This window comes from Miscanthus floridulus, chromosome 12 (assembly GCF_019320115.1).
Source record: "Miscanthus floridulus cultivar M001 chromosome 12, ASM1932011v1, whole genome shotgun sequence".
Lineage (NCBI taxonomy): Eukaryota > Viridiplantae > Streptophyta > Magnoliopsida > Poales > Poaceae > Miscanthus > Miscanthus floridulus.
This window is the reverse complement of record NC_089591.1, coordinates 45,611,972-45,682,656: the sequence shown is the minus strand read 5'-3', so window position 1 is coordinate 45,682,656 and position 70,685 is coordinate 45,611,972. Positions and strand designations below refer to the sequence as shown.

General features: G+C 45.2%; 4 protein-coding genes across 5 annotated transcripts; 3 read left to right on the top strand and 1 right to left on the bottom strand.

Annotated features, from left to right (window-relative positions):
• Window positions 1-18,770: 18,770 nt before the first annotated feature.
• Window positions 18,771-41,071, top strand: LOC136496301 (DExH-box ATP-dependent RNA helicase DExH7, chloroplastic-like). The gene is made up of 35 exons (XM_066491948.1): window positions 18,771-19,184; window positions 19,295-19,403; window positions 19,923-20,122; window positions 21,038-21,137; window positions 21,286-21,659; window positions 21,772-21,990; window positions 22,231-22,342; window positions 22,433-22,642; window positions 23,083-23,162; window positions 23,275-23,397; window positions 24,874-24,960; window positions 25,263-25,363; window positions 25,588-25,645; window positions 25,863-25,928; window positions 26,028-26,110; window positions 26,286-26,469; window positions 27,289-27,447; window positions 27,536-27,637; window positions 27,723-27,875; window positions 27,943-28,047; window positions 29,015-29,155; window positions 29,559-29,648; window positions 30,818-30,874; window positions 31,019-31,102; window positions 32,891-32,989; window positions 33,080-33,217; window positions 33,401-33,471; window positions 35,763-35,832; window positions 36,712-36,810; window positions 37,580-37,792; window positions 38,331-38,423; window positions 38,986-39,108; window positions 39,334-39,421; window positions 39,976-40,076; window positions 40,620-41,071. Exons 1-33 carry the CDS (start codon window positions 18,885-18,887, stop codon window positions 39,406-39,408), a joined length of 4,278 nt encoding a protein of 1,425 aa, XP_066348045.1. The 5' UTR covers window positions 18,771-18,884; the 3' UTR covers window positions 39,409-39,421; window positions 39,976-40,076; window positions 40,620-41,071.
• A 536-nt stretch (window positions 41,072-41,607) lies between these two features.
• Window positions 41,608-44,870, top strand: LOC136498381 (scarecrow-like protein 23). 2 transcript variants are annotated; one of them, XM_066494317.1, is made up of 2 exons: window positions 41,608-42,554; window positions 42,656-44,870. In XM_066494317.1, the coding sequence occupies exon 2, from the start codon at window positions 43,051-43,053 to the stop codon at window positions 44,560-44,562; it is 1,512 nt and encodes a 503-aa protein (XP_066350414.1). In that variant the 5' UTR covers window positions 41,608-42,554; window positions 42,656-43,050; the 3' UTR covers window positions 44,563-44,870. The 2 variants fall into 2 exon arrangements, with proteins under 2 accessions (XP_066350414.1, XP_066350413.1); XM_066494316.1 differs by having other exon boundaries at window positions 42,651-44,870.
• Window positions 44,871-47,818: 2,948 nt separating this feature from the next.
• On the top strand, window positions 47,819-51,514 carry LOC136498661 (phosphoribosylglycinamide formyltransferase, chloroplastic-like). Its single transcript, XM_066494541.1, has 5 exons — window positions 47,819-48,358; window positions 48,424-48,535; window positions 50,094-50,270; window positions 50,563-50,689; window positions 50,804-51,514. The coding sequence occupies exons 1-5, from the start codon at window positions 48,004-48,006 to the stop codon at window positions 50,915-50,917; spliced, it is 885 nt and encodes a 294-aa protein (XP_066350638.1). The 5' UTR covers window positions 47,819-48,003; the 3' UTR covers window positions 50,918-51,514.
• Window positions 51,515-51,776: 262 nt separating this feature from the next.
• Window positions 51,777-57,561, bottom strand: LOC136498662 (serine/threonine-protein kinase SAPK7). Its single transcript, XM_066494542.1, has 9 exons — window positions 57,225-57,561; window positions 57,047-57,121; window positions 56,851-56,952; window positions 56,685-56,738; window positions 56,497-56,589; window positions 56,148-56,240; window positions 52,615-52,719; window positions 52,408-52,506; window positions 51,777-52,324 (listed from the first exon to the last, which is right to left on the bottom strand). The coding sequence occupies exons 1-9, from the start codon at window positions 57,342-57,344 to the stop codon at window positions 51,986-51,988; spliced, it is 1,080 nt and encodes a 359-aa protein (XP_066350639.1). The 5' UTR covers window positions 57,345-57,561; the 3' UTR covers window positions 51,777-51,985.
• Between the last annotated feature and the right edge of the window lie 13,124 nt (window positions 57,562-70,685).

Here is a 70,685-nt window from a genome sequence, read left to right as displayed (position 1 = left end):
GTTTGCAATTATTTAATTAAATACTTTACTTTAAATTAATGCATTACGTTCAGGAGTTGTTTGCAACCGTTGCTGCATTATACCTTGCTTACCTTTGTTATACTATATCCTTATTACCCTGGTATCCGCAGTCGAGTCAATGCTTAGCTGGCTTAGACCGGTAGAAGTCGGGTGATTTCCTGTCACCTGCGAGCTATAGGTGGTTACCTGGATCTGCTTGGATGACTATGAAGTCATGGTATAACTAAGTGTTAAATGAAGTTGAGACCGGACGGAGACTTGCAGAGTTTTGGACTGTAGTGTTTCCGTCTGTGTCGATTAAGGACCGACCGTTGTTGGGCCTCGAGTCATGTTGAACGCATGCCTTACATTTAGCTGGCCGGATAAAGTACCTTCCGACCACGAAGCTGGGAGATTTTTCGGGCCGAGTAGATTGCCCGCAACGCACTGTACCAGAGCAGGTGTGGTAGGACACAGGGGCGGGATGATAAGACCAAAGTGCAGTCGGTCGGCCCCTGGGTACATGTGGTTCCTGGCAAACTCGAGATTCCTGGAAAGTTGACTCGGTGATCAATATCTCACTTTAGCGGGTGAGTGAGGTTTGTGTAAGGAATAAATCACCAGCTGGTTAGGAATCGATTCGAATCGCCATCGCTCCTGGATAGTGAGCACTTGACTTGAGTTACTTCATCGTAGTAAATGTTATGGAACACTTGGACAGTTATAGTGAATATGACAGTATGGAAGTTGCTTAATGATCATTGGTTATCATTATCTGCTTAATTACATGTTTACTCTAGTATAGGTGCAAATCTAGTTGACAGGTTAATAATAATTAACTTGGCAATAATGCTTTTAGAAAGGTTCTTGAAATGCTAAAAATGCTTCTTTTTGCAAATGAGTCAGCTACCCTACTATAAAGCCCTTCATAATCCTTGGTGTCAATTATTTTCGGTTATGTCGGGTAAGTCTGGCTGAGTACCTTCTCGTACTCAGGGTTTTATTCCCACTTGTTGCAGATGGGCAGATGTATTATGGCTACTGTATCAACTGCCTTTATCCTGCGATGGGTGATACTTAGGACCATGGGCATGGTCATTCCTTACGTCTCATCTAATGCTTTTGTTGGAGATGATCATCCGCTGGCACTGTATTTAAACTCCGCGTGAGTGTGTGTGTGTGGTTTGAACAAATGACTTCCGCTACTTTTATTCGAACTGGTTTGTAATAACTATGTTTAAACTCTGATGTATCTGAGACCGCGAACTTTTATGTAATATGTGATGGTGACCGCTAAACTTACTACGATCATGGCTGGGACACGAGTTGGTTTGAAATCCTTCGTGATTTCACGGACTACCGGGTTATACAGGCTTAAGTTTGTCAATCGTCTGCTCTGGTGGATGATTTTCTTACTTAATTTCGTATAATTGGTCGGTTCTGTCACAGCCACCATTGCTCTTGAGGGTTTTCAGTGGGCATCTCAGGCGGATTGGAAGCGGAGGAGGGTGGTAGCTGGATCCTCCAGCCACCCTCATACTCAGAAGGTGCAAATTGTTAGGCGGGGGCCCTATCAACCATCCGGTGGGCCTCCGTTTCGGTCACCTCAGCAGACATCACGTACTTCTACTACTTAGTACAAGGCACCTTAGCAGCAGGTGCAGCCCCAGCAGACTCAAGGACAGCAGGTCCCACCTCGTCAGGGATTCGGGAACAAGCCTGGTGCTTGTTTCAAGTGTGGCAAGGAGGGCCACTATGCCAGGGAGTGTCCTCAGCAGCAGACAACTCAGCCGTCTTAGCCATCTGCAAATTCCAGGCTGATTAAGAGGACTTTTATCAAGAGGAAGGTGCCCAGCAGATCTGGTCAAGTGCACTTCACGGATGCTCAGCAGGTTGTGCATCAGGAAACAGTTATGGCTGGTATGTTTACCATCGAATCCCATCCAGCTTTGGTGTTGTTTGATTCTAGTGCATCGCATTCCTTTATGAGCATGGGGTTTGTAGAGCGGCACAACTTATCACTTGTGGCTATACCGTATGCCTATAAGATCCGTACTGCGGGTTCTCAGATGTTCATCAATACCTGCACGGATACAGTAAGTTTGGTATTAGCCACCCACACTTACTGTCTACAGTTCATGATAATGCCTGAGCAAGGCATTGATGTTATTCTTGGAATGAACTAGATGCGGGCGTATGGGGTAGTATTGGATATGAAGAGAAGAAGTGTAGAGTTACGGCTTCCGTCTTTTGAGGATAGGATGTCTCTCATCATACCCTCAGAACCGGTCTTACCTGTTGCTGCCCATGCTGAAGCCGTTCCTGATCTTACCTCCATTCCAATAGTATGTGAGTTCCCAGATGTTTTCCCTGAAGATCTTCCTGGGTTGCCACCGGACCGTGAGGTAGAATTCTCCATTAAGCTTGAGCCTGGTACTGCTCCTATCTCTAGGCGTCCATACCACATGGCTCTAAGAGAACTGGCAGAAATGAAGAAACAACTGGAGGAGTTGATGGACAAGGGTTTCATCTGCCCAAGTTCTTCACCATGGGGTTGCCCTGCAATTTTCGTGAAGAAGAAGGATGGTACTCTACGGATGTGTGTGGATTACCGCCCTCTCAATGCGGTAACAGTTAAGAATAAGTATCCCTTGCCCCACATAGATACTTTGTTTGATCAGTTAGCTAGTGCCATGGTGTTCTCGAAGATAGATCTCCGATCAGGCTACCATCAGATCAAGATTAGGCCACAAGATATACCAAGGACAACTTTCTCTACTAGGTATGGGTTGTATGAGTACCTAGTGATGTCTTTCGGTCTCACCAATGCCCCGGCTTTCTTCATGTACCTGATGAACTCAGTTTTCATGCTAGAGCTGGATAAGTTTGTGGTAGTTTTCATTGATGACATCTTAATCTATTCCAAGAATGAGGAAGAGCATGCCCGTCACCTCCGGATAATACTGACTCGGCTAAGGGAGCACTAGTTGTATGCTAAGTTCAGCAAGTGCGAGTTTTGGTTAGATTGAGTGTAGTTTTTGGGACATGTGTTGACACCTGAAGGCGTTTCTGTAGATCCCAGCAAGGTGCAAGATGTATTAGATTGGAAGTCTCCTAGGTCTGTACACCAGATCCGTCAGTTCCTTGGGCTAGCTGGATACTATCGACATTTCATCCCTGATTTCTCCAAGATAGCCCAGCCCATGACTAAGCTGCTCCAGAAAGAAGCTAAGTTTGTTTGGAGTCCAGCTTGTGAAGAAGCTTTTCAATCCCTGAAGACTTTTCTGACCACTGCTCCTGTATTGGCTCAACCTGATATTGAGAGGCCCTTTGATGTTTACTATGATGCCTTGAAGACGGGTTTGGGGTGTGTGCTTATGCAAGAGGGGCGTGTGATAGCTTATGCTTCGCGCCAACTGAAGAAGCACGAGGTGAACTACCCTACCCATGATTTAGAGCTAGCTGCTGTAGTTCACTCTCTGAAGATTTGGAGGCATTATTTGTTGGGCAACAAAGTGCACATCTTCACTGACCACAAGAGCCTTAAGTATATTTTCACTCAGTCTGAGTTGAACATGAGACAAAGAAGATGGTTAGAGTTGATCAAGGACTATAATTTAGAAGTCCACTACCATCCAGGAAAAGCCAATGTGGTAGTTGATGCCTTAAGTCGTAAGTCGCATCAGGTTGAGGAAATACTCTTGTCACTTCACCACATAGAGGTGCTAGCTCATATTGCATTGACATCAGAATTGCTGGAGCAAATTATTCGGGAGCAGAAGGAAGACCCCGAAGAGATTCCTCACATCAAGAAGTTGCTAGCTGAAGGACGTGGACCTCATTTTAGCATTGATGAGATGGGAGTCGTGAGATACAAGAATAGATTGGTGGTTCCGTCTAATGAGGAGCTGAAGAGGAAGATTCTAAAAGAAGCCCATCATTCCAAGCTGTCTATCCACCCTGGTAGCAACAAGATGTACCATGATCTACGTCAACTGTACTGGTGGTCTTACATGAAGCAAGATATCACCCAGTTTGTTGCAGAGTGTGACACTTGTGGTAGAATCAAGGCAGATCATATGCGTACTCCTGGATATCTGCAGCCCTTGCCCATTCCTGTTTGGAAATGGGAGGATATTTCCCTGGATTTCATTGTGGGTTTACCCCGCACCTCCTCTGGCTTTGATTCTATTTGGGTCATTATGGACCGTCTCACCAAGTCTGCTCACTTCCTTCCAGTGGACACTAGATACAATGCAAAGAAGTATGCGGAGTTATACTTTGATCGGATTGTGACCCTACATGGAGTTCCTCTCACCATCATCTCTGATAGAGGGTCAGTTTTTATCTCTCGTTTCTGGGAGAAACTCCAGGAGTGTTTGGGTACTCGTCTTCTCAGAAGCTCGGCATACCACCCTCAGACTGATGGTCAAACTGAAAGGGTGAACCAGGTGCTCGAGGATATGCTACGGGCTTGTACCATCTCTTTTCCTGAGAAGTGGGATCATTGTTTAAAGCTGGCAGAATTTTCTTATAATAACAGTTATCAGGAGAGTATTCGCATGGCGCCATTTGAAGCTTTATATGGACAAAAATGTAGGACGCCACTAAACTGGGTTGAAGTAGGAGACCGTGGGTACTTTAGGCCTGATTTCATAAAGGAGGCCCGAGAGAAAGTAAATATAATTCGTGAACACTTGAAGGCAGCTCAGAGTCGACAGAAGGCTTACGCAGACAAGCAAAGAAGACCTTTGGAATTTGCAGCTGGAGATTTTGTGTATCTCAAGGTATCTCCTATGAGAGGGGTACATCAGTTTGGTGTCCATGGCAAGTTAGCCCCTCAGTATGTGGGTCCATACAAGGTGTTGCAGCAGTGTGGTCCCGTTGCTTATCGTCTCCAACTCCCGGAAATTCTCTCGGCAGTTCACAATGTATTTCACGTCTCGCAACTGAAGAAATGCCTACGAGTTCCTGAAGAATCTGTGGAAATAGAAGGACTTCCGCTCCAACCTGATCTGTCTTATGTGGAGCATCCTATAAAAGTCTTGGATGAGAAGGAGAGAGTGACCAGGAACAGGGTGATAAAGTTTTACAAGGTGCAATGGCAAAACCATTCAGAGGACGAAGCCACCTGGGAGCAAGAGAGCTACTTAACAAAGCATTACCCCCATCTCCTCTCTGGGTCGGATAGTTAGTGTTGCGCCATATATATTTCCCTGTCTCTTTCTCACACTAGGCACATAAATCTCGGGTCAAGATTTTCTTTTAGGGGGGTAGATTTGTAACACCCCGGTGTTACATTGTAATGTTTTGCTAAAACATCGCAGGAGCATCATGTATATGTGCATATGTGTGTAAATTGGAGTATAAATCAATATACGACATTTGAAACGTTTATCCGAAACGGGAAATAAATGTTAAGTTTCATGTCACTTTATATTGTTTAGTATTCTAAACGGATTTTTATTAAATAAAAATGATGTAGATTGTGTATGTGAACTTTAATAAAATTTGTAGTACGTACTCAGTAGTCGACAATGAAACAGGTAGCTCGGAATTGGAATTCGACTCGAAACCATTCGAAGTTTAAGTCATTTCGCGTAAGTTATAAATGGGTCGACGAAGCCACTTTTGGTAATTTGTAGAAAACCCGTGCACGTCATCTGCTTCGGACAAGCCATCACTAACCATGGTCACCACTGTGCCTTGGTTGCCTGCCACCGCACGCAAGCACACTGCGCACGAGTCCTATCAGCTCTGCACTCGCGTGGGTCGACCACGCGGACAGTCGCCTGGGCACGTCTCAATGTTTCCCGTCGTCATGTGCACGCGTACCTTGCGTTAATGACCGTGGATGTGCCAACGCCACTGTCTCCGCTGTCGCCATGACCGACGGGATCTCTCGTTTTAAATTCACCATGACCGTAGCGCGTTAATGAAATTCGTCGCGTCCGTGGCTCCGTGAGACAACCAGCAGCTTGATTGACACCACCTTGCCCATTGTAGCACCTCACTGTGCTTCAATTTTGGAAGCACAGCTCCGCCTGCTCCATAAGAACGAGGTGAACTGCGTCGTCGTCCATCCACTGAACCAGAGCATACCAGTTCAATTCACTGCACTGCTAGCTTCTCCTCCAGCTGCTCATCGCACTGCCCACTTCTTTCAAAGCTCCACCGCCGTTTTGCGTCTTCTTCGTGGCCGGCGGAACCTCGCCCGAGCAGAGTAGCAGGCGACCGGCGGTGCATTACTGTTTATCTTAGCTTGCTGACATCATCATGACGTCACCCCTACGTCACACGTGTTTGTGGCCGCTTTTTATGTAGGAAAATAAAGTCGTAATACATTGAAATACGCCACTGTGGGCTGCTGCCGCTGGCTGGGCCGCGCTGCCGCTGCCGTGCGCCTGCTGGGCCTGCTCGCGCTGGTGCCGTGCCCCCACCGTGGGCCGGCCTGCCGCGCGCGCTTGGCCCGCTGCCGCTGCTAGCCGCTGCCGCACGCGCGCACCGCGTGCTCGCTGGGCCGCGTTGGTCGCTGGGCCACGCCCGCCGATGCCGCGCGCCTGTGCCCCGCCGCACTGGCCCACTACCGCTGCCGCGCCGCGCTCGGCCTGCCTGCCGCTGCCGCGCCAGCTTGCCGCCTACTGGGCCACGCGCTCGCTGCCGCGCTGGGCCGCGCCCGTGCTCGCGCCTGCTGGGCCGCGCCCGCGCTGGCGCTGCTGGGCTGCGCCGAGCCGCTGTGGGCCGTGAATTAGAATTCGTTTTCTTAAGATCTAGAAGCATAGAAATGATTATTCAATTTAGTTTCAAGCTAAACTTCGATAATTAGTAGTAAATTGCATGGTTGTCCAAAAATAGTGAAACTAGGTTCGTTAGATTCGCAAAAATACAATCTACTTATTAGTATAGTTAGATTGCAGTTAGCTATTATGATGATAGGTTCATAAATTTTAATTAGCAAGCTTAGCATTATATAGATTAATAATTGTAGGAATTATTGTGGCAAATCGGTAATAGTTTTATCTTTGAAAATTTTACAGTAGGTTCACTAGGATATCGTGTACTTGCTGTAAATTTTATAGCCTTAGAACGAGTTGTTAGATAGAGTAGCTATTGCCTTTGCTTTATCGTATATAGCGTAGACTAGCATTAGGGGTAAGAATAGCTGTAGTTGCTATAACAATAATGATACTTCGAAATGGTTATCGGTGACAATAGGTAGCCTAGTACCGTGGTCGATATCCATAGCTTAGTAGCTAAATCAATGTACTTTTATTTTAAGAGCTGCTGTTGTTATATTCCTAAGCATTGCATCATCATTTCATGCATGTAGATCACGAGCTGGTAGACTTTGTGCCCGTCGTCGAGCCGGAGTACGACGAGGTGATTGAGGAGTACGAGGAGGAGATCTTCGCACAGGAGGAAGCCCAGGAGCCTGTTGGTGCTGACTTTGCTGACCCGACACCTGCTCAAGGCAAGCCCCGGTGCATAACCCCTATTTTTAAATGATCACTGAATATATTTATATGATATGCATTTACGTTACAGGCATTTTATGGAAACTACATGCATAGATATATCCACCATGAGTCCTACTAGTGCAGGTCGAGTAGCTGCTATGCTCAGGATGTCGGTAGCGTGAGTAACCTGCCATTACTCGCAAATAGGTGATTACACTATGATATCATGATGAAATAATGGAAAGGAAAAATGGTGACCGGACAGGGATGTAGATTTGGTACTGGTGGGTGTGAGGGGTTGTGTCCTGCGGCCAACAGGGCATAGCTCGGTTACACTTTTTCCCTGTCTATGTCGATTAAGGACCGGTCGTTGCATATAACTCTAGGCAAGTCACAGACTATTGTCCCGAGCACATACTTGGGTATGGGCGCTGGGAAGACTTGCTGCTCTCTTATCGTGGATCCGGCTCTTTCCGAACCGACTGATGGGAAGAGGAGGTGGTGGAGGTCCTTGCGCCGCACTGAGTCTGGGATTCAGAGGCGGGGGCTTGGAGTCCAAGTTTGGACGGGGACCTGGACACCCGGGACAGGAGAGTGGTGGGTTAGTCCTGCTTGTGCCTAGGGTACAAGCGGGGCGTGTGTCTTCGGGGCACCCAGCTGGGCACATTGATTCGCGAATCGTCGGGTTATCCGGTACGGCTTATCTGCGGTTTAGCACCGTAGTAAGAACTGGAAGTGGAAAAGGAGAAGGAACATTATCGATTGCTCAACTCTTGCTTAAAAGTAGCACAGGTGCTTATATAGATTGACTAGATAAAAACTTAATACGGCTGATGATAATAATGTATCAATAAGGACTCACTATTAGTACTGCTTTTGGCTAAAAGTGAACCAGCAACCATAAAGCCTAGCATATTCCTTAGAGTCGGGAAAGTATTCCCACTGATCGGATAAGTCTTGCGAGTACATTGTATACTCAGGGTTTATTTACCCCTGTTGCAGGTGATGCTTGAGGAGTTCCTTATGTGGAGGATCCATCTGGTGGGCTCAGACGGAATACTCGTTATCCTATCGCTAGATGTTATCTTTTAATATTCCGCTGTTTATCATTCCGCACTCTGTATTTGGTATTGTAATAATGTACTTTTAAGAAACTCTAATATATGAGATGGACTTGTGTTGTAACTTGTTTTCATTATTGGATCCTTGGGAAAAATGTGGATCTTTCGGGTTCTCCCTCGGGGTGTGCCCGACGGATACCGCTCGTTGTAGTTGCTTTCGGGGTGCTTAGTGTCTGGTGGAAGACGAGCACCTCCGTAAGTACGCTATTTTGGGTGGTTCTGCCACACCAGCTTCCGGTTACTACGTGACCAGCGAGACTAACTCCTTTTCACCTCTATCTTCTTCACTCTTGTTCAAATGTGCCAACCACCAAGTGTATCACCTTGTGCACATGTGTTAGCATATTTTCACAAATATTTTCAAGGGTGTTAGTATTCCACTAGATCCGAAAATGCATATGCAATGAGTTAGAGCATCTAGTAGCACTTTGATAACCACATTTTAATACGAGTTTCACCCCTTTTAATAGTATGGCTATCGAACCTAAATGTGATCACACTCGCTAAGTGTCTTGATCACCGAAACAAAATGGCTCCTACTAATTATACCTTTGCCTTGAGCCTTTTGTTTTTCTCTTTCTTCTTTTCCAAGTTCAAGCATTTGATCACCACCATGCCATCACCATCATCATGATTTTTGCCATTGCTTCACCACTTGGAGTAGTGCTACCTATCTCATAATCACTTTGATAAACTAGGTTAGCACTTAGGGTTTCATCAATTAACCAAAACCAAACTGGAGCTTTCAATCATCCAGTACTCTTGATCGACTATCACTGGTGGCATTTGGACCTTGGTCCACTCTATAATGAAATCAGCCAAACACTTGGGACTTGATGGCCATCCGAGAGGCATACATAATGCCCTAACCCATCAGCTCGTGTGCCCACTTCATCATTCTTCCCGTGGCATCCTAGTTTTGGACAACCTCACCGAGGGGGAAGGACGTCATGATGGTCACTGGATGTTTCTCAAAGTAGTGGTACAGCTTCCTCTTGGTGATGAGGATGGCATACAAGATCTTCTGGATTTGGGGGTAGCGGGTCTTAGAATTGGATAGGACCTTGCTAATAAAGTACATGAGGCACTGTACTTTGTGGTCGTGCCCCTCTTCTTCTCGCTCCACTACTAGGACGATGCTGACCACTTGCGTGGTGGCCACAATGTAGAGTAGAAGGGGTTCTCCATCGGTCAGAGGAACTAGGATCGGGGCCTTCATCAAAAGGATCTTGATCGTGTCAAGTGCCTCCTAGGCCTCAGACATCCATTCGAAGCGGTCGGCCTTCTTTAGAAGTCGATAAAGGGGGAGGCCTCGTTCACCAAGGCATGAGATGAAATGGCCGAGCATGGCGAGGCACCCTATAACTCACTGCACTCCCTTTATGTTATGAATCAGGCCTATCCTTGTGATGGCCAAGATCTTCTTCGGGTTGGCTTCGATGCCACGCTCAGAGATGATGAAACCAAGTAGCATACCCCTTAAGACCCCGAAAGCACACTTCTCGGGGTTGAGCTTAATGTCATTTGCTCAGAGTTTTGTGAAGGTCTGCTTAAGGTCGGCTATGACCTGGTCAGCCCATTTGGACTTGACCACGATGTCATCCACGTAGGCCTCAACGGTTCACCCAATGAGGTCCCCAAAACACTTGAGCATACAACATTGATACATAGCCCTAGCATTCTTCAGACAAAACAACATTGTGATGTAGCAGAACGATCCGAATGGGGTGATGAAAAATGTCATGAGCTGGTCAGACTCTTTCATCGTGATTTGATGGTACCTAGAGTACACATCAAGGAAGCAAAGGGTTTCGCACCCTGAGGTAGAGTCGACTACTTGGTCTATGCACGGTAAAGGAAATGGATCCTTCGGGCATGCCTTGTTGAAACCCATGTAGTCAACACACATCCTCTATTTCCCACTCTTTTTTTTGTACAAGAACGGGATTGGCTAACCACTTAGGGTGGTACACTTCCTTGATGAACTCGGCCGCTAAAAGCTTCACGATCTCCTCACCAATGGCCCTACGTTTCCCGTCATCAAAGCGACGTATGCATTGCTTCACCGACTTGGAGCTTGGCTGGATCTTCAAGGCATGCTCGGCTACTTCCCTCGGAATACCTGACATGTCCGAGGGTTTCCACGCAAAGATGTCTCTGTTGGCGCGGAGGAAGCCAACGAGCGTGCTTTCCTATTTGGAGGAAAGTGTGGTGCCAATGCGCACCACTTTGCCCTTGGGGCTGCTAGGGTCTATGAGGACCTCCTTGGTGCCCTCCACTGGCTCAAAAGACCCGACCAACCACTTGGAGTTGGGTGCTTCTTTTATGACCTCCTTCCTGATGGCCGCAAACTTTTTGGAGGCGATGATTGCCACGGCGTGATCGCAACACTCGACCTCGCACTCATAGGCACGCTGGAAGGAAGTGTCGATGGTGATGATCCCACTTGGGCCTAGCATCTTTAGCTTTAGGTAGGTGTAGTTGGGGACAACCATGAACTTCACGTAGCATGGTCATCCCAGGATGGCGTGGTAGGTTTCGTGGAACCCAACCACCTTGAAGGTGAGGGTCTTTGTCCTATAATTAGATGAATCCCCGAAGGTGATGAGAAGATTGATCTGCTCAAGTGACATGGCCTACTTTCCAGGTACGATGCCATGGAAAGGCGCTCTAGTCGGTCGGATGCGCGCTCGGTCGATGCCCATAGCATCGAGCGTTTTGGCATACATGATGTTAAGGCCGCTGTCTCCATCCATCAGTACCTTGGTGAGCTTCTTTATGCTGATGATCGAGTTGACCATGAGCGGGTATCTCCCTGGTTGTGGGACGCTCCCTGAGTGGTCGGTCCTATCAAAGGTTATGGCGGACTCCGACCATCGGAGGAAGGTAGGCATGGCCGGCTCGACTGTATAGACCTCTCGGCGCATGAACTTTTGACGGCGTTTGGAGTCATAGGCTACCGACCCTCCAAAGATCATGAGGTAGCCATCTAGTGTCGGAAAGCCACCTTCCTTCCCCTCGACATCATCCGTGGTCGGGTCGGGGTCCTTCCCATGCTCCCCTTTGTTGGAGCCTCTAGACAAGAACTGCTTCATAAGGCCACAGTCCTTGTACATATGCTTGATGAGGATGGCATGGTTCGGGCATGGCCCCTTGAGTAGCTTCTCGAAGTGGTTTAGGGTGCCCTCTACAGGCCTTCGACCCCCTCTGTGGTTGGCGGCGGCCACAAGCAAGCCCTCATACCACTGCTTGTTCTTTTTCTTGATGGGACGGTTGGAGGCTCCTTCACCGGTGTCCTCATCCTATTTCGCCTTGCCCTTGAGGTGGTCAAAGATCACTCCGACCGCCTCCTCACCCGAGGCATGGCTAGTGGCAATGTCAAGGAGCACCTTGGTGGTTCACGGGCCCTTACATCCTAGCTTATGAACTAGGGACTCACAGGTGGTCCTAGATAGGAAAACTCCTATAACATCGGCGTCAGTGACACTAGACAGCTCATTGCACTGCTAAGAGAAGCACTGGATATACCCAGGAAGGGTTTCCCCAGCCTTCTGTCGGCAGTTTTTGAGATCCCATGGATTCCCAGGGTGCTTGTACATGACCTGGAAGTTCCCCATGAAGATCTCCTTCAGGTCCACCCAACTTTGGACTCTGTTGGGCAGAAGGTGTTCCAACCATGTTCATGCCGAGTCAGCCAGGAACAATGGAAGGTTGCAGATAATGAAATCGCCATTATCCGCTCCACCGGCTTGGCAAGCAAGCCAATAATCCTCGACCCACAGTCTAGGGTTCATTTCCCTAGAGTATTTTAGGATGTTGGTTGGTGGTCAGTATCTTGGCGGGAAGGCAACATTGAGGATGTGTTGGCCAAAGGCCTGAGGTCTCGGTAGGCTAGAGCTCAGGCTTTGGTCCTTGCTGTTGTCGTAGCGTCTGCCACGATGAGGGTGGTAACCACAGCTAGCTCCCTCCCTCGAATCATTGTGGGCACGCCTACAGGTGTCGAGGGTGTCACGTGTGTTATGGTTGTGGTCGAGATGCTTATGCACTAGGACCACAGTGCGTAGCCTGCCGCCTTGCGATGCCTAGTGGACTGATGTGTCCTTGTTGGGTCGCTCTAAGGGCATGCGCTGGCTAGCGTCAAGCTCACATCGCCGAGACAGCAAGCTCTCGGCCTGCTACACCATCGTACGCTCGAGCAGCGCGTGAATCTCATGGTGGACCTAATGATCCTTGGGCGTCGTGGGCCTCGAAAGCCCACAGAGCAAGGCCACCGCAACGGTGATGTTCTGGCTTGCCTAGGCAAAGTGTGGGAGGGCTTCATCATCCACGATGATCCTCCGGTTTATGTCGTGGGCCATGGCATGCGCGTTGATCGTCTCCGTGGCACTCGATCTCTTGATCAAGGTCTGTGCATTCCTGCTCGAGCTGGAGTCGTGCTTTCTCAAGCTCTAGGTGTTGGGTCTTCAACTGCTCCACCTATAGGTGGGGTGGGGCCCCTATCACCCCTCAACCTCATTGTCAAGGTCATTCATCAAGGTAGCCTCCTCTTCATGGATGCTTTTGACATGTCCCTCAGGGGTACCTGCCATGAAGCACTCACGAGAGGGGTGATGACTCCCCCTGCTGGAGTTAGAGCCGGAGGGCAACTCCGATTCTCTAGCGAGGAGGTCATGGAAAGACTCCACGACATATTTGGTCATCCCCATGAACTCATCGTTCATGGGGGATGGAGGCGTGCATTACGCCATAGGGTGGCCATCGGTCTCTGCAGCATTACGAAGACCGAATGGGAGCGTTGTCGGGGCGCTCTAGATGAGGTATTTCGAAGAGAGCGGCTCCTCTCCAACAAGCTATGCCATGATGTTGGCAAACAAGAAGGTGAGGTGGCGCATGTCCTCTCATGACGACTAGGGTCCTAGGAAGATGCCGAGCTAGCGCTCAAGTCTCCCATAGTTAAAGTTGAGGAGCTAGTTGCTTTCGAGGGCGTGGGCCTTTGAGGCGTGCAGCTTTAGCTCCTCAAGTGCCTCAATGATTATGTCGAGGCCGGCAGAGTGAAGAGGTCGGACGGTGGTGGTAGCCATCGCCAATACTCCCTCCATCGTGACGATGAAGTCTAGGTCCTCGAAGCACACATGCATGCCTAGGACCTAGCTAAGGTTGTGACTAGCCATCTGAGGCCTAGTATGGATGTCGAGACACGCAAAAGGTCCCTATCTGGTGTGCCAACTATCGGTGTTTCGAGTTGCCACCGGCTAGTAAATTTCTAATATTCCACGTCTAGCTCGGATGGTGTGCTAAGAGGACACAAGGTTTATATTGGTTCAGACAGAATGTCCCTATATCTAGTTTGTTGCTGCCGCTTGTGTTACAAGCACTAAAAGTTTGTAGTAGAGGTTACAAATGGGTAAGAGAGGGACAGGTCCTAAGTCTCTAATGGAAAGGGTGAACGGGTGCCAAGAGCTCGGTTGTATGTTTGGGATTCAATGAGTTGATCGTATTCGAGTCTCTTGTGGTGTGTTGCGATGAGTTCCAATCGTTGGTCCGATGCCCTCTAATGGGATGCCCTACTTTCCCTTTTATAGGCCAAGGGAAAGCAGGGATTACAGCGGAGGGAAAAAAGGAGAATCAGAACGAGAAGAAGTCCTCCAGGATTGTCGGGTCTTTCTTCTCTTCTATGCGGGTCCTGCTGACCCTGTAAACATCAATAGAGACAACTTCACGTTGTGGCCCTATCCATCACTGGCGCCATGCACAGGTATCATCTCCCGATCATAGTGCTCCATTCCTGTCGACAGAATATCATCGGTAGTCCTCCAAGGGGTATCCCATGAAGGTAGATTGATCGGTAGAGGCGCGTGTAATCAAGAACAAGAAGGCAATAGAGACACAAGAGTTAGATAGGTTTGGGCCATCAGGGCGACGTAATACCCTACTCCTACGACCTGTTGGGTTGTATTGGCTATGATATGATGTTGCGTGCGATCAGATGCCTTAGGCTAGGACTAGGATCCGTATGAGATATTGACTAGGGAACCCCTGCCCATCCTTATATGATCTAGAGGGGTAGGGTTACAAGGAAAGTATCCTATTTAGTATTATAAAATGTCTTATTATAGCCTTGCGGTGCACACCTTGATCTTATGGGCTGGGCCACCTCTGATGTTGCGGTCCATGTCTTGTCTTATGGATACAGGGAGGCATATCCCTCACAGCTAGTCCCCGAGCGCCTTGTATCCTTTGAGCAACGCTGTCTTGAACAAGTGCGAGCACTTTAATGTGAAGCTGATAGTTTAACCGGTGATCCAAGCAGTGGAAGTTGAAGCCGACCAGTTTAACTGGTGACCTGAACGGTGAAAGTCAAAGCCGACCAGTTTAACTGGTGACCTGGGCGGTGAAAGTCAATGTCGATCAGTTTAACTGGTTAGAAGACCTCGGACTTAGCCAAGTAAGGCTTGCTAGAAGGATGTAAGGGGCTCAAGATAAAATTTAAAAATTCTTCCACTTAGGAGAAGTGTAGCCACTTAGACTCCATTAATAAGGAGGGTAAATTAAGAAATAAGCACTACATTCATCGCCAGGTGAAGTGTAGCCACTTAGTCCCTGAGCCTGGTGGAAGATGAAGAACGAATCTTGTAGTAGGGTCAAAGAAAAGAAGTCTGAAAGCTTGCCGATGTCATCTAACATGCGCGTATCAAGACCCTAGACTTGTTGCCCAAGATTAGCACCCTGATCCGAACAACATGGAGTAGCTTAATAGCACACCGATGAGACGTAGCAAGATCCGACCACCAAAGGAGTCCCCAGCTTAGCTAGCGATGCTTGCACGAAGAATCCGAGCACCGGGGAGTTCCCGGCTTAGCTGGTAGCGTTTGCACGAAGAATCCGAGCACCAAGGAGTCCCCAGCGTAGCTAGCGATGAAGCCCATGCGATGAGCAGTCCAACCAACTAGTCACCGAGTAGGAGTGAGCACCGAACAGTCTGACCAGTTGGTTGGCGACGAAGTTCGTCTGATAGGTGGTCAACCACCAAGGGAGTCCCTAGGTTAGCTAGAGACGCTTGCATAAAGAATTCAGACACCGAGGAGTCCCCAGCGTAGCTGGCGAGCCCCTAGCATAGCTGATGATGAAGCGATGAACAATACAAACACCGAAGAGTCCCCAGCTTAGCTGGTAAGCCCCCATCATAGCTGACGATGAAGCATGAGCGATGAATAGTCTAATCAACTAGTTGGCGACAAAGTAGAAGCGATCGACGAAAAGTCTAATCAACTAGTCGGCGATGAAGTCCATGAACCTAGCGGTCCGACTAGTTGATCGATGGAGAAGTTCGAGCACCAGATGGTCCGACCACCTAGACGATGATCCTGCAATACAAATATATAGAACGGGTAGTACATGATGTAAAATATATGAACTCCGGAGAAGAATCAGTAATGGTGATGAAATAGCGTATGCAGCTCGGCGATCAGTTGGTGTGAACACTTAGTGTTATTATGAAGATGTATTTATATTTAATATAAATCGTCCGACCAGTTAGTGTGTAGCCGAGTCTCTAGCTCTAGGTAGCCTGTTAACCATAACGTGGAGCGCGGGGCCCGTGTGCGTGTAGGAAGAATAAAGCGTCGCTAAGGAGCCGCTGCCGACCACCCACAATGCAGAGGGCAGACACTTGTGCACGTGTAGAGAGGAGCCAAAGACAGGGCCATCTTTGGGGACATCCAAGCGTCAACATGACTGTTCGGGGGTTCACCTTAGACTTAGCTGTATGTCATCTTTAAGATGGTATACATGAAAGAAAATTATTTAGTGAACAAACATGGAGAAAACAGCTCGGAGAAACATCATGGAGATATATGAAGGTTGGAGAATATTTAGAAAAATATTAAAGCGTGACTTAGCTTTAGACAGAACGTCTGGTTGGTAGTGTATGGCGTTATCTGGTCGGCGTTGACGGGCGAGCACCCGGTGGGCGGTGAGTTTTTGATCTCTTCTGTTCTCGATGGCGGTGAGGCCCCTGAAGATAGTGGTGACCACTTTGTCATGATCCTGGAAGGCGTTGTTGTTGTCCCCAGGTGGTCGGCGAGCTTCTAGCAAACCTAATCGATGGATGCGTTTAGATCATCATTGTTGATCTACCTTCTTGGATAGCGGGGGAGCGAGCAGCGAATTATTGGTGAAGACGACCTCAGAGGTGGTTCTGAGATTGGATCTACAGTCGTAGGTGTTGGGGTGATCGGCACATAATCGATCTGCGCTGGCTCAATGAGCTCTCCGTCTCCGTCAGTGTTGATAACCCAGGAGATCGATTCAACCATGAAGATCTAGCCGGGCTGTGGGAGGAATGAAGAGCCTGCAAAATATACCATCTTGTTTGACATGGAAACAACACGCACACCCCTACCTGGCGTGCCAACTGCTGATAGAATATCGTCGGTAGTCCTCCGAGGGGTATCCTATGAAAGTAGATTGATCGATAGAGATGCGTGTAATCAAAAATAAGAAGGCAACAGAGACACAAGAGTTAGACAAGTTCGGGCCATCAACGCGACATAATACCCTACTCCTATGGCCTATTAGATTATATTGGCTATGATATGATATTGCGTGCGATCAGATGCCTTAGGCTAGGCCTAGGATCCGTATGAGATGTCGACTAGGAAACCCCTATCTCTCCTTATAAGCTCTAGAGGGGTAGGGTTATAAGGAAAGTATTCTATTTGGTATTATACAATATTTTATTGTAGCCTTACTGTGCACGCCTTGATCTTGTGGGCTGGGCCACCTCTGATGGTGCGGACCATGTCTTGTCTTATGGATACCGGGGATCATATCCCCCACAACTCTGTCCTGGCGAATGTCGTGGCAAACTAACGCGTCTGTCAGTATTCGTATGAGGGTTAGGCAGAACAACACCGGTTCGCCCAATGTTGTTCCTCATGTGAATCCTCAGGTATGGCCCGTCATGGCCACAGGTTACATCGGGGCATGCCGGTCACCTCCATGGTGTCAGAGCTTTGACCCAAGGCCATACACTTGGACCTGGAGTAGTCGGGGGTGGTATGGGTCTCCGTCGGGCGAGGCGGAGTTCCTCCCCAGAGGCCGGGCGAGGCGGAGCCCAAACCCAAGGGTCGGGCAAGGCAGAGTCCGTCCTTAGAGGTCGAACGAGGCTAAGCCACCCTCGGGGGTTAGGCGAGGCGGAGCCCGCGGCCTCGGTGTTGGGCGAGGCGGAGCCAACTCTCGGGGATCGGGCGAGGCAGAGCCCGCGGCCTCGGTGTCGGCGCGAGGCAGAGCCAACCCTCGGGGGTTGAGCGAGGCGGAGCCCGGGGCCTTGGTGTCGGGCGAGGCAGAGCCACCCTCGGGGGACGGGCGAGACGAAGCCCGCGGCCTCGGTGTCGGGCGAGGCGGAGCCAACCCTCAGGGGTCGGACGAGGTGGAGCCACCCTCGGGGGTCGGGCGAGGCGGAGTAGGACGGGGACACGGACGCTGGGACCGGAGCAGGACGGGGACACGGAGGATGGGATCGACGGTGAGGTAGCGGCGCGCTGGGAGCAGGGGCCGTGTCACGGCGGACGCGGCGAGCCAGGACGAACGAGGCGGCGCGCGGCCGACATGGCGGGGGCCGACGCGCGGTGGGCGTGGGACGGCCGGCGCTCCGCGCGGCGAGGCCGACGCGAGCGGTCTGGGGCCGCGGGCGACCGGCACGGCGCGGGCCGGCGCGGGCGCGGGCGCGGGCGTGGGCAGGGGCCGCGGACAGCCGGAGCGGGGCGCGGTGGTGCGACAGTGCTGGCGGCGCCCTGGCTCGGGAGCGGTAGAGAGAGAGAAAGAGAGAAAGGAAGGGATGTCCCATACGTAAGACAGGCGCCAAGCTCGGCACCAAGCTCGGCGCCAAGCTCGGCACCAAGCTCAGCGCCAAGATCTATGGTGCCAAGGTGCCTGCCAAGTCACTACCACGTCTGCGTCGATCACAAAACCTAAGCGTCAAAATCTATGATGCCGAGACGTGTAAGTTCAGCAGCTCCAACGATAGCGCCGAGCTAAAAATTTAGATTTTAAAAGCATACCTGCACGAGCATATACGTGAAAAACTTAAAAAAAAGGGGCTAAAAAAAAAAATCGGCCAACCTGACTCCTGATTCCTGTGAGAGGGCTTTACACGTGGGTCCCAACGTATATCAGCAACCAGAACGGGAACTGCTGCTCGTCACCGTTTCCGTACCCCAAGTACTCCGCAGTTGCGGAATTCCGAAAGCCCGCCGTCGCCGGAGACGATCGCCCATTCGCCCGCACTCCGCACGGCTGTGGCCAAATGGCGCCGAAGAAGAAGCAGCCGGCCTCGAAGCAGAAGCAGAAGCCCAAGTCCTCCTCCTCATCCGCAGCCACCGCCGCGCCGCGCCTCCAGATCTCGTCGGAGAACGAGCGCCGCCTCCGCCTCCTCCTCCTTAACTCCTCCGCAGCATCCACCCCCTCCCCGGCACCTGCCGACGGCCCGGAAGCCCGCGGCGAGTCGAGGGAGCAGAAGGCGCGGCGGCTGCGTGGCGTGTATGACAAGCTCGCTCTCGAGGGCTTCTCCTCCGCGCAAATCGAGCAGGCGCTCTCCGCGATACCCGTTCGTATCCTCGAGCGTTCCTAGAACCTCACGGCAATGATGTGACCGTATGTTCGTATTGGCTATGAGCTGATGATTTTCCTTTTGTGTCTTGTTTTTTTCTGAGGTAGGATTCGGCGACGTTTGAATCGGCGTTGGACTGGCTATGCTTTAATCTGCCTGGCGATGAGCTCCCCCTCAAGTTCTCCAGCGCTGGCACCAGCACCACCTCTCTCGCAGGTATGAAATTTCAAGGGTTTAAGGTTTATAGGCGATGAATGGTTCAACATGTGTACACACATTTCTCTGTGCGTGTGCTTGTGTTCTCATCAGTCTACTTGGGTGCTCTTTAACATGAATTTGCGATGTGTGACTTTTCTCCTACATGTGTACATAGAACGGATTTTATATCATTGATCATTTGCCTGCATTCTGTGATTTACTTTTTTTTTTATCTGTGATGAAGTGGCTGTCACACTCGTGGCCACCAGTGACATCAACCTGAACCATGTGAGCAATCACAGGGATAATAAGAGGAAGAGGATCTCAATAGGGAGGAGGAAGATTCGCTTCCTTCCTCTGTTTGTCTTCTATATTTATGTTCTGTTCGATGCTCCTTTCCTTGGTGTGGCTCCATTATGTAGTCTATACGACTATACCTTAAGCTTCATCTTCAGAGGCGCTGATTGGTTGATTAATTAGGCGTTGCCCTTTCATGCTAGAATCATGTAATGATTGCATTGTTTGTATGTGTTGTAGGAGCTGAAGGTTCTGTTAAAGTACTGTCCACAGCTAAGGACAATTGGGTGCCACAGAGTCGTGAACCTGAGGAGGTGAAGGTGAGCACTGAGGGGTTGGAAGTTAGAATCGGTGGGCGGAGAGATGAGAATGTGTCACTGGATGATGGGCGATCGTCGCAAGCTGCATGGATTCGTCAATACATGGAACAGCAAGAGGAGGTATAGATGAATGAACAAGTAAATTTATCACTTGAATCGAATCATCTCTTAGTACTCTTTGAACAGCCATTGGATTTTGTTAATGTTATGTTTTTTGTCTGCTTGCTTAGTCTGCAATTGTATCGTTCTGTTATACTTCTCTCAGGTTGTACTGAACTTCCCATGGATACTAACTTATGCAACTTACAGTTTAGAAGACAGATAATTGATTTGTTGTGCTAATCTAAGTAGCACAATGTTTTGTACTGTTTGAAAAAATGGTTATACAATTTGGTAACTATTGTTCACTGAGAACTATGTTTCTCAACAATTTAAGTCTTTTCTTATCTCTTTCACTCATGGTTTATCTTTTGTTTCAATCTGTTAACTATCCTCACTGCAGTTTTAGATGTTGACATGGTCTCCAATGTGTAGTTTTTTGTAGAACGAGGTAATACCCTGCTTATAAAGAAAGCATATGAGTTTTTCCAAGTTCCAAGCTAGGGACACCAGCGAGCGATAACTCCAATGTGTAGCTTTGACTATTACTTGTAATAACTCCATACCAGTAAACATTATGTAATAGAATGTAAGTCCTTGTGATGATACATCTACTAATGCTATTTTCTTGTGGTTAATCTAAATGATCTTTTTACACATGAATGGGAAAATTATGAAAAACATGACACCTTTCACTTAGAATGGTATCGATGTATATGAGGGATTATAGCAATATATTATAAATGTACGACTGATACTGGCATTGCATGTACCCAACATCGGAATATCCTATGCATACAATTTCACAATCAATTAAATGATTCCTCCACCACTTTCTTCCTCTATCAAGTCTTTCTGTTAACTGTTATTCCTTTTCCTTTCTTTTAATATCATGTTTCTTGGTATAATTTTTATTTTGGATATCACTGTTGTTAGGAGGATGATGCAAATTCCAATGATTCCTCCACATGGGAAGATCACTGCTTACAAAGTTTTGAAGTTGTCGAAGCAAAGCCAAGTAGGCGGAAGAGCAAGGGTAACTCTGCTTATTGTATTATTGGCATTCATGCTGTAACTATGACATATGTTGTCTACTAGTTTTTACTTACACGGCCCTGACAAGTTTTTGGAAGTTTACGTAGTCGATAGTTAACACTGATATGATTCCCTCCCACACTTTACAGCCACAAAAAAGAATTCCAAGCATGGAAGCTTGAAGGAACAAATAAGCCATTCTGCCAATTCTGTATCTTCAAATTCTGAAACTGCAAATGTCGAGGGTGTTCAAAATGATTTAGAGGCAAGTGAGAAAAGATCTGAGAGTCTAGGCAATATTGATGAAGGATCTGATTTGAAAAAGGCAATTCCTAAGGATATCGATAAAACTTGTACAAAGGAGGTAGATGAAGAGGTGGTAGAGCTTGATAACATGTTCTTTGAAGACTCATCTGCTTGGGAGGCAGTGGCTCCAGAAATCTTGAAACAGCAACAAATAGAGAAATTATCACATGATGGTTATGGCCATCTTCTTGGAAACATAGATGATATATGGAAGAAGGTCCAAGTGCCTTTTTACTTTTTCTTCATATTGATGGGACATGTTTCATGTTTGATTTGTGCTTCTGCTATGCACTATTTTCTAACCGTTCTTTTCGTTTGCTCAACTACAGGGAGATTCTGGTAAAATGCCGAAAGCTGTTCTACAAAAGTTTTGTCAAAAGCTTGGTTGGGAAGCTCCAAAGTATAATAAAATATCTGAGAGGGATGGTAAATTTGTATATTCTGTTGATGTGTTGCGGGGAGCTACTGGCCGTGGTAAGAGTCGGAAGGCTGGAGGCTTGACGAAAATCCAGTTACCTGAACTAGACGAAGAATATGGATTTGTTCAGGTTACAACTTTTTCTGTTACTTTGTATGATAACGCTTCTTACAAATACTTTAGGTCAGCTAATTATTATTCTGATATGCAACTTCTCTCCATGATAATAATTATTATTATACGTACATGATACACTGAGATATTTTTCTCTCGAATGAATACACAGATATCAGTTCATAACAAATCACAATAGAATATTATCTTATTCTTCTTATCTGAAGTACCATTATTAAACTGAATTTATGAACAGGAAGCACAAAGTCGAGTTGCAGCTTTTGCTCTATATCAATTCTTTGCTGACCTTCCACTACGCCAACTGCTTACTGAGCCATACTCATCACTTATTTTAAGATGGCAAGAAGGTTGGAACTATTGGTTTAGGTTTTCTTATGTGATGGCTTGAGCATCATAAATGGTCTTTGAGCTACAAATTGCACGTTTTCATAAAACAGGTGAATTGTCGTCTACATCAAGGGTGCTGGATACTGAGGATAGCCGAAGATCTGGCTTTGTAGATATGTTATTGAATATTGATGCAGATACAATTCCTTCATCTGAAATAGAAAATTCTTCTACTGATGGCATATCTATGGATTCTGTGAATACTGAAGGCAGCAAATCTATGAATGAGAAGAGACAGACTACCATGATGAGTTGTATGGGTAAGCTTTCAGATTCAGACCATTTACATATTTCAGAATAATGTCACAAGCAATCTTGCCTACGGATGATTATCGTTTTCCCCTTCCAAGTTCCAAGACATGCTAGGTTGTCATTCATGACAGACATATTACTTCTTTGTAGCATATTGAACAATTACATTACCTTCTTCATCTCCTTGCACTTTGTGGGCAGTGGGCATCAATAAGGTTGCTATCATATGGAATCTGTTTCCTTGCCACTTTTTGGAATCGTGAATTTGTCTATCGAAATTCATGTCTTCTATTTTATAAGATTTGATTTCCTATCATATTCTTACAGTTTCTCATATTCCCACTTCTAATTGAAATGGTCAAATGAATAAAGCTTCCTGTCATTTTTGTAGTTTTGTTTCTTCTATCGGCTAATAATTAAAATGTGATTTGTTTTTCTTCCACAATAGGATTGAAATCAGCAGAGCATGCAGAGAGTGCAATTTTGAAAAAGCAGTTGGAAGATAAAAGGAAGCTACCAAATTACTTGGTAAGCAATGGATTTGCAATCTAATAACAGTATTTTTTTTTTTGTTTAGAATTAAGCACTGCTTCTTTTGTATTGTTATACTAATGATTTTTTGTTTTTGCCTTGAATTTAGAAAATGCTGGAAGCAAGAGCTTCTCTACCAATAGCTAGACAGAAACAACACTTCCTACAGTTGCTGAAAGAGAACGATGTAGTTGTTGTTAGTGGAGAAACTGGATGTGGGAAAACAACTCAGGTACCTGTGATACCATTCTATTTGAGTTCTTCCCCACTATTGTTATGCTCTGTGGCAATGGTTTCCTTCTTGAATGTCAATTGTCATTACAAAATGACTATTCTGAGTGGAAGGCATCTTGTGCATCATATCATAAAACCATATCTCTGCTGTAGATTAGTACATTATATAGACAATTTGTTTCAGTCTTGTATGTCTTCTTTGGAATATTTTTTTTTTCAAATTATTGTTGAATCATAAGGAGGGGTACATGATTATGGCATATGCAGTCATGCAGTCCCAATATTTTTGTTCATTGCCGTTTCATTTCTTTCCATTGCCTGTTTTAAGTCTAAGAGTGACATCCTCTTTCTCTCTCTCTCAAACTAGCAGTGTCTTGGATATGTTTCTCTGAAGTTCCACTTATTTGCCAAAATTGATACTTTTCCCTCTAAAGCAATTATACGTGATGTGTTGAACAAGCTTGTTGTAATAAGCATGGATGTATATTGTTTATACATCCAGCACAAAGTTTTATACTCATGAGGTCATGATATGGACGTGCCATTTATACCATTTTTTACCTTTGGGATTGTGTTATGGTACCTGCAGTTACCTGTGGGACTTGATAGCTGTATAAACTGGCAAAAAGAAAAAAATGGTTTCATTTGAATTTTGGTCTCTAATGCAGAAGTCAGAGATGACAACACGATGCATTAGCTACCACAGCCATTACCCTCTTGTCTATCCTGGGCACAGTGGCGGATGCACGATGCGGGATAAGGGGGGGCTAAAACAATGGAGATGTTGATTTGCATGAAGATTTAATGGTGAAATTAAGCTTTTGCTACAGTGATTAGGCTTGAAATCAAGACATTAGGGGGGGCTGGAGCCCCCCCAGCCCCCCCTTTGGATCCGCCACTGCCTGGGCAAGGTTCTGGTCGTGGATTCTGTTCTCACATAGCTATTCAATATTTCTTCCAAGGCACAACAATTACACGCAGCCCTGCAGGCCCCACTTCAACAACAACAACAACATAGCCTTTTAGTCCCAAGCAAGTTGGGGTAGGTTAGAGTTGAAACCCACCAAGAGCCCCAAGTCACGGTTCAGGCACTTCAATAGCTGCTTTCCAAGCACTCCTATTCAAACATAGATATCTAGGTATATCCCAAGCTTTCAAATGGTTAATTTGCAATCACAAGTTGGAGGGAGCTCAACCTTCAGCCTCTGCTTTGCAAGTGCACATTGTCCCCACCAGGCTATTGAATCTTCTGTGTCAAAGTTAGGATAAACATAAACTGAACCAGTAAGGCTGGTAACCGGCCTTAAGCCATTAGCAGTGGCTGGCGCTTTTTTTTTTTTTTTTTGGAATGGTAGAGTTAACACTTAACACTGCTAACCAACTAATATCATTGTAAATATCCATTTTTGAATCAAACGGATTTTATTTTTGTTTTGTGATATATGCATTATTGTCTCTGTTCTCCTCTTTGCAGGTGCCACAGTTTATTTTGGATGACATGATTGAATCTGAACTTGGAGGTTCTTGCAATATAGTTTGCACACAGCCCCGGCGGATAGCGGTATGATCACAGTCCAGTTCTTTATCTTTTCTTTCAGGAGATCATCGTCATAAAATTAATAATGGTATTATGCGAAAGTTGCATGCCTTATTAATGAAATCACTTGCAATGCTATATATTGCATCTCACATTGCAACTTTTGAAATATTGCATTATCAGGAGACCATTTGTTGTGGTGATCACTCTTTCCATATTTGCTAAAGCTTCAAACTTTACTTTTTACATGATCACAAACCACCCCATACCTTTATTTGATCAAACAGATATAGTCAAATATAACTTGGATTGGTCTACGTGTATAGGCTATTTCTGTGGCCGAAAGAGTATCTGACGAAAGGTGTGAATCGTCACCTGGATCGAATGATTCACTGGTCGGATATCAAGTTCGTCTTGACAGTGCACGGTTTGTTTCTTTCTCATATGCACAGGTTCTATGCACAGGCTTTATAAGCATAATAACTTCTTTTGTATATAATATCTCTGATATTTTTCTCTTGGGTGTAAACTCTTGAGTGCTACCCCCTGGGATTTTCCTTGTTATTTTTACCTCTTTTCCTTTAAGGTTTATATCTAATATATATACCACAGTAGGGGCTTACCCATGTCTAATGTTTTCTATTGTTTTAGGAATGAGAGGACAAAGCTTTTGTTCTGTACTACTGGTATCCTTCTTAGAAAACTGTCTGTAAGTAGTGCCTTCATATGCATAATAGTTAACATTTGATGCATTTTTTAAATCACATATAAAGGTGATATCAGTTTTTCATTGGTCTGATATGGTTAAAGTGAAGCTGCCTTTCCTCTATATAAGCCTTTCAGCTAATGAAAAGAAGGGATCCAATTTCGGATCATGCCTTAATAATTGCTAAAATATGATTTGTTATCCATGCTATATGTTTCAGGGAAACAGAGACTTAAGTGATGTTACTCATGTTGTTGTAGATGAAGTACATGAACGTACAATTTTGGTATGTATTCATGTGTTTTATCCGTTTTCATGTTACAAAACGTCTAATATGTTCCTATGCTGGATGAGGTACTTGAATGATCTTTATTTCTCCCTTCAGAGTGACTTCCTGCTTATTGTTCTTAAGAATCTCGTTGAGAAACGCTCCAATCAACAAGGAAGGAAGTTGAAAGTGATTCTCATGTAAAATTCTTCCCGTTTAATATTTTTACTACTTATATAAATTTTGCATTCACTTTCTTAGCCTACCCCAACTTGTTTGGGACTTAAAGGCTTTGTTGTTGTTGTTGTTGTGTTTCTTACTGTTTTGCCCTTCTAATCTTGTTTTATTCCCATTCTGTTTATAATCATTAATTAGGTCTGCGACGGTTGATTCAAGCCTATTTGCACGATATTTTGGAGAATGCCCCGTGATTAGTGTTGAAGGAAGAACACATCCAGTGTCAACTCACTTCCTTGAGGATGTTTATGAGAAAATGGAGTACTGTCTTGCATTGGATTCTCCTGCGTCAGGAGCATACTTCGCACAGCATGGGGAAAAGGTTTCATATTCCCAATTCTTTTTCTCAAATACACAGGACAGCTCACAATAGATAGAGTACACATTCTTCATTAGTTGGAGCCCTGTGCTTATTACTGTTTCACTTTCATTTGGATAGCTAAATCTTGTATATGTCCCTATTGCGTATATGTCCCTATTGCTCATTATATTCTTCCTCTGTGTTCTTGTAGAGAATAGCGAAACAAGTGACTTCAGTTACAAGAAGCTATATACAATTAGACCCCTAGATATATACATATCTAACAGTTCTATCTATACACTTATATTACAAAAGTATGAAAAATCTTGTTGGTCCTGCAACTTCTTTTCCAATAAAGTTATAGTTAAGTTGGGGTTTCCCTGTTTGATACGTAGTGCTATCTTAGGGGAAAGAGTATGTTATGTTTTTTTCACAATGGTATGTTCTGTCGCTGCCCTTCTTATCCTAAGAGCTAACCAGTTGACATCCATTATACTAGGCCCTGTTTGGCACAGTTTCATCTCTGAGGTCCATGCAGGATTTGTAGTTTATAGGATAAAATGAAGTGGTTTAATCACATGTTTTTCATCCAAAGTAATAACTAAATCGTTCAACTTTCTTCTTAATACAAAGATACGCAGCTCTCCTGCGTGTTTGAGAAAAAAACTAAATTGTTCAACCAAATACGTTCTGTGTGCCCACAGCTCCAGCCCCAAGAATCTCTGGAGCTAGGGATGTAGCTTAAAAAAAATCTTGGAGCTGAGCTGTGCCAACAGGCATTTATTGTGTCTCTGATCATCAATGCTATACTTACCTTTAATCTGTTTGATTCTGCTCCAGTGGAAGCATGCTAGCAGCTCAGTGAATAACCGTCGAGGAAAAAGGAACCTTGTCTTATCCTCATGGGGCGATGAGTCAACGCTTTCCGAAGGCTATATTAACCCTCATTATATTTCCGATTACTATAAGTCATATAATGAGAGAACCAACCAAAATCTAGTGAGTTTCATTGTTTGATCCATATGTATGGCATCCTTCTTCTCTAATAATGTTTTTGTTCTGACTGAATCTTCTGTTGTTAACACAGAAACGCTTGAATGAAGATGTGATTGATTTCGATCTATTGGATGACTTGATATGCTATATTGATGAGAACTGTCCTCCTGGTGCTATTCTTGTTTTTCTTCCTGTAAGTTTATGATGACACCGCATCAGCTTTTGCTTTGTTTGCTAATATATATCTTAGTTCTTTTCTTCCATTGATGCTGCTACAGGGAGTTGCAGAGATTGACTTGTTGATTGATAGATTATCTGCTTCAGTTAGATTTGGAGGGGCATCATCTGATTGGATCCTTCCTTTACATTCACTACTTGGACCCTCTGATCAAAGGAAAGTGTTCCAGTCTCCACCAGATAACTTCCGCAAGGTGATTATGCCCACTCCTGTCCTCACAGGCTGACACCTACTGCATCTTACTTCATGTTGTGTTGCAGGTTATTATTGCCACAGACATAGCAGAGACCAGCATTACAATTGATGATGTAATATATGTAGTTGATACTGGAAAGCACAAGGAGAACCGTTATAATCCACGCAAGGTCAGTTTTCTCTTATTTTTACCTATAATTTTGGAAAATGACAGGATTTATAATTTGCGTAATCTTTTCCTATGGATTTCTATATTCTAGAAGTTTTTATGGTTCATTTGACGAATGGTGCAATTCAGATTTACTGAAAGAGCACTTGGCAAATTTGTCCATGATAACGCTGTGGTTAACATTGTTTGCTGAAACAATGTTTTACGGGTTAGATATTAAAGCATTTGGGGTGAGTCCTTCAGTAGTTTGTACGAAAAAAATACAAGGTGATCCCAATTCCTATGTCGCCAAGTTCCTGTGTTACTTGAGAAATGTTTTTACGAGTCAGGGACAAGATTGTTCCTGGGACCAGGAATGCAACGCCGTTTAATGTTACCGGTGACTCTGGCTGATATATTAGAGTTAAATAAAGACACAGCACTAGCTGGTCTATCTAACACTCCAAAAATTCCCCTCAGGTCCCTAAACCATCTGTTCAGCATTCATTTTATTCATGATGCTTGCACTTCCAGAGTTTCATTTTCTATTTGTTCTTCTGGAGCTGTAACCAATAGATTTTGCTTCTTGTATTACACTTCCATAAAAACAACATAGGCCCACTATAGAAAAGAAGTTGTAAATGAACACATGGGCTAGTGCTTGGTGCCTTGACACTAATAGTGGAATTCATAGTTATAGTCTTCTACCATGCGTACTACATTGTGTTCAGCTCATGTTTTGGTTGCACACTTGGACTTTTATATTCATTATCCAAGAGCCCCAAAGTAAAATGCACATGGTGCTCAATATGATTGTTTACATAGTTTGACAGTTCTAGTTTTTGTGCATGAGCTCTTGTTACTTCCTTATGCATCTGTTGACATAATGTAAGTTATGAAACAATATAATCTTAGAAGTTGCAATAATCAGCATTGATTTTAGATATAATATAAAGTCTGTTATTGGTTGCTTTATTTTATCTTTGCAGAAAATGTCAAGCATAGTTGAAGATTGGATTTCTCGTGCAAATGCAAAACAGAGACGGGGTAGGGCTGGTCGTGTGAAGCCTGGTTTATGTTTCTGTTTGTATACAAGGCATCGGTTCGAAAACATCATGCGGCCATTTCAGGTTACCACTGGCATTAGTTATATATATATATTTTCCTAATGTTCCCTTATTCTGCCACTCATATATGCCAGTTATCTTTCATGGCACCTTGACCTTTTCAGTATTCATTATATGGTAATTTTTTTGTTCTTATAAGCTTTTCCGTTTCCTTGTTTGCTATCTCACCCTGCTAATCCATCTCCAATATATCAATCAAACTCTTTTAGGGCAGTTATACCAATCGATTGCAATTTGCAAACCCACATTCTCTGCATATGGTTATAGTAGTAATTTGCAAGATATGAAAAATATGCTTTTCTATGACACAAATGAGCTAGTTAATATCATTGGCCAAGGCTATCAAGATTTTCATAAATAGCACATATAGTCTTTGGGAATTTATGTTCACTCTACATGCTTGTAGGTGCCTGAGATGCTACGGATGCCTTTGACTGAGCTGTGCCTGCAAATAAAATCACTTCATCTTGGTGACATCAAATCCTTCCTGCTAAAGGTACATTTCCCTCTGCTTTTCACCATTTGCTTTTGATCTCATCACATTCTACAGTGGGGGCCTCCCCTGCTGTATTTACAACAACAACAACAACAACAACAAAGCCTTTAAGTCCCAAACAAGTTGGGGTAGGCTAGAGTTGAAACCCAACAGAAGCAGTCAAGGTTCAGGCACGTGAATAGCTGTCTTCCAAGCACTCCTATCTAAGGCTAAGTCTTTGGGTATATTCCATCCTTTCAAGTCTCCTTTTATTGCCTCTACCCAAGTCAACTTCGGTCTTCCTCTGCCTCTCTTCACGTTACTATCCTGACTTAGGATTCCACTACGCACCGGTGCATCTGGAGGTCTCCGTTGCACATGTCCAAACCATCTCAACCGGTGTTGGACAAGCTTTTCTTCAATTGGTGCTGCCCCTAATCTCTCACGTATATCATCGTTCCGAACTCGATCCCTTCTTGTATGACCGCAAATCCAACGCAACATACGCATTTCCGCGACACTTAGCTGTTGAATATGTCGTCTTTTCGTAGGCCAACATTCTGCACCATACAACATAGCAGGTCTAATCGCCGTCCTATAAAACTTGCCTTTTAGCTTCTGTGGTACCCTTTTGTCACATAGGACACCAGACGCTTGCCGCCACTTCATCCACCCTGCTTTGATTCTATGGCTAACATCTTCATCAATATCCCCGTCCCTCTGTAGCATTGATCCTAAATATCGAAAGGTATCATTCCTAGGCACTACTTGACCTTCCAAACCAACATCTTCCTCCTCCCGAGTAGTAGTGCCGAAGTCACATCTCATATACTCAGTTTTAGTTCTACTAAGTCTAAAACCTTTGGACTCCAAAGTCTCCCGCCATAACTCCAGTTTCTGATTCACTCCTGTCCGGCTTTCATCAACTAGCACTACATCGTCCGCGAAAAGCATACACCAAGGGATGTCCCCTTGTATGTCCCTTGTGACCTCATCCATCACTAAAGCAAACAAATAAGGGCTCCCCTGCTGTATTTAATGTTCAAAAAAACTTTTGCAAGAAAGGTTGAGTTCATGTGCACCTTTTTGTAGAGTCTGTTGTGACGTACTTAGTAGTAGCTATATTTATTTTAGTTCTGTTGTTATACATGTCATTCCTTGTTATCACATATTATCTTGTTTTGCTCCAGGCAGTAGAGCCCCCTAATGAAGAAGCTATTTCCTCTGCAGTTGACTTGTTATACAAGGTTGTGTTCTCTTTCTGTTTATTAACCCATTATACATGAATGCATTGTGAGAAGCATAAGTATGCATCGCAATCTTGGCTTTTCTTTCGTTAGTTCTCTGTTCTCAAGCAAACTCTATGGCTATGCTGCTATTGTTTTGTCTAGGTCGGAGCATTTGAAGGACATGAAGAGTTGTCACCTCTTGGGTATCATCTGGCAAAACTGCCTGTTGATGTTTTGATTGGAAAGGTGCGGCTAAAATATAGTTTACTCACCCTTTTATTTCTCGAATACGTAGGAGAGCTGCAAGTACAACAACACACCCAAAAACACATGGCACACCCCATGCACAGCTGCACGTATTAGAGAGTTACATTCGTGCCTGTTTCTTCAAAGAACACGATGCGATGACATCTAATCCAATATTCTACTGGCTGCTACCTCTAATCAGGCTAGCCCCTTGGCGCCAGCAATGCACCAAAGCTGAGCCTGTTGTAGTAGATTGATTGGGGAATGGGATACAAGAACAGCAGATAGATCGGCTAACTTGCCCTCCCTATGGAGGCTCTCAGCTGCTGCTTAGATCTATTTCTACTTGCCCAACATATGCCTCATGGCCTTTATAGGCTAGGCACCTGACAAACATGTCAAATAAATCTTATCTAAGGAAAGTAACAAATCAATTCTATATGCTAACAAATCTGAACAAATCAGGGCCAGGACCAGCCCACTTGCCATGACAGAACCTCTTCAAGGATATTCCTAAACACAAACTGTATGTTGGGAACAGCTCCATTACACACACAATTGTAATGTTTCCTAATCCAAGCACCGAGGGTAATCAGCGAATTCAAGCCATGCTTGAAGTCCTTGGGGGAAGGAAGAAATGATCTTTATCCACCATTCAATGAATCTCATCATCTGGGAAGGGTGAGAAATCTGGTAATCTGTGTTAGAAGTATATATTGTGTATGTATTTGGACATTAGTGTAGGGTGCTATCTGCACTTTCTACTCTTCGCATGTGGCCCTTTGGGCATTGCAATAGAGCTGAGTTGCTATTCCTAACATGGTACCAAAGCTCTAGGGTTAGGATCAGTCCTCACCTGGCTGCCGTCGCCGTCAGCCGGTGAGCAATTCCTTTTTCTTCTTTTTTTCCCTCCCTTCCTTTTTCCCGGTCGTGTGGGCTCCCGCCTGCGGCTGCCGCCAGTGTGGATTCCCGCCTGCAGCCTGCTGTGAACGGCTGTGTGCGGACTCTTCACTACATTGCTCTGTTGATAAAATCCTCCTGGCTCTACTCCTGGAAATACTTTCAAGGAAAATGGGCAATTTGAAATTTCGGTGAAACTACCTGATTCTGTCACACGACACATCTCTTGAATGCTCTGTGCATATTACCTTATTTCCCCCCTTGGCCCCTTTCCTGTGCATTGTCTTCTGTACAAGAATTCACATTACTCTGTCAAAGATCCAAGCTTGAGTAAGCTCATGTTCGGAGTTTGAGCTTGTCTGAAGTGAGCTCGCTAACAATAAAACACATGCATCTTTCACAATTATGAATTGCATATGATAACGTAAACTTGAGCTCAGTTTGAACACAACTGAACTGCTTAAACACTGCTTAAACTCAAGACTGTGCTTTGGTTTAGGCTGATGGCCTGCTTATTTACCAGTAGATCCTTGCCTGAATTTAGCCTTGGTGAAGAAATGCTAAAGTTACTTATCGAGATCAGGCTTTTCAACAGGTCTATTTCACTTTGATTTCTGTAGGCAACACCCTTTTTCATATATATACAGTTATATGAAATTTACCATCCCCACCCCCTCCCCCTCCCCCCACAGACACCACCACCACCACCATATATGGTGGCCTCTTATGCGCTTTCGTATGTAATCTGCAGCAACTTCAGGGTTCTTAAAACTCAGATGTAGTTAACTATTTCTGCTTCATGCATTTTCTTGTGAATTTATAATTCTTTATGGAACTTTTCTTTTTTGCATACTGATATTCTGATTCGTTTTTCATATGCGGTTGCAGATGATGCTTTATGGTGCTATCTTCGGTTGTTTATCACCAATTCTGTCTGTTGCTGCTTTTCTGAGTTATAAATCTCCATTTCTCTCTCCAAAAGATGAGGTATTATGTGACTTCAATGATGAACAATTTATGCAACCAAGATGTGCCCTGAGACCCTGACATTTCATGAACTTTTTATTTATACTACAGAAGCAAAATGTGGAGAAAGCAAAAGCCACATTATTGAATGAGAACCTCTATGGATCTACTTCTGTAACAGATAATAAACAATCAGATCACCTGCTAATGGTAATTGCATACGACAAATGGTCCCGGATACTGCTACAGGTCATAAACTACTTTTTTTTTTGTTATAATACACCTTTTCTATTATTTGGTAGCTTTTGGTGTGTATCTAGCATTATATTGCTTTATACTAATTTTTTCTTGTACATGATTTGTGTAGTAGGTAGTTTATATTATGAAACTGCTGCTGGCAGGATTTCTAATAAGCTGGTTTTTGAATTTCAGAATGGTGCTAAATCTGCTCGTCAGTTTTGCCATTCATTCTACTTGAATAATACTGTGATGCACATGATCAGGTTCATTTCCTCAAAAGTTAAATCAGTTTTATATATATATAATATGAAGAATGATTTTTATTTTCTATATTTGTTAGAAGATATATGAATGTGCTCAGGAACTTCTTTTAAAATATCTTTTTTTTTCTTTTCTTTTTTTTTCCGAAAACGCAGGAGAACTGCGCTTCATTATATTAAGAAGAAAAAAAAGGGGAGAGACCCTAGTTACAACACACACCACACCACTCCAAAATAAAAGTACAAACGCGCCTGTGGAAACAAAGAGGCGACCCAGACTAGACGTCCTCCAGACTACAGGGCTATAGGGGGAGGGGGAGGCTGGGAAGCCAAGAAAGATAGCCCCCGAGCCCCCGCCACAGCCCAAAGCCGACTCTCTTCTAGAGCAAAACCCAAAACATCACCCAAGCTGGGAGTAGCTCCGTCAAAACACACCTATTTCGGTGGTTCCACAAGGTCCAAGCTCCTAAGATCACAAGAGAGTTGAACCCCTTCCTTGTTAACCCAACAGTAGCATTGCTTGAATTTTCCCACCACACATCAAAAGACAAATCTGAAGGCTGTGGACAGAATTGTTGGATCCCAAAGTGCTGGAGCAAATAGAACCAAAATTGCCGAGCAAAGACACAAGAAACCAGCAGATGGTTAATGGTTTCCTCCTCTTGATCACAGAGGGGGCACTGTGCCGGATGTGGCAGCCCCCGCCTTGCAAGCCGATCAGCCGTCCAACACCTGTCATGTGCGACCAGCCACATGAAGAAACGACACTTGGGTGGAGCCCAAGATTTCCAGATTCTCTCATATGGGCCAAAAAGAGTGGATCCTATGAAAAAACCCTCATATGCTGACTTGGCCGAATACTGACCACTAGAAGAAAGACGCAAAATGTGAGCGTCTTCAACCTCCGGCTGTAGCTGAAAATCATAAAGGAGATCACAGAGATTGAGGAACTCCACCGTTACTTCCACTGTCATGATACCTCGGATATCCAGAACCCAAGCACGATCAGTAAGAGCTTCTTCAACTGTGCGTTTATTTACTATCCTTTTTGGTATTCCAGCAAGAAGATGAGGGGCTAGGTCTGCAATTGATTGTCCATTCAGCCATTTATCATCCCAGAAAAGAGTGTTTGCCCCATTGCCAACTTCAGAGACAACCGCTAATCTGAAGAAGGCTTGGACCTATCCAGGCACCTGGATAGGAAAGTTCGCCCAGGGCCTATGGGGTTCCGTTTTCTGAAGCCAAACCCAGCGCATCCGCAGCGCCCATCCAAGATATTTCAGGTCCGAGATCCCCAAACCACCAAGCTCCGGTGGACGGCTCGCCTTGCCCCCCATGCCACAAGACAATGACCCCCTTTTGCTTCCTTTCTTCCCCTCCATAGGAAACCCCGTCTAAGTTTGTCCACAGCTTTGATGGCCCAGGGAGGGAAGTCTATGGCCATAACAAGGTACACTAGCATACCAGTGAGCACAAACTGTACCTGCACTTTTCTTCCAGCCCTAGTCATGAGGTCCGCCTTCCAACCTGGCAGCTGATCTGCAATCTTATCAATAATAGGCTGGATCTGCCCCTTAGTGAGCTTCTTAAGGGAGAGGGGTAAACCTAAATATTTGCAAGGGAATTCGGACACCGCACAAGGCTACAGGTTCTGGATGGTGGTCAGCTCCATGTCACCACACCTGATGGGTAAAACACTGCTCTTTTGAAGGTTGGTTTTAAGCCCCGAAGCATCACCAAAAAGATTGAGAATTTCCATTACCAAATTGATGTCACCAGCTTCCGGCCTGAGGAACAGCACCACATCATCGGCATAGAGAGAGATCCTGTGCTGCAAAACCCGCCTGGAGAGGGGCTGCAGGAGTCCCTCATTGGCTGCCTTTGAAACCATGTGTCCTAGAACGTCCATAACCAAGATGAACAACATAGGTGATAGGGGGTCACCCTGACGCAAGCCTTGCTGGTGAACAATAGAGTTGCCTGGAATCCCATTCAGCAGAACCTGAGTAGAAGAAGATGCTAACAGCCCATTAATTATGGGAATATCATTTTGAGTAGCTAGTTGCTACTGATTCTGTGGAAGCAATTGGTAGATTTTCTTTCTTGTTATATGTTGTTATCCTTACACGCAGATCTCTCATATTGCAAATGAAGTCGATTCAGCAGCTACTTCTGGCCACCATTAGTTATGAAAATATGTTAAAATTTTCCATAAAAAATGTAGAAGTAACAGATTCTCATGTGATATATTTATACATTACAAGTATTTAATCAGGTTAATTTTTTTTTTACAGGGACATGCGTCTTCAGTTTGGTACATTGTTAGCAGACATTGGACTTATAGATCTTCCTAAAGATAGTCTGGTATGTCTATTTAATATAGAATTGACCTAGAAGCCCCTAAACCTGTAAAGTACCTCTTAGGCCTCTAGCAGAACTCTTGAAATGAAAGGTGTCACTTAGGTCATTTGTGTCTTTTATTGGGATGGGTTAAGAGCAAGTCTGTCCTCTCCCTTCCTCTCCTCAGACAGAAAACATAAGAAACAAACTTTTAGAAGATTACTATCCATGTACTGATTCACTAATTTATCATGAATCACTTAGGGGCCGTTTGGATCCCTTCATTTTGGAGGAATTGAAATCTACATAATGGATTAGACTATTTGGCTAGGAATTTGACATTCCATAACATTCCCAAGCTCACAGATAAAGCTATCTCAAATTCATAAGGTGGGAGATGGAAATGGATTCTATAGATCACTATGCTATAATTCTATTCTTCAACTTATAGCACACTCTTCAACTCACTTCCCTACAATAGAAATGCAACATATAAGTATGTCCCTTGTATGCCTAACAATAAATATACAAATATATTCCATATATAACTACATTAGCTTAATTAATCTATACCTAAATTGTAATTATTAGAATGAATTCAATTCCAAGGATCCAAACGGGCCCTTATAGATATTAAGTTCAATCTACTTCCCATAATTCTCTACACTACCTTAGGGACTGTAACTTATTAAAAGAAACTGGCAGGTTTGTAGCCGATGACGTGCTAAGCTAGTTCAGTTCTATTAATATATCATTTTATCTCTTTGTAACTATTTTTGCAAATACTTTTTCTTAATCTGAATGGAAACACATCAGTTTGGGATTTAAAGGCTTTGTTGTTGTTGTTGTTGTGAAACACTTCAAAATCAATCTTCAAATGAGAATTGGTTTTCCTATTTCCAGAGGCCTAAGGAGGGGAGTAGGAAAAATAATCTCGAGAGCTGGTTTTCTAATATGTCTCTTCCATTCAATACATATGCTCGCTGCACCTCAGTTATTAAGGTAACACTAGCATTTGCTAGCCCTTGTAAACTAGTCATTCCCTTTGTTTACCTTCTAAAGGAAAAAAGACACATGATTAATTTGGAAAATGTTGATTCTGTAATGGTATTGCAGTCTTGTTGACCAAATGACTATACATCTTCATATTTATTTTGCAAATAGTGATCAGGTCCAGTGTACCAGAACTTACAAATGAATGCAGTTGTATTGCAAATTTAAAGCTCACTTACATTAGATAGGAATAAATTTATGGGATGACTTTATTTCTTGTTTTTGGTTTGAATGAGCCTGGAATATTTTACCCTTTTGGCTACTTTTGGATATGTACCAAAAGTATATTTAGCCATGTAACCATGATGGTAGAATTATCTTTTATTGTTGCTTGTTCAAAAGTGATGTAGATTTTGTTAGGGTTGAGGGAGAGGGATCGTCATGGGGCCTCAGCCCACGTCTGAGTAGGAAAGTGGTTTTCCTTCGTAATTCTTCCTAGTACACGATACACCTTCAGACCCATTAACAAAGTCAACCTTAGCTAACCACCTAACCAATCTGCTGACTTAATAATTTAGAAACTAAACAGGCTAATGATGGTAGATGGCTTGTCTCTAAACCGTAGATGCTGGGATAATGAGATCAATGCCGGTGTCTGTAACAAAATTATAACGTGCCACCATTATGCATACCACACTTCTGTTTTTTTCACTTTGTAGGTGGATATGATGCCAGCAAATTGTACAGAAATTTCTTACAAGCCATTTGTGTTGTGCAGTCAGTTATGTGTGCAGGTCTATACCCAAATGTTGCAGCATCTCTAGAGGGTGTTGATCCTGGAGCTCTAGGTGGAAGAAAGCCATCTGATGTTCTGTTCAGTAAGGACCGTCCTAGATGGTATGATGGAAGGCGAGAAGTCCATATACATCCATCATCTGTTAATCACAGCTTGAAAGCTGTTCAATATCCATTTTTGGTGTTTCTTGAAAAGGTATATGCCTGCCTTTCCTTTTGTCCCCACAAGGTGATTGTTATTCATGAGTGAGGTGTATCTTTGTCCCCCCCCCCACCCCCCCCCCCCCCCCCCCCCCCCCCCACCCCCCCGTCCTCCTCCTCCTCTTTCGTTCCGTGTTCTTTTTCCCCCGTCATCATGTGAGGTGTACATGCTCCTGATAAATGGGTATAGGTATTCGAGGGCTCCAGTTATCACTTGCTTATTAGAGAAGTTTGGTATGCATTTGATATGTCTTCTATTTGTATGGATTTTGTGTCAGATGTTATCAATGGAAAATAATCTAGATGTTACCTTCCCTTCCAGATTATGCATAAGATTGTATACTTGATCCAGAGGGAATTTGCATATCCATATTTATTTGCTTATTCAAGTACTATCCAATTTGGGCAATCCATATGGATATATACTTCCTATTGTAGTATATAGGATTGTGGTCACCACACCAAGATGAATTCAAATTATCAAGAGATGTTAACACATCTGTTATTCTTCTGCCTCTGTTCCTTATTTTCAGGTTGAGACGACGAAGGTGTTCTTACGTGATACTAGCGTCGTTTCCCCGTACTCACTTCTTTTGTTTGGTGGTTCCATGGTAATCCAACATCAGGTACTTTGCCTCTCATCGAACACTAGACTACTGGACCCCATTCATCTCTGTAGGAGGCACTTGAGTTGACAGGCTCTTAATTTTCTGATTCTTTTGGACAAGAGTTTGTCCATGTGACTTTTCTGGTGACAGTAGAGGGTGGTGGAACCCTTCAGTGTGAGCCGTTTCTAGGGCCTCGTGTTCTTGCATATGTGGTCGCTGTAGTGTGGTGCTATTGTTCTAATTTACTTTTGTAGTGTGTCGTGTGGTGCGTTTGAGCTTGTGTGCATAGTGTTGCACATATGATACTCAATGAAATGACACACAACTGTCCTGCGTGCTCGAGTAAAAAAAAGTCAGAAACTGTATTATCTATCATCTATGTGAAAACTGAAAAGTATATATGAAAAATCAGGACTGCATTAAGAAGAGGGTATACTTCAGGTATTTTGTTTTGACTCCAGGTCTATGTGGATCAGATATACTTTTTTTTCTTATTTGGAGGGGCACTTGGAAAGCTCATACGTTCATATAATATATGATATCTGAATTTTCAGAATGGAACTGATTGTCTTTGTTCCAGACAGGAGTGGTTGTTATAGATGGATGGTTGAGGCTGTCTGCTGCTGCACAGACCGCTGTTTTATTCAAGCAACTTCGGATAACTCTTGATGCTGTTCTAAAAGAACTGACAAGAAAACCAGAGGTACAGTGTGTTTTCCTGTTGTTGAACATGCAATGGCCATCTGATGTAATGGAAATGTGTGCAGCTGCAGCGCCTCTTGCCCAGCTCTGCATGCAGTTGCTTAATTTCTGTTCACTGTATCATAGAAATGTATAGCTTTCTTTGTACAAAACCTGCTTGACATCACAGAAGATCTGTGCTGCAACTCCCCTTTTCTAATTACCTTATCTGATTGTCTTATTTCAGATGGCAACTTTTGTTGACAATGAAGTGGTCAGGTCCATCATTCATTTATTGTTAGAAGAAGACAAGGCTCGATAAGCATGAATTCATGGTAATCCTATTGATATTAATTTTTTTGCAGCTATACTTCACTTTGAGAAATGAACTTGGAGCGGCAAAGTTGGATCGTCAGATGGAATAATCATCACCTATTTGAATACGGATCACTAGAATTTTTATGGAAAAAGTTTCCTAAGAATTTTTTAAGGCTTGATGTAAAAAGAATGATCCGATGGTATCTATCTAACAATAAGAAACAATCTAGCAATTCCCACGATTAACTTTTTGATTCATCATATGTAGGCCCTGTTTGGATCCATTAGCTGCTAATAATTAGCTAGCTAATAGCCCACGACTAATATTAGCTGTTATTAGCTAGTTTTGTTCAACTAGTGAAATAGTTGTTAGTTTGGTATTCAACTAACAATTAGGTAAACTATAAGCTAGACCTGTTTGGATCCAAGGAGCTAATTATTAGCAGCTAACTATTATCTCCTTGTATCCAAATAGGGCCGTAGCATGCTTAACATTTTAACTGATTATATGTTGTTATTTTCCCAATTTCCAGTGTAGTTTCAATGCCTAATTTCTGTTATTCTACATTAGGTCATCGAATTATATTGTAGACAAAGGTGGAACTGTAGCAAAATCAACCGAAGGACTTTGGGAGCACATTAAGGACCCAGATTTAAGTTGCATACGACCAGGTACAAAGCGTTGGCAGCTCCATAGCTTTCTTTGGTAGGGAAAGTTGTATGATTGTCTGCTTGAATCATTCTGCATATCTCACTAATAAAATAATAATAATTATTGGTATCATCTGCTTGGTAAATTCATTATGATCAGATAATTTTAACTGGCCAATGAGGGTCAATATTTTGTAAACGCATCCGTGTGATCTTATGATTTCTTCTTGCATGATTCAAAAAACATGAGAAATTATGGGTTGGCATCTTGTCCATTTTATTTGTTATATTGGGTGTCTTAATGAGGCCACCAAAGACAGGACACACAGCCACCCGTTGTTGAGACTGGAACCACTCTAACAGTGTTTCTATTGAAACAAAATTTGAAAACAGTGTTACTGCAAGTTTGAAGATATGCTTTTCAGCTACTGTTCTTGTTTCTAATTTACAGCTTAATATCTAGATGCTGGCCTTTTTTAGGACATAATGATGCTATTCAGTTGCATCAACAGATGATTTAGAACTTGGCCATTTTGATATTTTCTGTTCTGTCATTCTGTGTAGGCTTTGGATCAATATCGGTTCTGCCAATGTGCACGTTCCACTGAGTCTGCACAGCATTCTTATTGCACAATGTGGCTGATTGCTAATGTCGAAGCTGCAGAGCGGAAAAGGAGGTTTACTATATATTGATGCGTTGCTTGTTTTTATATGGAAGAAGTTTGCGTCAATCTAGTAATTGTGCAATACCCTTATCCCAAATTTGGAGCTTACATGTATCAAAATACAGAGCAGATAAAACTCAAAAGCCTGAATTGCCGTCAATTTTCCATCTGAAACTTTGAACAGAAAAATGAAAAACCATATACATATATGAAACTATAGCAAATACTAGTTAGTGGTGATGAGAGTTGTATTTGGATTCCCGATATTTAGCATTGCACTTGCTGCATTTCCTATAGTACTGATCCATTCTAGAGACAATTGCAATTGAAGAATTTTGGAATCCAACCGTACGTGCATCTTGTACAAAGTGCTGTCCGTTCTGAAGCACTGTTATTTCGCGAGAATTTTCCATGCTTATGACCAAAGTTTTCAGTACTGTAAAAAGGTGACTGTAGTACAGCTCGGTAGGTATAGGGCGAATGTTACTTCGTATTCTAGAACTGTGGATCAATAAATAGAATAGAATCGTGCTGGGTCAGAATGACATGATGAACGCCGACCTTATCGAGGATCTGTGTTACAATGATGATGCATGACAATCTGGCTCTTGGACTTTTTTGTTAAGGGTGCGTTTAGATCCAAAAAATTTTGGATTTTGGCTCACTGTAGCATTTCGTTTGTATTTGGTAATTAGTGTCTAATTATGGACTAATTAGGTTCAAAAGTTTCGTCTCGCGATTTCTCGACCAACTGTGTAATTAGTTTTTTTTTCGTCTACATTTAGTACTCCATGCATGTGCCGCAAGATTCGATGTGACAGTTACTATGCAAAATTTTTTGGCAACTAAACGGGGCCTAAGTTTCCGTGACGGGTGCTTAGTTGTACCAGCAAAAGAACATCGTGTACTACTGTTGCAGAGAAATACAAAATGTTGTATGCATAACAAGTTCGATCTATTCTTCTACCGCGGCCTCTTACCCTTTCAAAGTTGTACAGGTGGCACGAACCAACTATTCTTTTCGCTGACCTTTCCCTTACATTGCCTACCCTTTGTAATAATATGTATCCGCATGCCAATGGGTCGTCAATTCGTCATGCTGTTACGCCGCCTACTGCACGGTGGGGTTTGGAACCAGCTACGGCGTTTTCCGTCATCACGTCAGGAATAAACACCTGCCAGCGAAGTAGCCAAATGTCCGGAAACCAAAGTGTAAACAAAGGCTAGAGAGCACAGAATGATCCAGCTGTCGCATATGTGTAGGAGCAGGACCGTGGTTTCTAGAACGGAGGGCAGTGCGACCGGCGGACCTCAGCGATGGCAGGTAGTCTATCCGGTGGACTCGAGGTCTCCATCTCCGGGATGCCCCTTTTTAGCTCCTTTTCTTGGTCGCATATGCCTGCCCCCTCTCTACGCTATGCTATGGCCCTTCCGGTTTTCGCTTAAAGGGTCCACTGCCTTCCCTTCGTCGCATCTTCTTGCCGGCGCCTTTTTCACCTCCCTTCCAATCAGCATTCAGCAGCCACCCCTTTCCACAAATTTTACCGGTTCCACGCCCATGGCCAAACACACAAAGTCAAGTCCACAGAACGTATGCTCAGCTCAAGTGGCCTTGACGTATACGATGATGCCCGGGTCAATGTCTTGTGCCAACTTAGAAGCGAAATCCAGAGTCCGATGACTGAATTAAGCCGTATAGAAATTGTACCCACCGAGCGAGGTTTGTCGTGGTTACTGCTATAGGCCCAACTTGCGCTGGTAAGCCAGACTACAGTGTAAAAGCACACCTTGCAGCACGGAGAAGATGCCATCCAAAGCATACATACGACAGATAGTACGTACACCTGCGTCGTATAAACTAGTCTCTATTCTGCATTAGCCCCAGAAGATTGTTTGTTAACACTATCTTTGAACAATGTTTCCATGTAAGGCCAGGGAGTGGTGGCCTGATGCCGGTAGACAGGAAGATCCTCCTTGCATAAAACAAAGAGGCGGCAGCCAACGAACGCTCCCCCTCCCCCAGCATATCCTATCCTTGGAATCCAAGGCCACGTCGCCGGGAACAAGCCAAAACGAACCGGGCAGCATATGGAAGCATTTCTTGCATCCAAAGCTACACGCTATTCCCTCTTTCTCCTCTTGCCAAGATCTCCTAGATTCCTTTGCTGGCTTGGCTTCATCATATATATATAGCTCTCGCGCCGTACCCCCCCCCCTTCCTCCCTCCCTTCCGATCCCCATCATCGTCATCCTCGCCGTCGCCGTCGGCGTCGGCCATTTTGGTGCGAGGAGCAACTGTGAGGATCGTGTAGGTACGCTGGAAGGTGTAGATGAACCTGACGTTGAGTCTAGCCATCAATGGCGGCACCGGCACGACCAAGAAGCGCAAGCAGCTACTGCGGGACAGCATCGTCGTCGACGACGTGATGAGCTGCGATGGCGGAGACCACCACAGTAGGGTCGTGAGGCTTCTACAGGCCAGGGAACGGATGATGGCCAAGTTGGAGGCCGACGATCCGAGGGTAGCCGCAGCAGCTCCCGATGACGGTAGCGGCGGCCTGCGGCTCATGCACTTGCTTCTCTCGTCGGTGGCCGCGGCGGAGTCCGGCGACGCGCACGCGGCCGCCGCGGCCCTGCACGAGGTCTGGAGGCGCGCGTCGTTTCGCGGCGGCGACCCCGCGCAGCGCGTCGCGGCCTACTTCGCGGACGCGCTGGCATCGTCGAGGCTCGTCGTCCGGTCGTCGTCGTCGTCGCCTGCGGCGGCCTCGGCCGCGCCGCCGACGCGCGCCGAGCGGTTCCTGGCGTACACCATGTTCTACCAGGCGTCCCCGATCTACCAGCTGGCGCACTTCACGGCGAACCAGGCGATCGTGGAGGCGTTCGAGAGCGGCGGCCGCCGGCGCCTCCACGTCGTCGACTTCGACGTGTCGTACGGCTTCCAGTGGCCCTCCCTGATCCAGTCCCTGTCGCACGCCGCCGCCGCGAGCACGAGCAGAAGCAACTCACACGACGACGGCGACGGCGACTGCGCCGAGCCGGTTTCCCTGCGAATCACCGGCCTCGGCACGAGCCCCGACGAGCTGAGGCAAACGGAGGCGCGGCTGGCGCGGTTCGCGAGCGGGTGCCCCAACCTAAGGTTCCAGTTCGAGGGCATCGTGGACGATGGTCCAGACAGTGGCTGCATCAAGGTCGATGACGACGCGACCGTGGTCGTCAACCTGGTGTTCCCGGCAGCAGCACAGAGCTCGATGACAAGCAGTACAAGAGAAGAAGAGTGCAGCGCGTTGTTGGCTCGCATCCGCTCCCTCAATCCGTCCCTGGTGTTCTTGGTAGAGAAAGATGGCAGTGGCAGCGGCGGCAATGCCAAGTCGAGAGGACGCTCATCAAGCGTGCTTCCGGCGTTCACGGCCAGCCTGCGGTACTTCGCCGCGGTGTTCGACTCGCTGCACGAGTGCCTCCCTGCCGACAGCGCCGAGAGGCTCGCCATCGAGAGGAACCACCTGGGCACGGAGATCTGCGACGCCATGGCTTCTTTTGCAGACTACAACGACAACTATGGCGGCGGCGATGATGATCACGTGGCAGAGCCCACTGCTACCAGTTGGAAGCAGATGATGGAGCGCGCGGGGTTGGAGCGCGTGGAGCTGAGCTCACGAACCGTGAGCCAGGCGAAGCTGCTGCTGAAGATGAAGAGCGGCGGGTGCGGCGGCGTCGGGTTCCGGGTCATCATGGAGGGCGAAGGTGGCCGGGCCATGTCGCTGGGGTGGAGAGATAGAGCGCAGCTGATCACGACGACCGGGTGGCGAAGCCGGCGCCGATCGATCAACAAGGCGTTCTGCTAGTACATACAGTACATACGAATGAAGGAGTCTGATGATTTCAGAGCACAGTTCATCGATAAATTATACTTGGACGATCGTCGTACGTCTTCTTGGTTTGTTCAATTGGTTCATTGTGGAGAGAAGGTTTGGTTTGTTAGTTTTTCTTGTGCTTTTCTTCGTTGATGATGATTGATACACACATGTAAGCTAGATGCCAAAACACACGGTTGATACGTACAGAGATAGACAAAGTATCAATAGATTCGAAGCATTGTCCTTTCTAGCTCCCATGGATGGGGCGGATCAAAATGGAGTCGAGTTACTGGTTAGATCAACTACAATATCAATGTTAAACTTGTTTTAATAATATTAATATACATATGATGAGCTGACTGATGCACTATAGGTACTAGTTCACAACTGATCCATCTATTTAATATAAACAAATGCTGATAACAATGCGTTAGTCAAGCTGGGCTGATTGCCAAGAGATTTTGTGTCCAAATCCAAATATAGTAATATTATAAACACAGGTTAGTTATCTTTTTTTTAAGAAGTCACTAGTTAGTAATCTTTGTATGTTGACTTGTAGTTTAATTTGTAGTTAGCATAATTTTTATAACAAAAGTTGCAGACTTTTACTTGCGGTCAAACAAAGGACATGATATGTATAGGAGTGCTTAGAACAGATGATGACTTTATGCTCCAGCAGAAATTACATGGAAGGTCCACATATATACTATGCATGCAGTAAGGAAAACGTAGCTTGTTGCAAGGTAATTCGCTTTGCCCTCCTCCTGCCCGTGCCCGGGGCAGGGGAGGGGGAGGGGGAGATTCCACCGTCTTGGCAGGTGGAGTGCAACCGCCGATCGGCCATCCAATGCTGCTGCTGCGCCGGGAAACGCAGTGGATAGGGAAATGGAAGCCGTCGCCGGCCGGCCGCGATCGCTTTTGGGTAGGGTGCGCTCACGCACTGGCGAATCAGGCTCGTCGTTTGCGGGCCAAGAACTGTTGTCGTGTTGCACCGGGCCATCGAGGACGTGTTTGCGACCGCACTCGACCAAGACACACCGGATGTGGAGATCCATGTGACGCGCGAGTGTAGGTGCACCGCCGTCTTCCATTCTAGCCTAGTGAGGAACATGCGGAGGGGCTGAGGTTCCTCCTCTTGCACAATCGGCTCGGGATCTTGTACATGTAGATCGTCGAGTTGATACGCGATCAAGTCCAGGCTGCCGAAGAGGTTGTCATGCCCAGAGCAAAGATGTCGATGTCGATGATAATTACCATTGAAGCACGTGAGTGGGATCTACGCACAAATTATACCCTACCTGTCGTGCCAACCTGTAGGATTTTCCATGTAGCAAGTAGATAGGTGTTTTCAGCCTGTTCGCTTGCTCGTAAACGATCGTAAATTTCCAGCCAGAAATAGTATTTTTCTCTCACACCAAATCAGCCAGCAGTAAATAATCCACGATCATTTACGGTCTCCCGAACAGGTTGGAATCAGACAGGTAACACATGGGAGAGTACCCTAGGTCTAGTTGAGAATTCTTCTCTATTGAAACGAGATTCCGACTAGCAAGTAGATAAGTGTCAAACCTAATTTTGTTTCCACCAAAAAAAAAAATATTGAAACGAAAATGGAAGAGAGGTTTTCCCGCGCGTTTTAGTTCATTTTCATTCGTACAAACTTGAATTCCCTTAAGATTTGTATGTAACTATTGGAAATTTTTATTGGACCAAGCCCATAAACTCTAGCAGTATGCACCCGCCAGTAACATAACCATGGGTGAAGAAATCATTCATACCTGACCTAATTTAGGTAAAAAAAATAAACCAACAGGTATCTAGGTTTTGGGTATTATACCTTGTCATCTCTATCCGCAGATCAGTAGCTCGTTCTCTTAGTCACGCTCCGTACAGCACAGATTCCAAACAAACAAACCAGTAGGACTAGCGCCCGGACGTCCGGACGGATGCCCGCAGCTGCTCTGTTTCCCGCGCGTAGCGAGCAGACGTGAGCATCGCACACTCACCGTCGGCCCACCCAGGGGCACCACCTCCGCGCGCTCGTTGGGCATCCACGTCATCACGCTCACCGAGCTCGAACTACCGTGTCGAGATGGAGGGAAGAGAAGGGAAGGGAGGGTGGAGGGGAGGGGAGGGCGAGGCGCGCTACACAAGGAAGGAGCCGAAGTCAGGAAGGAGGCCACTATCCGCCAACCACCGGCATCATTGCAACATGTGCAACACCAGATCTACTTTTGAACATTCGGATGAACACATTTGCACATATTGAGACATGTGTCTGAAACACTTGCAAAAAAAACCTGAAAACACTTGAAAACCCATTATAAGAACATGTGCACCATCCAAATAAAAACACTTGCAACATATGTGTGAAACATATGTAACATCCAGATAAACGCACTTGCAACACATGTATGAAAAAACAGATGAAGCATTTAGAATAGACGTTTGCAACATACGCGTATAGCCATTGCAACATATGCAATATCCCGATCTACTTTTGCAACATCCATATGAAACACTTGCAATATACCTCTAAAACATTTGAAACACTTAACATACACTTATTACAATATGCGCTTTCACCAAACCCTGGCAGGTGGGTGGACGGGCAGAGCACTGCACAATGGGATCCGGCGTTAGGTCGCAGTGGAGAAGGAGGATGGAACCGCGACACCGCGAAGGACGTGGGGTCAAGGACAGAGATGGTGATGGAGAGCGCTCAGGGTCGTTGTGCGAGCACAAGAGGAAGGTGGCATAGTGGGAGGAGGGTGCGGGCCGGGGAGCGCCGGGGAGAGGAGCGGGGACGGGACACAGAGGAAGGATGCTGGGAGCGCTGGCTCGGCGGTTGGTGCGAGCATCACGGCTGCGGCGACGAGGAGAACTGCAAAACGAGGAGGAGGAAGAGAAATGCATCTGTTCTATTCTTATTAGATGGTGAGGGGGAGCAGGCTGGGCTGGTCGGACAGGGAGGCGTCCTATCTCCGGACGGACACCCTCACCGGCTCACCGCATCATTATGGCGAACAAATAGATAGTAATTCCGACGATCGTGTGACCCATGGGTCGGCCCCAAACGTAGCCCAAAATCAGACGAGACGCGGGCCGGCGGCTCGGCCTTCCCCGCATCCCGGGGCGAGACGACCGTCCCAGACCGTTCAGTATTGATTGGACCAGGCCTACGGGCTACGGCCCATGTCCCATGTCGTGTCGCCTTTGCGTTGGGCAGTCCTTCGTGGTTGCTGCCTGCGACAAGCCTTTCCGTTCCGTGTCCAAGATTCTCCTTGCAGTCCGCCCCGACTCCGCCGCCGCCCGCCGGGGCGCAACCTGCCCTGCTTCCCCTTCAGCCTTTCGCCCATCCGCCGGCGCCCAATCTGCCGCCTCCTGCTCGCGCGCTTATCGTAGCCGCAGCTTTCTCCACCCTTGGCAATGGAGGCCGCGGTCGCTCTCGCTCACGCTCCACCTGCTCCGGCCCTGCGCCGCTCGCTCGCCCTCAACCCCACGCCCGCCGTCCGGCCGGACCCAAAACCCTGGCAGGGGGTAGTGCTCTCGGCGAGGCGCCAGTCGAACGCCGTCAGGTGCGAGCCGTCCCGGCACCCGCAGGCGCGCCTGCGCGCGGCCGCCGCGGCGCAGCCGGGTGGTGCTGACGCGGCAGCGCCCGGGAGGAGGAAGCGGCTGGCGGTGTTCGTGTCTGGAGGGGGATCCAACTTCCGGGCGATCCACGAGGCCGCGCTGGGCGGGGCCGTGCACGGGGATGTCGTCGCGCTTGTCACCGACAAGCCAGGTGAGGGAAACTGCACCCGCGCGAAGCTGCCCACGCTGTGAGCGGAGGCTAAAACTGCGTTGCAGGTTGCGGTGGCGCGGAGTATGCCAGGAGCAATGGCATTCCTGTGCTCGTGTTCCCGAAGTCCAAGTCTGCGCCCGAGGGGATTTCGGTTGCTCAACTGCTGGATACCCTGAGGTTGTTTCCTGCTTATTATACCTGTCTCTGATTTTCTTGTATCAATTTCAGTTTAGTTATAACTCGGGTGAAAAGTGTCGCTCAGATTAATTCACGCTTTCTTATGTTTGTTTATGCCAGTAAAATACACACACAGTCACGCTCGACTACATGTACAGATACTTTAGCTAAGTTTTGCCAAGTGATGATTATGTTTCTGCATAATTAGAGATGTTGTTACTTCTGTGAATCCTCTATCTATCTTTCCGCTGATATTTGTGCCTTAAACTTTAACACAATGTTCAGTTAGAATAATACTATGAACAAGTCCATCATCAAGTGCCGCATTGTTACATGGACTTACTCTTGACTGTAGACACTATTGGCCTGTTTGGTTGGGTGACTAACCCCCAACCAGGCTCCAGGAAGCCAACTTTGAGCTGTTTGGTTGCCTGTATATAGCTCTAAGCCAGGCCCAACCAAGCCACTTTGGAGGCCCTAGCCTGGCTCCCAAAAAACGAGATTGAGATCCGTTTTTCGCTGGCCAGGCTTGGCCAAGCCCTCGCGTGCATTCTCGTCACCGCCCGTCACCTCCCCGCGCTGCTCCTCCGCTGTCCGCTCCCCTTCTCTGGCTGCCGCGCGTGCGAATCCAGGGCCGCCGGACTTCACGCTCTGCTCCTCCCTTCGTCTTCACCACCGTCTGTGTCCTCCTCACTTCTCCAATCTCGAATTGCCGGGTGCCTGCTTCCCTACGGCGGTGCCGGCGGGTTGGCCGAAGAGCAGCTGCAGGCGCTCCTGTCAGCCGCCGCCGCAGGCAACAAGCAGGCGCAGCAGCAGTACCTCTGCGCGGCCAGCGTGGCCAGCGCCACGAGATCAACCTGACCTGCAACGGCAGCGGCGGCGTGGTGGCATCGCGGAAGGGCGGCAGGGACGGCGACCTCGAGCCGCAGTACCACGGCGTGCACGGCGGATGCGGTGTTGGCGGCGGCGGTGTCCACCAGTGGGCGCCCATTGTCTACGGCGGACATGCTGTTGGCGGCGGAGCTGTGCCAGCAAGGTGGGGGGTGCTCGCCGGGTGCGAGTGCCTCCGCTCGGGGCTGGAGTGGGCGACGGCAGCGGTAGTGCGAGGTGCCGGCGCGCGTCGCCGTGGCGGGCGCCTCACTTGCGCTGCGGGAGAAGGAGCGCGAGCTGGAGGCGGCCATGGCGGATGATGTTGCAGTGGCCATGGCGACGGTCACGTGTTCGACGAAATGTGTCAACGGGGTAAACTTACCAGTCTTAGGATAGGGTGATTCTATGCAAGCCAAAGCAAACAACCAAACAAACCAAAACTTAGCTAGGCTTCAGCAATCATTCCAACCAAACAAGTGGCTGTTGGCTTGTGCCAACCTGGCTAAGTCTAGCCTGGCTCACAAAGCTAGCCAGGCTTGGAATTGAACATGAACCAAACAGGCCCTATGTGGTCTGCTTTGTTCTCTCTGGCATTGGATTGTGCTAATATCTGGATTTATCTTGTGTATTGTAAGATATGTTTTGTCTGACTAGTGAAATAAGCCTCTTATATTTAACTTTGAAACAGGGGATACAGTGTAGACTTTGTTCTTCTTGCTGGTTACTTGAAGCTTATACCCGCTGAATTGATCCAGGAATACCCGAAGTCCATATTAAATATTCATCCTTCTCTCCTTCCGGCATTTGGAGGCAAAGGTTTTTATGGTTCAAAGGTGCATACAGCCGTTATTGCCTCTGGAGCAAGGTAATTTACAATTCTCTAGCATGTCCAAGTAACCGCATGTCTCCATTTTCAAATGATATAACCGTCTGCCTATATGATACATTCACCTGTTGATCCCCTAATAAAACACCTGTATGCATGAACCTGTGTAATTTCAAGGAACATAGCACTACATTTTGTTGTAACACACTTCTTGAATTGAATGTAAGCGTTTTAAAAATTGATACGTGTGATGGATGGCTCATAGAGAAATGCCCAATTATTTTGCATGTCAAATGTGACTTCTGTTATTTGACAACAATTTTCTGTTCAGATACTCAGGTCCAACCGTACATTTTGTGGATGAGCACTATGATACTGGGAAAACGTTAGCCCAGAGGGTTGTGCCTGTGTTTGCGGATGACACACCAGAGTTATTGGCTGCAAGAATCCTTCATGAGGTAAGATTTCAGCCTTCTAGCCTGAGATAGCTCCAAGCTCCTTCTGCACATAATTGAAGTTAATCTGCAACCAGAAGTATTGATCGTTTAGTTGATTTGAAACTTGCACCTCAGGAGCATCAAGTTTATGTTGAAGCAGTTGCTGCTTTGTGTGAGGACCGCATTGTATGGAGGGAAGATGGTGTCCCACTTATCAAAAGTCGGATAAATCCTGATGTGTACCTCTAATTGACATTACTAGCACTATTTTGAAGCAATAATGGAATTTGTTGAGCCCCTGCCACTTTTCCAAGGCAAGGGGTACTTAACAGTTGACGTAGGTTGATACAGGGCAGAACTTAGTTGTCATCGAAACATTCCATGTGTTGGAAGTGGGAAACAAATTATTCCAAAAAAAAAAGAGAGTGGGAAACAGTGTCCAATAGACTGCAGTATGCATTACTGCAGGAAACAAGGTTGGATTTTACCTTGATTTGAGATAACTACCGCGATTGCATTATCCTTCAGGAATTCCTTTTTTTACTGTCTGTGGTGTTTAGATGAGCAAATCTTATAAACGATCACTCGATCTTGTGATGGTCTTTTATTGATTGAAGGTCTTTTTAAAACAAGGGGGCCACCAAACAGTGTGTTTTGCCTTGTCGTCCAGGAATTCTTGATTACTGTTCGTGATGTTTAGATGAGCAAATATATAAACACTCCCTGTATCCTATGATGGTCTTCTATTGATTGAAGATCTCTTTAGTACTTGACAGTTGACACGTCACTTGTTATATTATTGTATGATTGTCGCCCCTCTGAAGTGACCACGAATTTACTTAAAACTTAACTCGCATAGCAGGAATTCTAGTGATTTCTACCGGAAAATTCTTGAAGGTAGGCATGACTTGCTTTCCGAAATCATATTGACAATCTGCACATAATGATTTTGTTAGGAAAGAGTACATAGACATTGTGTTGTTGTCGTTGATGCTTTGTCATAGTCAATGTGATCATCGTCAACAAGTGAACAGACAAATACAGCATGCAGTTACAACCGGAGTATGCTCATTGCTCAACGAGATGTTTTATTCCATAATTATGTTCCCCATAATTATGTTCCCCATGCTGGCTTTAATCAGTCAATACAAGGGCAATGTTGGAACCACTTCAATAATTTACACTGTTGCAGGCTTGCGGCATCACAGGGAAAAAATGAAAGAAAACTTGGAAACATGAGCACAAACTATCAGGGCCATCATCAGCTGCTACCACATATCTCCTGTTTGGGGTCTCCTCTCTCGCCGGCGAAAACCCTCAGCTGATATGAAACTCCCCGCTGGCGTGAACTTGCTTCACCTGTTTGTCATACTCGTCTTCACCATCCTCTTCTTCCTCATTTTCTTCATCTGGTTTCTTGCTGTCCTCCTGCTCGTCCTCCTCCGCCGCCCAACCAAAGCCAGCCACGGGGGTGGAGGAAGGAGGCGGCGTCCGCGCCTTCTCCACGATCTTCATGATCTCCTCCACGGACTGGACGGAGTAAGTCGGGGCGCTGTTGTCTTTCTTGTAGTACATTGCCTGTGCAGCTTCTGTGAGCTCTCTAGGCAGGTTCTTCAGGAACCAGGGGTGGTTCCTGATCTCCCTGATTGTTATTCTCTGCATGATTTTGGAGATGTAATTAAATCAATGAACCAAATATGAACCACTTAAGATGATCCTAAGTTTAAATATATGGGTACCTTTGCAGAGTTTGCAACAAAAATTCTTGAAAGCAGTTCCTTGCAATCTTGGGATACGTGCACATACTCTGGTATTTTGTATTGGATTGACATGATCCTCTATGAAAAGAAAGAGTATACCAAGAATAACATTAAGAGACAAGAACTTGGGGTTTTAGATTGCTTGTTATTAATAAAGAAAAAAATGAGAAGCTCTGAAGCTGTTACCCCAATTGTCTTTCTGAAATTCTTTGGGTCATCTGGGTCCTCAAAAGGGTAAGCACCGACCAGCATCACATAAAGGGTGACTCCACAGGACCACACATCGGCTGTCTGTACCATCAATCAGATGTTGCAAATATGTTAAGGCAAAATAAATAAACAAATATAAAAGCAATGACAACGTGGTAAAGTTTGAACTAAAGAACATTTATTGCCAATAGGATATTAAGATGCAGTTATGGTTATCATTTATCAATACGAGTTTTAGAAGGGTTCCATATTCTATTGAGGCACAGGCCTCTAATGACAAGAACACTCAAAATGATGATTGGAATTCTGGATATTGTGTGGGATGTTCTGAGACTGAATTTCTACTGTTAGTATTGGGTACATGTAATTTGCTCACTAAAAGATGGCATACATCATTCAAGTGGTCTTCAGAGTAGACAAAACCTCAGCTATGTTACATTTGTAGCAAATTTATAAAATGTACGGTATGAGCTTTCATAGAGCAAAACAATACAATTGGGGTGAACATTTGACCTGCATCAACCCAGCTAAATAAACAAGAAATAACTTCCAAAGAAAAGATAAACAAGCAGTGATATAAGGCTGTGAAAAAAATTCAAATTGAGGGTTTGTTATTCCTCTAATGGTGATATTCTGAGGACAGATAAAATATGGCGTCAAGAGTCTAGTTGGTAGCTGCACGTCTTTGAAAACATCAGTCCTAAAGTAATTAAGGAGTTTAGGGCAATATAAATAACTGTTGTTTTCAACTCCATACAAATGAGTTATCAAACTGAAACTGCTGATCCAGGAACTGTGCAGGGAAGTCAAATTCACTCAACACAAAATGAGGTAGACTTGGAGATAATAAAGACTGTGAATACAATCTTTTAATGTGAAAGCAGACAGAATCTTTTAATAGGAGTGGGCGCCGTATGGTTGGACAGATCAATGCCACTGTGATCTTAGCATAGTCTCGAAGGGATGTTCTCGAAATCAACCAAACAAAAAAACAATGAGCTATCTATAGTCTCAAAGGCATCATACTGTTTCTGACAAGCAAATGCGACCAATTTTGCAGTGCTGGAAAGGAGAAACGCAAGCAGAATAGTAGATTGGCATGGTTTGTTGGATAGCAATAGAACAAAATGCAATCACTGTTTTGCGGTACTGACAATGAGAAAAAGAAAAAGGGAGAGTAGAAAATAGCTTCAAAGGACCACAAGAGGCCAAATAGCGGTTCAGTCTAACATGACTACTTGAAAAGGATTGCACTTGAGGGCCTCTTGTGATAAACATCAATCAGTTAAAACAATGATGGTAAAATGGCTACGAAAAGGACATAAAGTATAAATTGAACCTCTAAAAAGAGAACTTGTTGTGTGCTATCCCAAGTTCCCAACCAACTTGTCACAAGGATGCATTCACCTAATATTTTCTTGTCTGTTCCTTTCAAATTCCTAAATGATGGAAAAGTAAAAAAGTTCTTCTGAATGCTGCATGCTCCTATTTACAAAATGACACTTCCTCCTCGCCATTCACTGATCTTCAACCTCACTCAAATCTAAGTAGCACTTATGAACAATATCTGTATCTACAGAATATCACGCTTTCTTCATCCGAGCTAACTTTCTTCCAGGCCACAATTTAATAAAGCAAATGGAACAGGCCTGTTCGCTTGAACTTATCAGTCGGGCTTATCAGCTAGAATCTACAATATTTTTCTCTCATAACAAAACAGTTGCAGTCGGCTTATCAGCCTTCGAGGTATATACATGAACTAGCATTTGTAAGCTCTGCATTTGGCATGCGATTGTGTGTGGCGTGCAGGGAAAGCAGGTGGAACCTGCATCGCCATCAAGCATGATATCTGATCGCCGGAGAAACAAGAAATTGTGAATGTCCAAATCGCTTCACACGAGAAGGAACATACATATCCTTCCATGATCTCTATGCTTTTTCAGAATGAGTTTTTTTCAACTCAAACCACTGGGGGTACTACACTACTACTCCTAATTCCGCCAGTACCAGATCGCATTAGCTGGTAATCTAGCATCTAACTGCAGCCTCTACAGGAGCAGCAGCAACAGGAGCTAGTGACACTGACACGCACACTATGTGAGAGTCAGCATGGTCTCCGGGCTCCATTGCACAGCACAGCCTGTTCGTCCCGAGCCTGGCCAGAGCACAGAGCAGCACTGCATCTGCATGCAGCGTGCCGCCTGCGTACCTGAAGCCGAATCACACGGCGTGCGCGCCGCGAGGTCCCGAATCACGATGCTCGCTGGGCCCACTGCTCGGTGGCAGGAGGCTTGTTCGCTTATCTTATAATCCATATTTTTTAGTTTGTTTTTTCAGCTAAAACAATGATTTTCTTTCGCAATAAATCAGCCGGAACAGTGTTTCAGCTTATTTTTTCAGCGAAGCGAACGGAGCCTCTGTCTGCCTCGGCCACAGGCAAGCAAATCTCAGCCCTTATTTAGTTTCCACCCCAAAACTTTACACCCTGTCACATCGAATGTTTGGACACATGTATAGAATATTAAATATAGATTAAAAAAATAACTAATTGCATAATTTACGACTAATTTACAAGACAAATCTTTTAAACCTAAGTAGTCTATAATTTAACAATAAAGTGCTACAGTAACACATATAGTGGATTAATTAAGCTTAATAAATTTATTTTGTGGTTTATCGACGAATTCTGTAATTTGTTTTTTTATTAGTATCCGAACACCCATAAAAAAAAACTACTTGATCCCGGACAAATCCCAAATCCCCCAGGGCCCACTGGTCTATGGACCCTACAATGTCTCCTGTTTTCCACGAAGGGTGCGCCCGATCTATAGGCGGCATGCACTAACTCCAGTAATTCTAGTTTACTCGTTAGTCAAACTATCTAATATTTGAACAAGTATAAAAAAAACTAATATTTATGACATTAAATAGTTGTGCTATTGAGATATATTAAATTAAAAATCTACAATATGTATTTTATATATCATAAATATTGATGTTTTTCTATAGACTTGGCAACCATATCTTTGCATTCATGCGATGGGCTCACATGCTGACACCAGTGCGCTCGCCTATAGACCTGGTGCACGGACACTGCCCATTGAGACCCGTGTTAGACTTTCTTCGTTAATAACACCTAAAATACAAGATCCATTTATTCTTTGGGTAGCGCTACAAGCAAAATGTTTAATACTTATTTAACATCTTCTTCAACGACAAGACCTAAAAGAGAATTCTTTCTGCAAATCAATTTCTAGAAAAGAGGATATCTATACTTAGGTCCTGTTTGGTTTTCATAAGTCTTGCCCCTCTCAGTCTTGGAGACTGATTTTAAGTATGTTATTACCTAATGCCCACAGTCTTACGTAGACTCAAGGGCCGGCACGTGCTCGTACGCAGGCTCACGACAAGCGAGACAGGATCGTCACTGCGACCGGGGGCCCACTTTGCCGTGTCTCAGGGGAGAGAAGAGAATCTGACGAGGAGGGGCATTGGCTAGCGAGACTGACCTTGCCGTCGTATTCCCGGCGGGAGAGCACCTCGGGGGCGATGTACGCCGGCGTGCCGACCGTCGATTTGGGCTTCGAGTGCAGCAGCGACGACTGCAACCAAAACGATCACGGTGGAGAAGAAAGGCGTCAGTTAGTGCGAGACGACCAGTAGTCTCTTCTTGCTTGGTTCAGTGTTTCACGCAAGAGAAAAGGAACAAGTTTCATCAGGCAGGCAGAGAAGCATTTTCGGGTGAGCAGCAGAGCAAGCCAAGGTAGAAAGGAGGGCGCCTTTTGACGGGAAGTTCGTCTGTTTCTAGAAGAAAACCAAGGAAGACGAAGAGGCCGTGGTTTGGAGGTTATACAGCACCTTGGAGTAACCGAAGTCGCAGATCTTGAGGCGAGGCGCCGGGCTGCCGTCCAGCAGCGTGTTCTCCAGCTTCAAGTCTCGGTGGCAAATTTGCTGCAAATCCACGACAAAAATCTCGCATTGGACACTTCTTTCTTTGTTTGCTAATAAAAAGGTCGATCTTTTTCTCCCATTCTTACTGTACTTACCATGAAGTGGCAGTTGCTGACGCCGCAGATTAGCTGCTGGAAGAAGTACCTCGCCTGCAAGGACAGCACAGCCAGTCAGCCAGCCCAGCATTCAGAAGAAATCCGATCCCCCGACATGAGTTACAGGTAGCCGCGTGATTTGGGCAAGCTAGTAACCGATCCTCACCTCGTCTTCGCTGAACCTGCCGGCGTTGCAGATCCGATCGAACAGCTCGCCGCCGGCGGCGTACTCCATCACGATCGCCAGGTGCGTCGGCGTGAGCACCACCTGCAGGAGGAAACGAACTAATTCTCGCACAAGCTCTTCTTCACCAGCAACATAATAAAAGAAAAAAAAAAGATGGCATTTTTCGCCCGCCCACCTCCTTGAACCGGATGATGTTGGGGTGCCGCAGCGAGCGGTGGTTGATGATCTCCCTCGCCACATTCTCGTCAATCTGCAAACGCAAACGAGCGATTCACAAGTCAGGAACGCCCTGAATCTCACTCACGCGAACCATCGCTGTGCAAGAACTTGAGCCGGGCGAACGAACGCCGGACCTTCTGGCCCCGGGGGATGTACTTCATGGCGACGAGCTCCTTCGTCTCCTTGTTGCGCATGAGCCGCGCCACGCCGAAGTTGCCGGCGCCGATGTCCTTGAGCAGCTCGTACTTCTCCATGGCTCCCTCCGAGGTCGGGGCGGGGAGGACTGGACCGCGGCAGCTGTCTGATCGATCGTTGGGGGCGGCTTTGGAAGCTTCGCTGGGGTGGGGAGAGGAGGGTGAGGGAAAGCGCGGAAGGGGGAGGATTCGAAGCTTGAGGAGGAGGCCTCTTGCTGGTTCGTCCGGTTCTTCGCTGAGACGAGTTCGGCACGCACCTATGTATGGGCGGCAGCGACAGCGAGTGAGGAGTCCGTTTTTATTCGGTGATTAGTTTAACACGGCTTCGATCGCCATGGTGAGCGTTCTTAACTGTTTCACGAATTGTTTTTTTTTCTCCATCTTTAATTGCAGTTTGAACCCTTGGTTTCTTTCGGTTTGTGCTATGCTCCTTGCGTGCTCTGCTAAGTTCTTTTTTTTTGTCTGATTATTTATGAACTATATTAAAAAAATAGGCAACAGGGTACCTATCTCAAAGAAAACAAAGGCTAGTACAAACGATGAAAAAAAGATGCAAAACGACCTTAAACAATAGGAGCACATCAAAGATCAAATGAGTCATGTTCTTTTTTTTGGGTGTTTTTATATTAAAAAAGAAACACGGTACCCATAAAAGAACGTCTCCATGAGAACAGAGTGGTATTTTTGAGAAAGAAGAATACGTAGCCGCAAATGCAAGCGTCTATATTAAGGTCCTGTTTGTTTAAGCTAAACTAGAATATAGTTGGAAAAGATCCATGTCAGAATTTTAACTAATTAACATACGTTCATATCACTAGTGATTACTGTAGACAGAATCGAGCTTCCACTTTCTTCCTTTGTCGTGGAGTAAGCGCTGAGACAAAAAAAAAAAAGACTTAGTGATTGTTTTCGCGCATGCAATAATCATTACTTTTTTTTCTTTTTGAACCAACGGGCGCCCTATTATATTGAAGTTTGACGTGATGAAAAATAATAAAGAAAAGAAGAAAACAACCTCTTGTTTTATCTTCTTCAGCATTCCGATAGCGGAGCAAAGGTTAGACACTTCTTTAGCTCCTTTATTCTAAAAATAAAAGGCTAATCTTTTGTAGCACTATTAGCAGCACTAGCACATCATCACTTAGCTCCCAGGCCACCAACACCCAATTTTTTTTTTTTATAATTTGACCCCTTTTTTGAAGAAAATTTACGTTTGACCTCTGGGAGACTTAAACTCATCTTTGGACCCTGGGGTCGGTGTCAGAATTCATGGCGTCGAGGTAACACGTCTTGGCGCCGAGGTGCTTGACCGTGCACAGCAGGACATCCAAGGTTGCGTTCACGTGGGCGGTACCTCGGCGCCAGAATACATGGCGCCGAGCTCAGCGCCACAGATCTTAGACCGTGCACAGCAGGACATCCAAGGTTGCGTTCACGTGGGCGGTACCTCGGCGCCAGAATACATGGCGCCGAGCTCAGCGCCACAGATCTTAGCGCCGACCTCGGCGCCATGTGTTCTGGCGTCGAGCATGCATTCAAAACCCGAAGCCAAGTTTCCCTTGCCGACGCTGCTCTCATTTCTTTCTCCCCCCTCTCGGTTTCTTCCTCTCTCTAACCCGCCCAATCTCTTGAATCGACGAATTTGACCTTGAATACTTGGATTTGATCCATACATCTTCGCGAGCAAGGTATCATCTCTCCCCTTATCAAATTTTACGCATTAATTTGGTATATATTACGTCAATTTTGTAACCCTAGATACGTTATTACATAATGTTTGAAGTGATTTTTTATTTTTTGTATTTTATAACGGTAGGATGCCAAGGCATGGTAAAGCTAGTAAGCCAAGGTAATCTCTTATCATCGTGTTATATTATGTTTTCATTTATGTGCAACAAATAGAAAAACCCCAGGTTTAGGGTTTAATGTTCATTGCTTTCGGTTCTTAGAACAAATTTGATTCAATTGTAGTTATGGCCGAATGACCGGAAATGCCTTCGACCCGTTGTCTCTGCCTAGTGGTGTTCCGGTGCCCATGTGCTTTTACGGCGATCCTTATAAGGTAGCCAAGTCCGATGAAGAGGACACGTATAGGCAGAGGTATTGGATGTGTGCCAATTTTACTTTTGAGCTTACACTTCGTCAACGCCGCATTAACAAGATGTTGAGAAATTGATGTTGTTTAATATTTATTTTGTGTCAAATGAAGTATTGCATAATTTATTTGTTTTTGTAACAATTGCATTTGTTGCAGACCCTCCACCGCTCTGTGATTTTGAGCAGTGGATCGACACTGAGATCAAGCCGGAAGACAAGAAGTGGATGCAGAACTATTACGGTGGGAGGTAGAGGACAAGGAGATAATGGAGAAGAGACGCAGAGAGGAGGCTCTAGAAAAGGAGCACAAGGAAGAGGAGGAAAGGAGGCGTGTTGCTTCGCACAGGGAGGAGAGGGAGAGGAAGGTTGAGCGTGCGCAATGAGCGAAGGCAGCGATGGAGGAGAATCCCGATGCCCAGAGGAAGGGAAAGTGGCCTCGTTGCACTCAGTAGTCTTCATAACTTGCTAGTTCTATAGTATATTCACGAACAATGTTGTCTAATCTTGGACTTTGCATTGTGTTGTCATGTAATGCACTTTTATTTTATCGTCATGTACTTCAAATATTGTTATGTTGATTAATGTGCTCTATTATTGGACCTTTCATAATTCATAGTGTTGTTGGTTTCATTATTTGTTGTCATAATATTGAGTTTAATATTGCATACGTAGTGAAGCGAGCTCACGTAGTGCAAATAAAACATAACCAAGTAGTGGATTACCTAATTCAACACACACAACACATAAAATGACATATGATAACATGTACCAAACTAGGGTACAGAGGTCCTGGACTAAACCTAACATGCCTTAGGTAATTGAAGCAAACAACAAGCACATAAAATGACATGTGAGAACATGTGCCAAACAAGGATACATATTTTCTTTGACTAACCCTAACATGCCTTAGATGATTAAAGCAAAAAAACAAACACATGGATGTGGCCCGTTAAAAATATTGGTTTGTCCTAGTAGTGTGGCCACATAGCAAATTGTGTTGCACCTTCTCCAAAGTATCCTCTCATTGTTGATGGTGGTGGCGGCGGGGGTGGTGGTGGAGGACCCTTGTTCCTATGATTAGGGCAGGTGCAGTATGAATCATTGCAGAGTGCCTCTTATGAACTGGCACCATTGTTGTCGTCTTCCTGTTCGTCGTCCTTGTAACTACTGCTAACTTCCCTTTCTAGATCGAAGATACGGTCCTGCAGGTAGCAGATGTACTCCGCATGCGGATAAATAGGTCGAGGATCGACCCACCTAGTGAACCCACAATTTTTTTCTACCAAGGAAGACTGCAATAAGTATGTCATGTAAGTTGTATAGAAGAGGAACATATTGAAGAAACGAATAGTAATAGCAATTACCCATGCTCGCGGGCATTTGAAGAAACGATGACCTCCATCTATTCCCTCGGTGAACATCTGCACTAGGCAGTCCTCACCATGCATGCATTTTGGCCACTCTTTTTTCCGTTCATCGTATCCTCTTAGTGGTGCCTCTTTGGTGAAATCACTTTTGCTCTCAACTGGGAACATCTCATAAAGAGCTTCCTCAAAGAAATCGGGACCAAGAGGACCCTCCCACATAATGGTAGTTCCCTTCTCCTTTCCTCTCCCTTTCCTCTCCCTAATGGTAGTGCCCATTTCTGATTATTACTCTATAGTGCCATTGCTTGAGCGTGTCTATCGTTAAATCATGCAACTAGCCTATAAAAGGTGAATGATACAATGGCATAGATGGGCATGACACATATACCCTTGAGTACACTATTAAATGACTCTGCCATGTTGCTAGTCTAAAACTCATACCTTCATCCACCATCGTCGTAGGCTCTTATCCATTTCTTAGGTTCTCTCATCAATCCTCTCAGCCACTGCCTACCTTCTGCGTTTGTTGCTATTTTTAGCTGCTCCAACTTCTCCTCAAAGAATGGCACCTCAAGCATGCGAGCAACCTCCTCAAATAGAGGAAAGTTGTCATTCGTATCATCCTTCTGAAGTAAATTCTCGGCAAGGTGTCGAGTGCACCAACGGTGGTGCAAAAGTGCATACCTCGGAATCTGCTCCTGTACGGCACTGAGTATGCCCAGGTGTCTATTAGATATGACACCAACCTCCCTATGAGGGCCAACGACATGGATCCTAACAAGCCGCAAGAACCATCCCTAGCTATCTTTGTTCTCCCTCTCCACCAAAGCGAAAGCCAAAGGAACCAATGTGTTGTCTGCGTCACATGAAATGGCTACCAAAAGTGTGCCCATGTACTTGCCAAGTAGAAATGTACCATCAATGGATAACACTGGACAATAGTGCCTGAAGGCCTCTACGCACTAGGGAAAGCACTAGAATGCACGAAAGAATATCTACCTCCCATTCTTCCATTCATTCGGCTTTGGGATATACACGTAATGCATGCCTGGATTTGCTGCTTTCATTGCATTGAACATTGCAAGCAACTGCTTGTACCCCTCCTCCTAGTCCCCATATATCATCTTCCAGGCCCGTTGCTTTGCCCTCCTTGCTTTCCCACACTTTATGTCATACTTAAATATCTCCTTAGTCATCTCCATAATTGTCCTGACCTTTAAGTTGGGCTAACCCTTTAAAGTTGTGTATAACTTTCTAGCAATGAGGGTAGAGGTCAACTGTCTATGCTTCTGTTTTAGATCTATCTGGGCACAAGTGTGTGGACCTACAATTTTGGTGATCTTGAATTTCCCTGTGGCCTTCTATTTGCGAGCATAGACCCTCCAATTGCAATCTGCCATCTCGCACACCACTATGTAACAGCGCTCCACATGGGAGTGTCTCACCTTGAATGGTCTCTTACGCCTCACAGAATATTCCTATAGCCACCTTCTTAATGTGGGCAAGTCCTTGAAGACCATGCCCTTCTGAATTTCCACATTGTCATCGGCCTCAGGAGCCTCTAGCAGCTCATCATCTCTTCCTTCTCCATAAGCATGTTGAGAATGACTAAGGTCACTGAATTCATGAACTAGTGGATCATGATCAGGACACAAGCGTCTGATGAGCTCCATTTCTTGTTTGCTCAAAGCTGCAACTGGGCGGTCATCATCAGAATCAACGGTCCTTGCTATGCCATAAGGCTCCTCATCATCCGTAATATCAACATCTACACTGTTAGAGGCCATAAACCTTGGGTCCATGTTGGTTGATGAAGGAATAGGAGCACAACCATCATTATAAGGATTGTCTCCTACATTTAAAGCACAAATATGGATAGCACTGAGATAAAGGAATGGAATGAACAAAGAATAAGGAAAGCAAAAGTGTTACTAAATCACTTACTAGGATGATTCTGGGTCAAAGGGATCTCCTGAGGGGCACCTACAACATCAGCAGTCCCACATTCCGCATGGATACTAGGACATACACCAACCTCATTGGGGGCGGATTGAGCATCGGGCACCACAACCTCATCTTCCACATCCATCTCACGGTTGGGTAACAGAGGCCTAGAGGGTGCTGAATTCTCTGGTGCTGTCGACAACCCATGAGGGGGTGAATGAACATTAGGGGGTGAATACCCATGAGGGGTGGGATCATTGGACAACTTCCGCACAACCAAATCCAAACATTGAAACTCATTCTTTATGACAGTTTTGACATATTTGTCCCATTGAGCCTCTGATGCAATTGGGACCAACCGCCTCAAAATTGTCCCTGACCTGCCATGGTGAAGTACCCCCTCAACTAAGATGGCATCTTCATTTGAATTGCATTTAAGCTCATCATGAGCCCTACTAAACAACTCATAAAACAATGGCCGATCATCGAATATCACTGGCACCCTTTGTATTCCAACAAAACTGACATTCCTAAACTCATCTTCCTCCACACTTTCTCCATGATACAGGGTGACTACGTTGTCCATCTAGTTGGTATGCACAACACCAAAGTTATTACGGGTTTACATATAAAAGTTTCCGACTCTCTACCTAAATAAATAAGTATCTAATCTAAACCTCCTATCTATCTAACTACATTTACTACAAGTACTACCTATATAACTAAATTACCTAACTATCTAACTATCTATCTAAATTAGCTAATTAAATATCTACCTAAATTAGCTAATTAAACATCACTAAATCACTAAATAAGCTTAATAAACATCATTAAATCACTAAATAACTAAAAAAGCTTTACCAAACTACAAAACTATATAAAATAAATAACTACATTATCTAAACTAACTCAATTAAAAAAACTAAAGAAAAAAATTACATGGAGACGGTGGCGTCAATGGGGGCATCACTGGGGCAGTCGGGTCACTGGAGGCCAATGGAGCCACAAGAGGAGGCGTGGGACCGACGGTGGTGGCTCACGATGAGGTCCAAGGCAGAGTCGAGGGTCAGTGTGGCAGCAGCTCTAGCATCGAGGGACGGTGTGGCAGCAGCTCTGGCATCGAGGGCACTAGAGTGCTTGGTGGTAGTGGCTCTGGCGGGTCGGGTCAGCGGCGTTCCTATGGTGTCCTCGCGAGCCACGGTGGGAGGATGGGCAGGGTAGCCACCTGACTCAGACACCAGTAGCCAGTCGGCCAGCGGTGATGCTAGGGAGGGTCAGGGGCCGCCCTCGCCACCGGTGCACATGGAAGGAGGTCTAGGGTGACAAGGGCGGGTGAGGGAATGGATGGGGGAGTGAGGGAGGCAACCGATAGCACTGGAGCAGGCGGCAGCCGGCGGAGCAGGTGCGGATGACGGCGGTCCTGGACGGCGGCAGCAGTGAGAGGGAGAGGAGAGATAGAGCGCAAGAGAGGGAGAAAGAGAGAGAGAGCTGTGGTGGCCACAGACTTGAATGCATGCTCGGTGCCAGAACACATAGCACCAAGTTCGGCACCTTAGATCTTGGCGCCAAGATCTGTGGCGCCGAGCTCGGCGCCATGTGTTCTAGCGCTGAGGTACCAGCCACGTGAATGCCACCTTGGATGACCTGCTGTGCATGGCCAGGCATCTCAGCTCCAAGATCTGTGGTGCCGAAACATGTTACCTCGGTGCCATGAGTCCTGGCGCTGACTCCTAGGGTCCAAAGATGAGTTTAAGTCTCCTAGAGGGCCAAACATAAATTTTCTTCAAAAAAGGGCCAAATTGTAAAAAATTAGGCCACCAACAGAAGTCGTGGTGGTTGCATCCAACTCACAACCAAGGACCAGACCCACCTGGTGTATCATGTGTCTTCATGTGAGAAGGGAGATGATGAGTATAATTGTCATTGTCTTGTTGTGTACTTGTGTCTCGTTAGAGAACAAATACTTCTACGGTTTAATGGTGGCGTCACAACTAAGAGATGACAAATGGATACCCATTGAGTATTCAGTCTATTAATTAGGAGATACGTGCCCTGTTCGCTTGGCTGATAAGCCATGGTTGAAAGTACTGTTGGTTGGCTGATTTGCTGTGAGAGAAAAATATTGTTCGTTGGCTGAAAAAATACGGCTTATATGCCAAGCGAACAGGACGACGAATGTGCTGAATATAATACTCACATGTACTTTAAGGAGAAAAAAACTTCACCCATCATATAGGAGGGTATTGAGATGTTCTAGTATACTCTATGGCCCTGTTTGCTTCTCTGAAAAACAAGCCAAAACACTATTTTAGTTGATTTGTTGTGACAGAAAAATACTATTCCGGCTGAAAAAACAAACTTAAAAGTATGGATTATAAGACAAGTGAACAAGGCCTATGTACTTATTTCTTACAAAAACTCTCTCGTAGAGGGTTCGTCCGGACGGGCCCCATACTCCCGCTGCTCCCGCTCGCGTCGCCCGCTCGCTCTGCTAGTGGGATGGACCTCATCCTCGTTTGCGCCACCCCTGCGCTCCCCCGTCGCCTACCCACGCTGCGCACGGTGAGCTCGACACCCTAGGTGCTCCCTAGCTAGCTCCTGGACTCACGCCTCCCATCATGGCCATGCTCCATCTGCCTACCCCTGCCCCTGCCAAGGTTCGTGCCACCAATGAGCTCCACACCGGTGACCTCCGCGCCACTCCGTGGCTTCGAGCTTCACGTCAATGAGCATGTCGAAGCAACAAGTAGATGCTACGCTGAAAGCACATATTGCAATAGTATGTTTCAAGTGTTTCAGATGTTTCCGAGGTATGTTGCAAGTGTTGTATATTGATGTTGCAAAAGTAGATTGGAATGTTGCACATGTTGTAATGGCTATACACATATGTTTCAAGTGTATGTTCTAAATGTTTCATCTGTTCCAGATGAATGTTACAAGTGTTTTGTCTGGATGTCGCAAAAAATAGATCTAGATGTTACATATACATGCATATTGCAAGCATATGTTTCAAGTGTTTTTAGGTGTTTCATGCGTATGTTTGTAAGTGTTTCATCTGGATGTTGCATATATTTGCAATGGTTTTCAAATGTTTTTCAAATGTTTTCGCAAGTGTTTTAGACACATGTTTCAAGTGTTTTGTGGTAGAACCGCTTGGAATAACGCACTTATGGAGGTGTTTGTCTTCCACTAGACACTAAGCACCCCGAGAGCGAGCTACCTCGGGCGGATTCCATCGAGCACACCCCAAGGGAGAGCCCAAATAATCCACATTTTCCCCTCAGGATCCAATAATGAGAACGAGTTTACATTACTTAGTCCATTTCATACATCCAGAGTTCTTACAAATACATTATTATAGTACCAAATTCAGAGTGCAGAAATTAGACAGCGGAATGAAAAGAAACATCTATCGATAATACACAAGGATCCGTCTGTGCCCACCAGAAGAATCCTTCACACAATGGCTACTCCTCAAGCTGCACCTACAACAGGGGTAGATAAACCCTGAGTACACAATATACTCACAAGACTTATCCGACTAGTGAGAATAATTTCTTGACTCCAAGGGATATGATAAGCTTTATGGTTTGTTGGATTTCCTTTTTTGCAAAAAGCAATACTAATAGTGAATCCTTATATATGTTTATTATTAGTAGCCATGATTAGTTTATTATCTAACCATTCTATGTAAGCACCTATTCTACTTTCAAGAAAGAGTTGAGGAAGTTGTTCCATTTCACCACCTTTCATCTTTCAGTTCTTACTATGGTGCTAGACTATAAACAAGCCATACCGGATCGCCCGATGATTTGTGAATTAATGTGCCTAGCTGGGTACCCCGAAACACACACCCCGCTTGTACCCCAGGCACAAGTAGGACCAACCCACCACTCTCCTATCATGGGGTCTAGGTCCCCGTCCAAACTTGGACTCCAAGCCCCCGCTCCTGAGTCCTAGACTCAGTACGGTGCTTAGACCTCCGCCATCCCCGCCTCCAATTAGTCGGTCCAAAAAGAGCCAAAACCCACGACAAGAGAGCAACAAGCCTTCCCTATGCCCATACACAAGTATGTGTTCAGGATAATAAGTCAGTGACTTGCCTAGAACCCAATGCAACGGCCGGTCCTTAACCGACACAGATAGTGAAACAGTGTAACCAAGCTATGCCCTATTGGCCGCAGGACACAACCTCTTACACACACCAATACCCAAACCATATCCCTGCCCAGTCTCCATTTTCCTTTCATCATTTTCATCATGAGTGATAATAATAATCACCTATTGTGAGTAACAGCAGGTTACTCATGCTACCGAAACCCTAAGCATAGCAACTACTCGATCTATGCTAGTAGGACTCAGGTGGGTATATCTATGCATGTAGTTTCCATAAAATGTCTATAATGTAAATACACATCATACATATATATCTAGTGATCATTCAAAATAAAGGTTATGCACTGGGGTTTGCCTTGGGCAGGCGGGGTGCCAACAAAGTCAGCAACTGACTCCGGGGCTCCCTCCTGTACGAGAATCTCCTCATTGTACTCCTCGATGATCTCCACATACTCCTGCTCACCCATAGGCACAATAATGGGAATAGGGTCCCGATCTTCCATCAAGTAGAGGTAACTATCGTTGTGGCAGAGAATGACACACCGATCCGGCTTTAGATCGAAAGATCGAACCCTGCAATCTTAGCACCACAACTCCTCTGGTTATCAACCGAGACATTGATCTAGTTGACCTTGCCAAGAAGGCTAATCCCTGCTTGCGCAATGAAGAACACAAGCAAGAACAAGAAAGAAATCAACCAAATTGCAGATGAATGATTAATCTCACGAAGTTGGGGTCTCACAAACCGATAAACGGTAAAACTGTTCTTGATAGATTAATCTAAGAAAAACTCAAAACCTAATAGTGATGGTGGCGTATGATTATAAAGGTCTTAGGGTCGTCGCCTACCCTGGATGCGCCCCCCTAATGGGCCCAAACACGATACACGGTCCAACGGACCAAAAGACGGTGTCGCAGCACCCTGATAGATTCTGGATGCTGACTTGTTTCGACAATTCTCGTTGATTCTGAAGGGATTTTGATGTGATACCACCTGTATTGGCTTCCTTATCAAATTATCTTTCCAACCATATGTGGATCGTCGAAAACAGAGTCTGGATGCATCCTGGATGACCGGTTTAAGGCAGACTGGTCCTAGAGACCGAGGCAGACTCGAAATCATGTTGGATCGAGCCTCCGGTTTCTGTTGGACATCCTTGCTAGTCATCATCGCCTCCACTACATCCTCTAAGTCCCTCATGACCCTCTCCAATGTTCCTAAGCAAAATAACATCATTACATAGTAGTCTATTCTCAAAAGTATGAAAAGGGTCGCTTAAGAACGAGCTCACCTCTAAATTGAGTTGACGCATTCGAGCCCGGGTCATTGGACCTTGTATAATGGTTGGAGGATCAGTGGGTACATCCAAAGGAGTGATGTCCTCATCATCCTCCCCCTCTTGAAATTGAGTCGTCCTCGACTCAAGCTCGTCTTCTTCTCCCAAATAAGGCTTCAGATCTGCAATATTAAAGGTGGGACTAACCCCGAACTCAGGTGGCAACTCAAGTTTGTAGGCATTATCATTTATTTTCTCAATTATCTTATAAGGACCAGCTGCTCTTAGCATTAATTTAGACTTACGTAGTTTAGGAAATCTATCTTTTCTCAAATGTAACCAAACCAAATCACCTAGTTCAAGTTTAATTTCTTTTTTACCTTTACTACCAGTAATTCTATACTTTTCATTCATTCTTTCAATATTTGCTTTAGTTGTTTCGTGCAACTTACGAATGAAATCAGCACGCTCTCTAGCATCACTATGTGTTCTTTCAGTGGTCGGTAAAGGCAAAAGATCAATAGGAGCGCGAGGGTTAAAACCATACACTACCTGAAAAGGACTTACCTTGATGGTGGAATGTTCTGCCCTGTTATATGCAAACTCCACATGCGGCAAACACTTTTCCCACATCTTCAAATTGCGCTTCAAAATTGATCTCAACATGGTGGACAATGTTCAATTCACTACCTCCATTTGCCCATTAGTTTGTGGATGACATGTTGTAGAAAACAACAGCTTAGTCCTCAATTTGTTTCACAAAGTGCGCCAAAAATGACTCAAGAATTTTGCATCGCGATCTAAAACAATAGTAGAAGGCATACCATGCAAGCGAACGATTTCTTAAAAGAAAAGGTCAGCAATATGAACAACATCGTCGCTCTTATGACAAGGGATAAAATGTGTCATCTTAGAAAAACGATCAACCACCACAAAATACTATTTCTCCCCCTCTTAGTCATTGGCAAACCCAGATATATCGGCCCAAGAAGTAGAAGGAACAGGAAGAGGCATATACAAACCATGTGGGTTCAACTGTGACTTAGCTTTTTGACATGTGGTGCACCGAGCCATGTACCATTCTATATCTCGCCTCATCCTAGGCCAAAAGAAATGTGAGGACAGCACCTCCTCTGTCTTCTTAGCTCCAAAATGTCCCATCAATCTACCTCCATGTGCCTCCTACAACAACAAAAGATGAACGGAGCCAACTGGAATGCATAGGTGGTTAGCTCTAAACAAAAACCCATCATTGATCATAAACTTATTCCATATATGTCCCTCTCTACAATTTAGCAACACGTCCTTAAAATCAGGATCAAGCGCATATTATTCTTTTACTAATTCAAGCCCAAAAATCTGACAATCAAGTTGGGACAATAATGTATATCATCTAGATAAAGCATCAGCAGTCACATTATCCTTCCCTTTCTTGTGTTTGATAATATAAGGAAAAGATTCAATAAATTTAACCCATTTAGCATGCCTATGATTCAGATTATGTTGAGAGCGAAGATACTTAAGTGATTCATGATCAGAATGAATAACAAATTCTTTAGGCCACAAATAATGACACCACGTCTCTAAAGAATGGACAAGTGCATACAATTCCTTAGCATATATGGAATAATTCATAATAGGACCATGCAATTTTTCACTAAAGTAAGCAATCGGTTTATCATCTTGCATCAAAACACCCCCAATGCCAACTCCACTAGCATCACATTCTAGTTCAAAAGTCTTACCAAAATTTGGAAGTTGCAACAATGGTGCGTGTGTGAGCTTGTCCTTCAAAGTGTCAAAGGACTCCTCATGTGCCTTTCCCCAATGAAACACCACCCCTTTCTTCGTCAACTAATGCAACGGGGCAGCAAATGTGCTGAAATCTTTGACGAAGCGGCGGTAGAATCCTGCAAGACCAAGAAAACTCCTCACCTGTGTGATGGTTTGGGGAACCGGCCAGCTCTTTATGGCATCAATTTTCATCTTGTCCACCTCAATTCCCTGTGGAGTTACAACATAGCCAAGAAAAGAAACTCAATCCGTGCAAAAGATGCACTTCTCAAGGTTACCAAATAAACGTGCATCATGTAAAACATTAAAAACAACACGTAAGTGATCCATATGTTCATCAAAAGACTTGTTGTAAATCAATATATCATCAAAGTAAACTACCACAAAACGACCAATAAAAGCTCTAAAAACCTCATTCATTAAGCGCATAAAAGTGCTTGGTGCATTGGTCAAACCAAAAGGCATTACTAACCACTCATACAACCCAAATTTGGTTTTAAACGTGGTTTTCCATTCATCTCCAAGTTTCATTCTAATTTGGTGGTAGCCACTTTGCAAGTCAATCTTGGTGAAAATTATAGAACCACACAACTCATCAAGCATGTCGTCTAGCCTAGGAATAGGATGATGATACCGAATAGTAATATTATTGATGGCTCTACAATCAACACACATACGCCAAGCTCCATCTTTCTTAGGAACCAAAAGTACAGGAAGCTTTCACATACATACCTGTGGTCCAAAAGGTCTTGGACTTGCTGCTGAATTTCCTTAGTCTCTTCAGGATTAGTTTGATAGGCAGCTCG

Coding starts and splice junctions, on each gene's coding strand:
- LOC136496301 (XM_066491948.1), top strand. CDS start 18,885: ATGGCGCCGAAGAAGAAGCAGCCGGCCTCGAAGCAGAAGCAGAAGCCC. Junction 21,660..21,771: donor TAGATGATATATGGAAGAAG/GTCCAAGTGCCT, acceptor GCTCAACTACAG/GGAGATTCTGGTAAAATGCC. Junction 33,472..35,762: donor ACTGTGATGCACATGATCAG/GTTCATTTCCTC, acceptor TTTTTTTTACAG/GGACATGCGTCTTCAGTTTG.
- LOC136498662 (XM_066494542.1), bottom strand. CDS start 57,344: ATGGAGAAGTACGAGCTGCTCAAGGACATCGGCGCCGGCAACTTCGGC. Junction 56,241..56,496: donor GCGACTTCGGTTACTCCAAG/GTGCTGTATAAC, acceptor TTTTGGTTGCAG/TCGTCGCTGCTGCACTCGAA. Junction 52,325..52,407: donor TTGTTGCAAACTCTGCAAAG/GTACCCATATAT, acceptor AAAATCATGCAG/AGAATAACAATCAGGGAGAT.
- LOC136498381 (XM_066494317.1), top strand. CDS start 43,051: ATGAACCTGACGTTGAGTCTAGCCATCAATGGCGGCACCGGCACGACC.
- LOC136498661 (XM_066494541.1), top strand. CDS start 48,004: ATGGAGGCCGCGGTCGCTCTCGCTCACGCTCCACCTGCTCCGGCCCTG. Junction 48,536..50,093: donor CAACTGCTGGATACCCTGAG/GTTGTTTCCTGC, acceptor ACTTTGAAACAG/GGGATACAGTGTAGACTTTG. Junction 50,690..50,803: donor CTGCAAGAATCCTTCATGAG/GTAAGATTTCAG, acceptor CTTGCACCTCAG/GAGCATCAAGTTTATGTTGA.